At 42.1% G+C, this 72,089-nt stretch overlaps 3 protein-coding genes, 1 long non-coding RNA gene, 1 other non-coding gene and 1 pseudogene across 7 annotated transcripts; 1 reads left to right on the top strand and 5 right to left on the bottom strand.

The window, feature by feature from the left end:
- Nucleotides 1-774: 774 nt before the first annotated feature.
- On the bottom strand, nt 775-33,802 carry LOC121561231 (zinc finger protein 570). 3 transcript variants are annotated; one of them, XM_045214429.1, is made up of 6 exons: nt 33,642-33,802; nt 19,205-19,335; nt 8,687-8,875; nt 3,339-3,506; nt 2,401-2,512; nt 775-2,199 (listed from the first exon to the last, which is right to left on the bottom strand). In XM_045214429.1, exons 1-6 carry the CDS (start codon nt 33,649-33,651, stop codon nt 1,166-1,168), a joined length of 1,644 nt encoding a protein of 547 aa, XP_045070364.1. In that variant the 5' UTR covers nt 33,652-33,802; the 3' UTR covers nt 775-1,165. The 3 variants fall into 3 exon arrangements, with proteins under 3 accessions (XP_045070364.1, XP_041729772.2, XP_045070363.1); XM_041873838.2 differs by lacking the exon at nt 33,642-33,802 and adding an exon at nt 19,710-19,875 and having other exon boundaries at nt 3,339-3,503; XM_045214428.1 differs by lacking the exon at nt 33,642-33,802 and adding an exon at nt 19,710-19,875.
- On the bottom strand, nt 31,442-33,100 carry LOC123484278 (annotated as a pseudogene).
- Nucleotides 33,803-51,543: 17,741 nt separating the features above from the next.
- Nucleotides 51,544-51,617, top strand: trnac-aca. Its single transcript has one exon. It is a non-coding gene; the product is annotated as a tRNA-Cys (tRNA).
- Nucleotides 51,618-51,627: 10 nt separating this feature from the next.
- Nucleotides 51,628-52,233, bottom strand: LOC123484282 (zinc finger protein 775-like). Its single transcript, XM_045214437.1, has one exon. It carries the CDS (start codon nt 52,229-52,231, stop codon nt 51,866-51,868), a length of 366 nt encoding a protein of 121 aa, XP_045070372.1. The 5' UTR covers nt 52,232-52,233; the 3' UTR covers nt 51,628-51,865.
- An 11,634-nt stretch (nt 52,234-63,867) lies between these two features.
- On the bottom strand, nt 63,868-65,339 carry LOC121564990. Its single transcript, XR_006000306.2, has 2 exons — nt 65,298-65,339; nt 63,868-65,074 (listed from the first exon to the last, which is right to left on the bottom strand). It is a non-coding gene; the product is annotated as an uncharacterized LOC121564990 (long non-coding RNA).
- A 1,078-nt stretch (nt 65,340-66,417) lies between these two features.
- LOC123484281 (gastrula zinc finger protein xLCGF3.1-like) lies at nt 66,418-72,035 on the bottom strand. Its single transcript, XM_045214436.1, has 3 exons — nt 71,781-72,035; nt 71,232-71,401; nt 66,418-67,033 (listed from the first exon to the last, which is right to left on the bottom strand). The coding sequence occupies exons 1-3, from the start codon at nt 72,004-72,006 to the stop codon at nt 66,758-66,760; spliced, it is 672 nt and encodes a 223-aa protein (XP_045070371.1). The 5' UTR covers nt 72,007-72,035; the 3' UTR covers nt 66,418-66,757.
- Nucleotides 72,036-72,089: the final 54 nt, after the last annotated feature.

Below are 72,089 nucleotides of genomic sequence, written 5' to 3' on the forward strand. Positions count from 1 at the left end.
GACCACGAGAAAACTACTGCTCGCTATTGTGTAGTGATCTGTTGGCCTTTGAGAAGGCAGACGTTTCCATTTTTGTAAAAACAATCCCACCCATTACAAATCAAAATGTGATTGGTTGATTCCACTGTCACGCCAAAATGTTGTCCTAATACAGTTGAATGGCAGATGCCTTGTGTCTAGCCTCTGATGGCCTAGCCAATGGCTTACTTAGCTAGCTAGATTTATCTCCCCAGAGACCACCAAAGAAAAATCCTGATTTTGATATTTTTTTCCATTAAGTGTTAACCCTTTCCTTTTCAACAAAAATCTAATAGCTTAAATCAGAACATCATTGAAAAGAATGTAAATATAATTATTTTATAAATCCTTAGCCCTTCTCTGAAGGTGTAGAAGGCCCACGTAGTTTGGGTTAGTAATAATTTGTAGAGTGGCTCTATTTTCCCTCAGCATGCATTTTTTCACCATTCTGAATGTCTAAATAATCCATATGTTCTTCTGAAATAGGAACACAGAAATACTGGACATTTTGAACTCTTAAAATGGTGGCGATTTGACAAAATTACAATCATGGTCTTGAATTGGACTCAATTTTTCTGGTCTCGGTCTTGACTTTGTCTCAACCCCTTCCGGTCTTGGTCTTGACTCGGTCTCGCTTTAGTTTAGGTGGTCTCGAACACAACACTGATTCCTAGTCATGTGAAATCCATAGATTAGGGACTAATGAATGTATTTATATTAACTGATATTAACTATAACTCAGTAAAATCTTTGAAATAGTTTCATGTTGCGTTTATTTTTGTTCAGTGTAGAATAACCTTTCTGTAAATCTGGTACACTCGCTTTGATAAAATACATTTTTGAGTACTTTGGAAAAGGTTCAACATTACATTACACATCTTCACTACTTTATTTAATGTAAACATGAATTAAGGCACTATCATTTCCTTATTATAAAACACCAGTATCAATCTAAAGGGACAAAGTTTGTCACTCTTCATCAGGTGAAGCATTTTTAGACACCATCACACCAACCATCACCATATCATCTACTCTGCCTCATCATACTCATTCTTTCCTCAGTTCACCTCATCCAGTTCCCTACTACATCAAAAATCAACAGAATTAACTACAAACTAACTAGTACTACATTACATATCACTATACTCTATACATGAGCCATGTGCATTTTCTGCTGGTGTATCCTGAGAGCGCTCCTCTCTGAGAACCTCTTCCCGCAGTGCGTACAGGCGAACGGCTTCTCTCTCGTGTGGACCATCTGGTGCATCTTCAGATGGTGCTGGTGGGAGAACCTTTTCTCACACTGGTGGCAGCTGTAGGGTTTCTCCCCTGTGTGGACCCTCTGGTGCAGCTTCAGCTGATGCTGGTGGGAGAACCTCTTCTCACACTGGGGGCAGCTATAGGGTTTCTCCCCTGTGTGGACTCTCTGGTGCCTCTTCAGGTGGCCAGCCTGGGAAAAGCGCATGTGACACTGGCTACAGCCAAACGGTTTCTCCCCCGTGTGTATCCTCTGGTGGATCTCCACCTGTTTGGGGAAACTGAAGGCTTTCCCACAGAACGAACACGGGAAGCGCTTCTCTTTGCAACCGGATCTACTGATGGCGTTACTACTACTGTCATTTGTCAATGGCCTTGTGTAGCTATTTAGTGTTGAGGCACTGGCATTGTCTGAGGTCTGGTTTAACATTAGGAGAGTGTGAGGAGGATGAAGGCCAGGGAGTGTCTGTGTTGTCGCAGGGTCCATGTTCCAGTTGATAGATCCTATAGAAGGCAGGCTGAAGGCAGCACCTGTTAGGGTGTTAACCTGAGGCGCCATCAGTCTCTCTGAATCACAACTATAGGAGCAGGACGGAGCATCGCGAGCCAAGTCTGTTCTCTCCCTCCACATACGGACACCTCCCCGTCCCCGCAGACCAAATCTACACCTCGCCCTGGTCTCAGCCAGTCTGTTGCCATGGAGACTAAATTCAGTTGTTGTTTTGTGTTCGACTATCTGTTTCTGGTTCTGGTTAACAATGTTGTTCCCCAGCCCAGAGTTGAGGACGCTGTCCCATCCACTGACCTCGCCTCTGGTCCTGGCCTTCTCAGTGATGTTGTCCCCTGGGCCCTTGGCTGCACCTGTCTGGGTCTGGGAATCCAAGATGGCCACCCAGTCTCCTCTTTTAGCCTCCATCCAATCACCTGCAGGAAGAGGTTAGAAAATAGACTTTACAAACATGGAAGAGAACTCTATATATGGATTTTTTATTGTTGTCAATTATCAGGTCAAGTTCATACATTATAATGTGTGTTTTTATATGTAAACATAAGTTGTATTGATTTCATTTTTTTAATGAAGAAAGATAATAGCCAGGCGCATCACTATATGTATTCCTCCCTTACCTTGCTCCCCCATCTTTACTCCACTCAGCAGGTCAATGCTCTCTGGTCCGTCTTCTATTGTCTCCTCTTTGACCAGCAGCAGATCAGGCTTCCCATCCTCCATGTCTACTGACTGTAAGAGATACAGAGTGAGAGGATGTTGGATCAAGAAATCTGGGTAACACTTTACTTGACACCTAGCATCATAACCACAGCTGACATAACTTGTCATAACACTGTCATGACACATATACTTAGACCTCTTGTGACATATTGCATTATTTTATGGCTGGTTATGACACCTACATAAGTGTGTCAAAACCCACAACCTACCTAGAACATTTTCTGAAATTAACCATATTAAATTATTGTAATTGAACACACATTGATGTCAGACATGCACCTACCCCAATGCTCTGTTGCTGATGAATGCAAGAGCAGATTTCAGGAGCAGGACAAGACACCCTCTTTTTGACTAATGCCTGACATAAGGCCATGTATGTGATAGGCCTATCTGGCTTATATGATGGTCATAATGCTTCTTGACAGTGTCATAAAGTATATTTTCTTAGTCCAAGTAAAGTGACACAGTATGGTCATAATGCTTCATGAGTGTCAAATTGTATTTGCACCCTGTTATGGAGCATCTTCTGATTGGGCAATGAGGGATTGCTACGAGTACTATGCAAACATGTTAGTTGACTTGATTACTTGACACTCTTTAATGGTTTGATAATTTAAAGGCATGGTCCCACACTTAAAACAAAATTAATCAAGACCTGGGCCCAGATCCACAAAGAGTCTCAGAGTAGAAGTGCTGATCGACTTGTCTACATAGTCTTATTCATTATGATCTAAAAGGCAAAACTGATCCTAGATCAGCACTCCTACTCTGAGAGGCTTTGTGGATACGGACCCTGACCTAATACCATTCAGACAGTAGTTCACAGTGGGCTCACCTCAGTGAGACTGTGTGTGGTCCTGTGCTGCTCAGCTGGTTCCTCTGTGGGTTCAGGAGGAGGTGTAGTCTGGTTGTCCTCCATGACCATGGTCGCCTCAGGGTTCCCCAGACCCTCCTCACACCCCTCCTCCTTCACCAGCAGCACCTCTGGACCCTCCTCCTCCTCCTGGAATAGACAGGTGATACATATTACACAGACATACACTCCCTCAGGTACGTACACACAGATAATAAACACACTTTCAACATGGAGTGTTTACCCATCCCCACTATGTTTGAGTCCTTTACTGTAGTTACATAATTACTTCATTGTTGTTAAACCCATCATGGTGGACATAAATATGTTGTCAAGTCATCATCAGACAAACCTGACTAAACTATGTTGAGGTGTACAGTAGGTGTTTGTTAGTGTGTAGGTATATTTAGTAAGAGTATAATGGTTATAAAGCACTGTCAGGTGTATGCAGAATAGAGTGAGATCAGATGTGATGTAGACTAAAGAGAGTCAATGAAAGTCTTAGAATGAAAAGTCCCATTTTGTGTTTATTAAACATAAACAAGTTTTAAATACACCATATGAAAACCACACATACACATGTCTCAACTAAAAATCTGCATGAACTTGATAAACTACAACATTAAGAACACCTGCTCTTTCCATGACAGACTGACCAGGTGAATCCAGGTAAAAGTTATGATCCCTTATTGATGTCACTTGTTAAATCCACTTCAATCAGTGTAGATGAAGGGGAGGAGACAGGTTAAAAATCACGGATGAAGGAGAGGAGACAGGTTAAAGAAGGATTTTTAAGTCTTGAGAGTGTGCCATTCAGAGGGTGAATGAGCAAGACAAAAGATTTAAGTGCCTTTGAACGTGGTATGGTAGTAGGTGCCAGGTGCACCAGTTCATGTCAAGAACTGCAACGCTGCTGGGTTTTTCACGCTCAACAGTTTCCCGTGTGTATCATGGTCCACCACCCAAAGGACATCCAGCCAACTTGACACAACTGTGGGAAGCACATTGGAGTCAACATGGGCCAGCATCACTGTAGAATGCTTTCAACACCTTGTAGAGTCCATGCCCTGACGAATTGAGGCTTTTGAGGGCAAAAGAGGGGGGTGCAACTCAATATTAGGAAGGTGTTCTTAATGTTTGGTATACTCAGTGTAGATGCCTTATATATATCACACAATGGCTGGATGCAATATTCTACCCAGGAATATTCAACACTGAAATACAGTGGGGGAAAAAAGTATTTAGTCAGCCACCAATTGTGCAAGTTCTCCCACTTAAAAAGATGAGAGAGGCCTGTAATTTTCATCATAGGTACATGTCAACTATGACAGACAAAATGAGAATTTTTTTTCCAGAAAATCACATTGTAGGATTTGTAATGAATTTATTTGCAAATTATGGTGGAAAATAAGTATTTGGTCAATAACAAAAGTTTCTCAATACTTTGTTATATACCCTTTGTTGGCAATGACACAGGTCAAACGTTTTCTGTAAGTCTTCACAAGGTTTTCACACACTGTTGCTGGTATTTTGGCCCATTCTTCCATGCAGATCTCTAGAGCAGTGATGTTTTGGGGCTGTCGCTGGGAAACACGGACTTTCAACTCCCTCCAAAGATTTTCTATGGAGCTGAGATCTGGAGACTGGCTAGGCCACTCCAGGACCTTGAAATGCTTCTTACGAAGCCACTCCTTCGTTGCCCGGGCGGTGTGTTTGGGATCATTGTCATGCTGAAAGACCCAGCCACGTTTCATCTTCAATGCCCTTGCTGATGGAAGGAGGTTTTCACTCAAAATCTCACGATACATGGCCCCATTCATTCTTTCCTTTACACGGATCAGTCGTCCTGGTCCCTTTGCAGAAAAAACAGCCCCAAAGCATGATGTTTCCACCCCCATGCTTCACAGTAGGTATGGTGTTCTTTGGATGCAACTCAGCATTCTTTGTCCTCCAAACACGATGAGTTGAGTTTTTACCAAAAAGTTCTATTTTGGATTCATCTCACCATATGACATTCTCCCAATCCTCTTCTGGATCATCCAAATGCACTCTAGCAATCTTCAGACGGGCCTGGACATGTACTGGCTTAAGCAGGGGGACACGTCTGGCACTGCAGGATTTGAGTCCCTGGCGGCGTAGTGTGTTACTGATGGTAGGCTTTGTTACTTTGGTCCCAGCTCTCTGCAGGTCATTCACTAGGTCCCCCCGTGTGGTTCTGGGATTTTTGCTCACCGTTCTTGTGATCATTTTGACCCCACGGGGTGAGATCTTGCGTGGAGCCCCAGATCGAGGGAGATTATCAGTGGTCTTGTATGTCTTCCATTTCCTAATAATTGCTCCCACAGTTGATTTCTTTAAACCAAGCTGCTTACCTATTGCAGATTCAGTCTTCCTAGCCTGGTGCAGGTCTACAATTTTGTTTCTGGTGTCCTTTGACAGCTCTTTGGTCTTGGCCATAGTGGAGTTTGGAGTGTGACTGTTTGAGGTTGTGGACAGGTGTCTTTTATACTGATAACAAGTTCAAACAGGTGCCATTAATACAGGTGACGAGTGGAGGACAGAGGAACCTCTTAAAGAAGAAGTTACAGGTCTGTGAGAGCCAGAAATCTTGCTTGTTTGTAGGTGACCAAATACTTATTTTCCACCATAATTTGCAAATAAATTCATTAAAAATCCTACAATGTGATTTTCTGGATTTTTTTTCCTCAATTTGTCTGTCATAGTTGACGTGTACCTATGATGAAAATTACAGGCCTCTCTCATCTTTTTAAGTGGGAGAACATGCACAATTGGTGGCTGACTAAATACTTTTTTTCCCCACTGTACATCTATTCCAAATACATCTGTGGATCTTTTCTGTTGACAACAATTAAAATTCATCTTTGTCTTTAATGCAGGGTTTAAACTATCTACTTTCTATGTTATAGAGTGAAATAGCTCCTCTCGGAGAACCTCTTCCCGCAGTGTGTACAGGCGAACATCCTCTCTACTGTGGGGACCTTCTGGTGCATCTTCAGCTGGTGCAGATGGGAGAACCTCTTCTCACACTGGTGGCAGACGAACGATTTCTCGCCTGTGTGAACCCTCTGGTGCCTCTTCAGGTCACCAGCATGGGTGAAGCGCATATGACACTGGGTACAGCTGAAGGGTTCCACCCCTGTGTGGACCCTCTGGTGGATCTCCACTGTCTGGAGGCAGCTGAAGCTTTTGTTAGAGAACATGCAGAGGAACTGTTCCTCTTTACTATTGCCTGATGTGGCTCCCCCTCCCCGAGGCTGGGCTTTAGCTCTGTTGTTTGAGTTCAATGCCTGATCGGAAAGGGTGTTCCCATTTGAATCGGAAGGCCCCATCGAAATGGACACTGGGTCACAATTCCTGAGCGAGTGTAAGTGTGGGTCGTGACTTCTGGATTTGTCTCTACGCTTTCCCTGTAATCTAAGAAATCTCTTATCTTTATTTGTAATGCAAAATTATATTATTTTATAACATGCGCTTTCTCCCGCGTTGGATAGCGGTCGCTGTCCGCGGTTCTGAAACACATCAGTGCGCTGTTGAATTGGCTCCTTTTCCTAGACCATGTTGCTATGTGCATAATAGCAAAGTTAACCAGCATATCGGTGTTGAGAACAATGCGGCGGAGGCAGCAGCGGAGTTAGGAGACGAGAAAACAGCCCTTGACTTCATTGTCTAAGAAAAGTGAGGAGAGAGGAAACCAACTTAATTAAGTCTATAATCAATAGCCTAACTTTTAAATGTGCCTGGCTTTATAAATCATCCATATCTACAGAAATAAGACAGAACTTGCTTGTTTCCTGTTTGAGTGTTTGTTTAATAGCCTACTGATTCCGTGAGCACCAAGCCTCACGCAACAATTTCCCAAATGTGGCTGTTTTTAATCTTTGCTGTGCTGTAATAAAGGCTTTACACTTTGTTTTCGTTAGAACAGCCTCTCTGGTATCATTTATAATTTATTTAGTGTGTTTTACACTGTTCGTCTGAAAAATTAATAATAATAATAACCCTCTTTTTTTCTTGATCTCCTTGTTATTATTATAATGATGATCATAATAATAAGTAATGTCATTATCATTAGTAGGCTTAGTATAGCAGCCTTGTATAACCACCGTCAAGCTGTAGGCCTAAGAGCGCATCCTGTTTAGGCTTAATACTGTAACTTTCTTAGGCCTATATTTCAATACTTATATAGGCTACTGTATCAATCAATCATTTATTTGTTCATGTCATCACACTGCATTCATGATGTGAGATGCAATCAAGCATTTTAGCTTTAAAATAAAATACCAAAGCGACCTTTGAATAATTAGTGTAAACAATAAAAAGGCCTAAACCGTTCCATTTCGGAGATTGCATTCACGAATGCAACTGTTTTTAGTCTTTGCTGTAATAAAGGCTTATTTTATTTATTTATATATTACAACAGACTTTCTGGTAACCTTATCATCTATTTAGTGTTTACATTGTTACAAACGGTCAGAGAAATTATATTGTAATCTAACAGCACCTGTTTGGTACACATAGGCCTAATATCCACGCAGCGCTTACTCCATACCTTATTTTCTTGAGCTACAGTATTTTCCACAACTAGTCAAATGTATTCCACACATCTGACTTCCCCTTTACCTCCTGCGCAACCAGTAAACATTCCCCCATTTTGAGTTTGTCACGTCCTCTGCATCCATTTTGCTGTCACATGAGTTACGGCATTCAGAGTTTATAACCAATTTATTGATGTGATTATGATATGCTATAGGTCAGGCCATAATGGTCACGTGCATGTGATGCATACATGTGTCACGTAAAGACAGCAAGGGTTGAGGGAATACGGAATGTTTTTCCTAAACAAATTAGATTTTGGTAACAACTTTTCAGTCAGAAATGGCAGTAATTAGGCTATGTTGCAACTTCAGCAACACAGACAGCGCTATACACACTGATGTTCTGTGGTGGTCACTGCAGCAGGGAGGAGAGCGAGTACTAGTCGGGTACTAGTACACAGTCACTCGCTGTCTTTTTAAAAAACAAAGCGCAGCAAGTCTGAGCCAGGTGGCACAATCAAATCAATTGCGGTCGGACTCCCTCTAGTCATTTGTGTGTCTTAATTATTTCATCAAACAGTTCGCTTAAAGCATCAGACAAGCTCAGTGCATATATTTGATTTGATTAAAACACAATCGATTGGTCGAAAGAAAAGACAACTCTGTCGACCAAGATTTTATTTTAGTTGGTAAAAGCCCTAGTGTGTAAGAGCCTTTGTGTTACAGTTAAAGTCTCTGTGTCGGTCTCTGACTTGAGGACGGCGTTCCACTGACCTCAGTGATGCTTCGTCTGGTCCTGGGCTGGGGTGCGGCGGTGGATAGGTCCTCCGAGGCTAAAGGGAGTTCCACTCCAGCCGCTGCTCCAGTCTGGATGTCTCTGCTGTCTCGTGGGTCCTCTCCTTCAGTCCTCTCCTGCTTGACTAGAGACAATCCTCCAGGATCTGCAGCCTCTGCATCTTCAGACTGACACAAGAAGAAAGGAGGTTATTAACGGTTAGGGGAGTGAACATTTAAATGAAATTGGGATTGTTAACGTTTAGAAAAATCACAAAACTACCACTAACAGGTCCCGATCATCATAAAGGGAACCACTTAAATTATGGTGTAACGGAATTACGCTTTTACTTACAGATTTTTCACTTTAAAATGTATGCCAAACAAAAACCATTGATTTCAAAGTTTAACAAACCATACAACTATGCACAAGTACTACTTTGAATAATTTATACAGAACATTTCACAAAAACACATTTACCGGAAGAACTGTGCAAATGCAAAGTTTGGTTACAGAATCTCCCTCAGTTTTTTATGCGACCATGTTTTCCAAAAACTCTTAAATAACTGCTCTGAATTAAGTTTCAAAGAAGTCTGCAGAAATAATGGGGTGTTAGCTATGACATGACACCTTGAGTTTGAAGAAATGTATTTTGGTTATTGAACTACAGTAGGTGAAGTGGATTTACATCCATGAACAGAATAACATCATGGGTCCCTGATCTGTACTATACAGAAAGGCATTATGTATATGAATATCATTCTCTTCATAATGATGTATCCTGAATAGGTACCCTAAGAAATATGTAATATCTGTATATTGCATATTTGGGTTTTATTCTACACACTGGCTATTATTCTAATGAGCTCCGCCCCCAAACAAGACCACATTTGGTTGATCGGGACCAGACAAAATGTAAAACCATCATAGACATCTATGTTTCACAAGTTTGGACATCACAGTACAGCACAGAGTACAGTACAGTAGAGTACAGCATATGTGTTCAGTACAGTACATTATACTGTACTCTACTCTAGTGTGTTCTACTGTAGTTTTCCCGCTGCAGTCATTTAGCGGTGGCGCTGCTCCACGGCAAAACCATTGTTACCACGGCAAAACAAATCCGCCACATAAAACAATATTTATCCCGAGGCGCACTTTGAAGATGATAAAACAGTTCACATTTACTTTTCCTCTGCAAACTAAACGAGTAATGATGAGTAAAACCAGGAAACCCCCTACTAGAATAGTTGATCTATTTACTAGTTGGCTTGTTGTTGTGTGTACTATTCGAGATAAATATTCCTATTAAATAGGATTGGGCGATATTTGGGGAGACCTCTTCTACGATATGCTACTTCAAATATCCATATCGTTTTTATTTAAGATTTTAGTCACATTCTAGTCACATTCTCATTACAATCTTAGTATGGAGGAAAAATAAGGCTTAGTTAATTAAACTTGATATTCAACATATTAATACAGCCTAACTGATAAAACTACACAGTTTTGATTTGTCAAGTTCAAATAGATTACAGATTTGCAAATAATTATATATTGTCGTTCACTTCACGATATATCGTCAATGTCAAATATCACAATATTCAATTTAATCATATAATCGGCCCAACCACGCGCTCTGACAAGCAGTCAATGCACAACAATTCATAATGCAATCGCGAGGAAAACTGTTTTAATGGCCTTTCTTGAAAAGAGAAGGATCCCAGCTTTCCATTCCTACTTTATTTATTGCTCAACTCCTAAATAACGCGAACTGCACCATTTTAAACCCAGAGTTTTTAGCGGTGGCATGGTTAAGCACGTTACTGCTCCACAATTTGCAATGAGTCCATAGGGGAGAGTGGGGCTGAATGTAACCATGGTCAGTTGTAGGGTAACTTGGGGTACGAAACAGCCCTACCTCAAAATAATTTTTGTGGAGTTACTTAAATTGTGATGAGACATTATTTGTTGAGCAAGAGTAGTGGCAACCAGGGAAAGTGTTGGGGGAAGAAATGGTGACATGAAGTGGTTTATGTGAGAAGTACAGGCAATGGGGGTGATTACCCCGGGTGGCATTTTACCCCAAGTTACCCTAACAGGTAGGCCTACATTAGTGGTGGCACTGATTAGCTGTGATAAAGTGAACATCTGAGGCCGCACCCAACCCTAACCCGCAAATATAGAAAATGCGCTGTAGAGTTCACTTTTTTTATCTTGAACATTTATTGAACAATTATGTTTTTCTTCAACATTTAGGCTATTCATTTATTGAATATTTAGGCCTTTTGAACAGTATGTGATGATTAGCTCTCTCATCACATCGAACCACCGTTCTCCATTCCCCACGCACGTCAAGTAGCCTTATTTCTCTCAAATGTTGTGCACAAATGTGTTTACATCCCTGTTAGGGAGCATTTCTCCTTTGCCAAGATAATCCATCCACCTGACAGGTGTGGCATATCAAGAATCTCATTAAACAGCATGATCATTACACAGGTCCACCTTGTTCTGGGGAAAATAAAAAGGCCACTCTAAAATGTGCAGTTTTGTCACACAACACAATGCCACAGATGTCTCAAGTTTTGAGGGAGCGTGCAATTGGCATGCTGACTGCAGGAATGTCCACCAGATTGCCGGAGCAGTTGCCAGAGAATCAAATGCTAATTTCTCCACCATAAGCCACCTCCAATGTCGTTTTAGAGAATTTGGCAGTATGTCCAACCGGCGTCACAACCGCAGACCCCGTATAACCACACCAGCCCAGGACCTCCACATCCGGCTTCTTCACCTGCGGGATCGTCTGAGACCAGCCACCCAGACAGCTGATGGAACTGTGGGTTTGCACAACTCAAGAATTTCTGCACAAACTGCCAGAAACCGTCTCAGGTAAACTAACATGCGTGCTCGTCGTCCTCACCAGGGTTTTGACCTGACTGCAGTTCGGCGTCGTAACCGACTTCAGTGGGCAAATGCTCACTTCCGATGGTCACTGGCACGCTGGAGAAGTGTGCTCTTCACAGATTAATCCCGGTTTCAACTGTACTGGGCAGATGGCAGACAGTGTATGGCGTCGTGTGGGCAAACCGTTTGCTGATGTCAACATTGTGAACAGAGTGCCCCATGGTGGCAGTGGGATTATGTTATGGGCAGGCATAAGCTATGGACAATGAACACAATTGCATTTTATCAATGGCAATTTGAATACACAGAGATACCGTGACAAGCACCTGAGGCCCATTGTCGTGCCATTCTTCCGCCCTCATCACTTCATGTTTCAGCATGATAAGGCACAGCCCCATGTCGCATGGATCTGTACACAATTCCTGGAAGCTGAAAATGTCCCAGTTCTTCCATGCCCTGATACTCACCAGGCATGTTTGGGATGCTCTGGATCGACATGTACAACAGTGTGTTCCAGTTCCCGCCAATATCCAGCAACTAACTTCGCACAGCCATTGAAGAGGAGTGGGACAACATTCCACAGGTCACAATCAACAGTCTGATCGGCTCTATGCAAAGGAGATGTGTTGCGCTGCATGAGGCAAATGGTGGTAACACCAGATACTGACTCGTTTTATGATCCACGCCCCTGCCTTTTTTTGAAGGTATCTGTGACCAACAGATGCATATCTGTATATCATATGATGCAAAATGCATCATACGGAGATGATTTCTGTATTTTGAAAGTTACATATCTTGAAAACTTGAGTGCTGACAAGCAAAATATTTCGGGACTATGTCAACAATGGACGAATGAAACAAATACCAAAATATTGTTTTTTGGTGGAGTTTTCCTTTGAAGTCACCATTGGCCTCATGGTGAAATCCCTGAACGGTTTCCTTCCTCTCTGGCAACTGAGTTAGGAAGGACGCCTGTATCTTCGTAGTGACTGGTTGTATTGATACACCATCCAAAGTATAATTAATAACATGTTCAAAGGGATATTCAATGTCTGCTTTTTATTTTTTACCCATCTACCAATAGTTGGCCCTTCTTTGCGAGGCTTTGGAAAACCTCCCTGGTCTTTGTGTTTGAATCTGTGTTTTAAAATTCACTGCTCATTTGAGATGGAAGGGAGTTCCATGTGAGTTCCATGTGATCATGGCTCTATATACATATTTTTTTTTTGAGTGCAGTGAAATGCCTTTATTGCAAGCTCCAAACCCAACAACGCAGTAATCAACATCAATATAGCACAAAAAAGTATATAAAGGTAGAACAAAGACACACAAGAAATAAAAATAAGAAGAACAAAATAAAGTAAGAAGCTATATACAGGGTCAGTTCCAATTACATATTTCCAATGTGCAGGTATACTGGAGTGATAGAGGTAGATACTGTATGTATAGGGGTAAGGTGACTAGGCATCAGGATAAATGATAAACAGACTAGCAGCAGTGTAAATGAGGATTGTATGTGAGTGTGTGTGTTTGTAGAGTCAGAAAAAAATGTTTGTATGTTATGTGTGTATTGGAGTGTCAGTGTGCGTGAGTGTGTAAAGTCCAGTGAGTGTGCGTAGAGACTGTGCCAAAAATAAAATACAATGGTCAACTCAGATAGTCCATGTACCCATTGTGTTAGCTATTTAGCAGTCTTATGGCTTGGGGATAGAAGCTGTTCAGGAGCCTGTTGGTGTCAAGACTTGATGCACCGGTACCGCTTGCCGTGAGGAAGTATAGAAAACATTCTATGGGTGGTTGGAGTCTAACGATTTTCCGGGCCTTCCTTTCACACCACCTGGTATAGAGGTCCTGGATGGCAGGGAGCTCGGCCCCAGTGATGTACTGGGCTGTCTGCACTATGTGATCGAAGGTGGTGCTATTGCCATACCAGGTAGCGATGCAGCCAGTCAAGATGCTCTCAAAGGTGCAGCTGTATAATTTTTTGAGGATTTGTGGGCCCATACCAAACCTTTTCAACTTCCTGAAGGGAAGGAGGCGCTGTTGCGTCTTCTTCACAACTTTGCGCATGTGAGTGGACCATTTTAAGTCCTTAGTGATTTGGCACCGAGCAACTTGAAGCTCTTGACCCGCTCCACTGCAGCCCTGTCAATGTGGATTGTGGCAGGGCTGAAATGTAGTGGAAATGTTTTTTGGGGATTAAGTTCATTTTCATGGCAAAGAGGGACTTTGCAATTAATTGCAATTCATCTGATCACTCTTCATAACATTCTGGAGTATATGCAAATTGCCATCATAAAAACTGAGGCAGCAGACTTTGTGAAAATTAATATGTGTGTCATTCTCAAACTTTTTACCACAACTGAAGGGCAAAACGTGCTGCTCTGTCCTGGGCCAGCTGCAGCTTTTCTAGGTCCTTTTTTGCAGCACTTTACCATATCACTGGCAATACGGTCAAGATTAGATAAAACTAGAGCCTGCAGGACTTGTTTGGTCGACTGTTACGTAAAAAATGCTGAGCATTTCTTTATCACAGACAGACCTCTCCCCATCTTTACAACAATTGAATCAATATGCCTTGACTATGACAATTTACAGTCTAAGGCAGGGTAGCTCTCCAGGAACAGGGTTGGAGAGCCCTGGTCTAAGGTGACACCAAGAAGTTTAGTCTCCTCAACTTGCTCATCAGCCACATCATTGATTACCAGATTCAGCTGAGGTCTACACCTTAGGGAATTATTTGTACCAAATACAATGCTTTTAGTTTTACATATGTTTATTCCTAGCCACCTATTTCGAAACTGACTGCAACTCTTTGTTTAGGGTTGAGTGATTTCACTAGCTGTGGTTGCTGATGTATATAATGTTGAATCATCAGCGTACATAGACACACAGGCTTTGTTGAATGCTAGTGGAAGATCGATAGTCAAAATAGAGAACAGTAAAGGGCCAAGAGCGCTTGTTTCAGACTCTTATGTATAGCTATGCTGCTATCAGTTGGGCTACAGGTGATGAATGCTTATGGCTAATACCTAATAATACGGACCATGCATAGGCTATATGCATGGTCAAATATTAATAATTTTAACAATTATTTCTACAACTATGTTATTGGGCTCATTTCTGGAGGTGGAAATTATATTTTAGATGGTGTCAGCATAATTGGATTTTTCATTCATTTTGGAGTAGAATATCCTTTTAAAAAGACACCAGAACTGAACTTCTCAGTCCCGCTACATACAAATTCCCTGTCTCCTTTTCCTCCACTGCTACAAATGTTCCCAGAGAAAACACTGCTATACTGTACTGAATTCTACTCTACTGTACAGCACTCTAGTTTTCTTTACTGCTCTGTACTGTTCTCTACTGTAATGTACTGTGCTGTCCAAACTTGTGTTACATACAGTGGGGGAAAAAAGTATTTAGTCAGCCACCAATTGTGCAAGTTCTCCCACTTAAAAAGATGAGAGAGGCCTGTAATTTTCATCATAGGTACATGTCAACTATGACAGACAAAATGAGAAAACAAATTCCAGAAAATCACATTGTAGGATTTTTTATGAATTTATTTGCAAATTATGGTGGAAAATAAGTATTTGGTCAATAACAAAAGTTTCTCAATACTTTGTTATATACCCTTTGTTGGCAATGACACAGGTCAAACATTTTCTGTAAGTCTTCACAAGGTTTTCACACACTGTTGCTGGTATTTTGGCCCATTCTTCCATGCAGATCTCCTCTAGAGAAGTGACGTTTTGGGGCTGTCGCTGGGCAACACGGACTTTCAACTCCCTCCAAAGATTTTCTATGGGGTTGAGATCTGGAGACTGGCTAGGCCACTCCAGGACCTTGAAATGCTTCTTACGAAGGCACTCCTTCGTTGCCCGGGCGGTGTGTTTGGGATCATTGTCATACTGAAAGACCCAGCCACGTTTCATCTTCAATGCCCTTGCTGATGGAAGGAGGTTTTCACTCAAAATCTCACGATACATGGCCCCATTCATTCTTTCCTTTACACGGATCAGTCGTCCTGGTCCCTTTGCAGAAAAACAGCCCCAAAGCATGATGTTTCCACCCCCATGCTTCACAGTAGGTATGGTGTTCTTTGGATGCAACTCAGCATTCTTTGTCCTCCAAACACGACGAGTTGAGTTTTTACCAAAAAGTTATATTTTGGTTTCATCTGACCATATGACATTCTCCCAATCCTCTTCTGGATAATCAAAATGCACTCTAGCAAACTTCAGACGGGCCTGGACATGTACTGGCTTAAGCAGGGGGACACGTCTGGCACTGCAGGATTTGAGTCCCTGGCGGCGTAGTGTGTTACTGATGGTAGGCTTTGTTACTTTGGTCCCAGCTCTCTGCAGGTCATTCACTAGGTCCCCCCCGTGTGGTTCTGGGATTTTTGCTCACCTTTCTTGTGATCATTTTGACCCCACAGGGTGAGATCTTGCGTGGAGCCCCAGATCGAGGAGATTATCAGTGGTCTTGTATGTCTTCCATTTCCTAATAATTGCTCCCACAGTTGATTTCTTCAAACCAAGCTGCTTACCTATTGCAGATTCAGTCTTCCCAGCCTGGTGCAGGTCTACAATTTTGTTTCTGGTGTCCTTTGACAGCTCTTTGGTCTTGGCCATAGTGGAGTTTGGAGTGTGACTGTTTGAGGTTGTGGACAGGTGTCTTTTATACTGATAACAAGTTCAAACAGGTGCCATTAATACAGGTAACGAGTGGAGGACAGAGGAGCCTCTTAAAAAGAAGAAGTTACAGGTCTGTGAGAGCCAGAAATCTTGCTTGTTTGTAGGTGACCAAATACTTATTTTCCACCATAATTTGCAAATAAATTCATAAAGAATCCTACAATGTGATTTTCTGGATTTTTTTCTCTCAATTTGTCTGTCATAGTTGACGTGTACCTATGATGAACATTTCAGGCCTCTCATCTTTTTAAGTGGGAGAACTTGCACAATTGGTGGTTGACTAAATACTTTTTTTCCCCCACTGTAGCTGTCTATGATTGGTTCCAATTTGGTCCGGCCAAGACGGACTGGCCAAACTTTAACTACTTTTCAAGGTCCGTGGACGTCCGGTGTTGGTTTGTGCTCAGTTAGCGAGGATGCTTGTTACACTAAATGGAAAGAGGGTTGGTGGTAGGTGTCATGGAAGGTGTCAGTAAGAGCCGGGAGACAGTAACTGGAGAGAGGAGACAGAGTGGCAGAGCGAGAGAAAGAGGGAGCATGAGAGGGAGGGGTTGTCCAGAATGTTTTCACAGACGCTACAAGCTTGGCAAACCTGTATTTGGGGAGTTTCTCCCATTCTTCTCTGCAGATCCTCTCAAGCTCTGTCAGGTTGGATGGGGAGCGTCGCTGCACAGCTATTTTCAGGAACCTCCAGAGATGTTTGATCGCGTTCAAGTCTGTGCTCTGGCTGGGCCACTCAAGGACATTCAGAGACTTGTCCCGAAGCCACTCCTGCGTTGTCTTGGCTGTGTGCTTAGGGTCGCTGTCCTGTTGGAAGGTGAACCTTCGCCCCAGTCTGAGGTCCCGAGCGCTTTGGAGCAGGGTTTCATCAAGGATCTCTCTGTTATTTTCTCCTTTCATCTTTCCCTCGATCCTGACTAGTCTCCCAGTCCCTGCTGCTGAAAAACATCCCCACAGCATGATGCTGCCACCACCATGCTTCAACGTAGGGATGGTGCCAGGTTTCCTCCAGACGTGACACTTGGCATTCATTCCAAAGAGTTCAATCTTGGTTTCATCAGACCAGAGAATCTTGTTTCTCATGGTCTGAGAGTCCTTTAGGTGCCTTTTGGCAATCTCCAAGTGGGCTGTCATGTGCCTTTTATTGAGGAGTGGCTTCTGTCTGGCCACTCTACCATAAAGGCCTGATTGGTGGAGTACTGCAGAGATGGTTGTCTTTCTGGAAAGTGATCCTATCTCCACAGAGGAACTCTGGAGCTCTGTCAGAGTGACCATCGGGTTCTTGGTCACCTCCCTGACCAAGGCCCTTCTCCCCCGATTGCTCAGTTTGGCCGGGCTGCCAGCTCTAAGAAGAGTCTTGGTGGTTCCAGATTTCTTCCATCTAAGAATGATGGGGGCCACTGTGTTCTTGGGGACCATCAATGCTGCAGAAATGTTTTGGTACCCTTCCCCAGATCTGTGCCTTGACACAATCCTGTCTCTGAGCTTTATGGACAATTTCTTTCAACCTCATGGCTTGGTTTTTGCTCTGACATGCACTGTCAACTGCAGGACCTCATGTAGAAAGGTGTGTGCCTTTCCAAATCATGTCTAATCAATTAAATTTACCACAGGTGGACTCCAATCAAGTTGTAGAAACATCAAGGATGATCAATGGAAACAGGATGCACCTGAGCTCAATTTCGAGTCTCATAGCAAAGGGTCTGAATAATTATGCAAATAAGGTATTTCTGTTTGCAAACATTTCTAAACTGTTTTGCTTTGTCATTATGGGGTAGTGTGTAGCTTGAGGATTTAAAAAAATCCATTTTAGAATAAGGCTGTAACGTAACAATGTGGAAAAAGTAAAGTGGTCTGAATACTTTCTGAATGCACTGTATGCCTTAATTTCCATATGGAAATGTCCATATGCATCTTTCATATTATTTGCCACAGATTTGAAGCACTTCGCACATCGTCGTTAAGTTGAGAGTAAGACAGGGAAGCGACAGCAGCGAAGTCCTCTATGGCAATACTTTGAGAAGTTAAATGAGAAAGGGGTGAAATGCAAACTTTGTGGGATGGAATTGAGCTACGGTGGCAGTACAGGTGCAATGCTTAACCATCTGAAACGGAGGCACTGTGAGACCCAAATAGTTGCTGGCATTAGCGCAGGCCCCCAACAACAGCATTAGTCAGGCTCTTCACACGAAATTAGTGTGATAAGGGACGGAGTGAGATAATCACAGCGCTGATTACAGAAATTATTGCAGTTGATATGCAGCCATCGTCAATGGTAGAGGATGTCGGCTTCAATGCCCTGATGGCATATCTAGAAACAGACTACAAGATGCCATGACGAAACACTGTGACGACCCGGATGGAGAAATTGTACACTGATTGCTCTGCAAGTACAAAGCGCAAGCTCTGGAACACCCCCATACATGGTGTTAACAACAGATTGTTGGACGTCTATGAACACGCTCTCATACATCACCGCAACGAGCCATCACATTGATGAACAGTGGGACATGAAGTCCCATGGACTGACCACTGAGAACATGGAGGAGAGGCACACAGCAGAGAACCTAAAAATGGCATTAACTACTGTCGTTGCTGACTGGGGTGGGGGACAGCAGATTAGAGTAGATTGAACTGCAATGCCCCCTAGCGGTCATACGCAGGACCATATCTGCATTGACATTTTATGACTTTTTGTTTAAATGTTTTTTGTTTTACATTTGTCACATCCCTATCACCGGTACATGAGTTGAATTGGATAACAATGTCGTTGGGAAGTCTCACAAGCTCCCCTATGGCAGATCAATGAGGATGTACATACATTTATAAGCAAGTGAATAGCTGAGATAAACAGGCCACATTTGATTTACAAAGTAACTGTAATTTTTTATGCAACACTATTACACTAACCTCTATCATGATAACGTGCTGGATTGAGGTTCCACTCCCCTCATCAACAGTGATTGGTTGGTCATCTCTCCATGTATTGTGTCCCGCTGGCTTCACAAAGCTTCTGTAGCCTCCAGTGAGATGTCCTTCACCTGAGGGAGTGAATGGGGGGAAAGAGGTGGTTAGGTTAACTACTGTCAATGCTCAACGCTATATTGTACACTATTGACAGTCTAGAATTGGCCAGGGTTTTAAGGTAACACTTTTCATAACTTCTTGACATACTATTTATTGATTAATGTATTATGTTCCATGCATCACATTAATTTTCATTGAGTAAATAATAGGAAATAAAGTAAATAAATAATATGGTTAGAATATGATATTATGTGTTTGTGCAAGATAGTTTAGTAATCAGGGGAATTATTGTATACTATCCAAAAACTGACCAAGACCCAATTCTGGTTAACCATATCTGTGGTAAAAACATCTTAAGTCACACATGCGCAGAGGGGAACGGGCCTACCTCTTGCCATTCCTCTGTATCTGTCGAGGATCTTGACACTTCTGGGACGACTGACGAGGACGCGCTCCCGTGACACCTTCAGTTCCAGTTGCTGTAGTTTCCTCCGCAATGCCCTGTTTTCTTTCTGGCTTTGAGTTATTTCCAAACGGAACACTGCATAGTCGTCGTCTACGAGTTTACAGATGTCTTCCACGGCTGCATTCGCTAGCACCTCCATGATGGAGGCTATTTGAGTGTGAAAAACCATACATTTATCCATTGTTCGCTGGCTAACGTTAGCAGCTACCTAGCGTTACCTAGATAACATCTATCAACTAAGTCCTGTCTCCAACGTGAATTAAACACTACCTGGGGGTAAGTATATGATGTTGTGCAGTTAAATGAGTCATATTTTGTGTTGCAGGATGTCAATAAACGTCTAAATAACAACAAAAACGCTCATGTGGAAATTGTTCTTGGTCACTGTTCACTTCCGTTTACACTGAAGAGACAGGATCTTATTGGTTGGCATTATAGCTGAAAGGGTGTGGTTAAATAAAAAAGGTATGCGCTGTTCTTTGAATTACGGTACTGCGTTTTACAAATCAAATCCACTATGATCAGTATATTTCAAGTTCAGCGCAGACTTGTTTAGAAAGAACTGTGTTAGCAAGAATATAATGACTTTTCCATCTATATCACCTCAATCAGGTAAATATTCAACTCTCCTTGTTCTAGCCTAAGTTTACTGTCTCTCTAAAAACAGGTATTTACACAAGCCTGTTTCAAATAACAAGTTAATAAGGGGTGTGTGGTTAATTACCCTCTTACCCAAAGACACTTCACATGATAACTATAATATGTCAGCTAAAGAATGGTTCCCAGATATCCCCTGTGTACATCTCAAGCCACACTGCTACGATTTCTCCCCATTGTGGACACCTATGCCTGATAAGATTAAATCAGGAAGAAGGTCTTGTATCATAGTTTGCACTTGAAGGGCCTCTCCTTGGTGTGAACGGTCTGGTGCTCCTTCATATAGTTTGCCTTACCAAAGCGCTTCCCACACGTGTACGGCTTGTCAGCGTCCATCCAAATGCTTGGCCTCCCACGTTGTGACCCAATGACATCAGAGGAGGTAGAAGCAGGAGCCGCCACCCTCAGGTGGTTAGTCTTTGAGCTCCCTCCTTGACCTCTAGCCATTGTTTGGGTGTTGTTGGGATTGTGTGCTGTGTTATAGGCTATGCACCTCTTGTGGTGAACGCCATCCTGACCCGGTCTGTATTGGTGGGGTAACCATGAGGTAGCAGAGGAAGGCTAGACGAGATCATGAAGGGGAGGTTAGACTCCCACCAGGGGGCTCTCCCACCACTCTCTGTGAAGGCTGAAGCACAGGGTAACCTGCTCTGTTCATCATAGATACTGTGGTGTTTGTATCATAGGAACAGGAAGGTCTATCTCTATCAGCCCCAGGCTCTGCTTCATCCCTGCACTGAGACTGTGAAGAGAAGGGTCTGGGCTGCAGACTGGATCCCTGACTGGAGCCTATGTCTCTCTGATGACCACCAGGACTGAAGTTGTTCAGTCCACCTGTGCACTGTGTGTGTTCTCTGTGGTGGTGGAGTCTCTGTCCCTCGCGGTTCGGGCCTGGTTCCGACTCGAGAAGGAAGAGCGACGGCTCCTGATCCAGGGTCCTGATCCGGGGCCAGTGTTTCAGAGGTCCAGTCTCTCCCGCCATCAACACCGGATATCAGCAGGTCCTCATGGACTGCAGACTGTAAACACAAATTGAACAGAAAAGCATAAAGCTTTATATAAGAAACTCTTTGCTGTACACACAGAAACATGACATGATATTATAAAATATTAAACACAGTCAAGCCCATCTCTAACACTGTGATTCAAGTACCTAACATTATGGAGCCATTGGTGTTTATTATTTTAAAAAAGTGTCTGTGTTGATTCAATAATTAAGTATAATGTTTTGGTTCGACTGAGATGAGAAACTCAGTCCCTGCAATGATACAAAAATAACCAAGTCAATTTTGTATTTAATTACAACAAAATGGTCATACTCGCATAACGTTAAGTATAATACTTTTATTGCGCAAAACAATACTTTTATTTATTTATTTCACCTTTATTTAACCAGGTAGGCCAGTTGAGAACAGGTTCTCATTTACAACTGCGACCTGGCCAAGATAAAGCAAAGCAGTGCGATTAAAAACAACAACAACACAGAGTTACACATGGGATACACAAAACATACAGTCAATAACACAATAGAAAATCTATATACAGTGTGTGCAAATGTAGTAAGTTATGGAGGTAAGGCAATAAATAGGCCATAGTGCAAAATAATTACAATTTAGTATTAACACTGGAGTGATCGATGTGCAGAAGATGATGTGCAAATAGAGATACTGGGGTGCAAATGAGCAAAATAAAGAACAATATGGGAATGAGGTAGTTGGGTGGGCTAATTACAGATGGGCTGTGTACAGGTGCAGTGATCGGTAAGCTGCTCTGACAACTGATGCTTAAAGTTAGTGAGGGAGATGAGTCTCCAGCTTCAGAGATTTTTGCAGTTCGTTCCAGTCATTAGCAGCAGAGAACTAGAAGGAATGGCGGCCAAAGGAGGTGTTGGCTTTGGGGATGACCAGTGAGATATACCTGCTGGAACGCATACTACGGGTGGGTGTTGCTATGGTGACCAATGAGCTAAGTTAAGGCAGAGATTTATAGATGACCTGGAGCCAGTGGGTTTGGCGACGATTATGTAGTGAGGGCCAGCCAACGAGAGCGTACAGGTCACAATGGTGGGTAGTATATGGGGCTTTGGTGACAAAACGGATGGCACTGTGATAAACTACATCCAATTTGCTGAGTAGAGTGTTGGAGGCTATTTTGTAAATGACAGATGTCCTGGCCTCCACAATCCCCCGACCTCAACCCAACTGAGATAGTTTGGGATGAGTCGGACTGCAGAGTGAAGGAAAAGCAGCCAACAAGTGCTCAGCATATATGGGAACTTCTTCAAGACTGTTGGAAAAGCATTCCAGGTGAAGCTAGTTCAGAGAATGCCAAGAGTGTGCAAAGCTGTCATCAAGGCAAAGGGTGGCTATTTTAAGACTTGTTGTTACATGATTCCATATGTGTTATTTCATAGTTTTGATGTCTTCACTATTATTCTACAATGTAAAAAATTAAGAGAAACCCTTGAATGAGTAGATGTGTCCAAACTTTTGAATGGTACTGTATAGATATACTACATGACCAAAAGTATGTGGACACAAGTTCTTCCACACCGATCTCGATAAACCATTTCTGTATGGACCTCGCTTTGTGCACAGAGGCATTGTCATGCTGAAACAGGAAAGGGCCTTCCCAAACTGTCGCCACAAAGTTGGAAGCACAGAATCGTCTAGCTAATGCTGTAGTGTTAAGATTTCCCTTCACTGGAACTAAGGGGCCTAGCCCGAAACATGAAAAACAGCCCCAGACCATTATTCCTCCTCCACCAAACTTTACAGTTGGCACTATGTATTCGGGCAGGTAGCATTCTCCTGGCATCCGCCAAACCCAGATTCGTCCGTCGAACTACCAGATGGTGAAGCGTAATTCATCACTCCAGAGAATGCGTTTCCACTGCTCCAGAGTCCAATGGCGGCGAGCTTTACACCACTCCAGCCGACGCTTGGCATTGTGCATGGTGTTCTTAGGCTTGTGTGCAGCTGCTCGGCCATGGAAACCCATTTCATGACTCTCCAGACGAACAGTTCTTGTTCTGACGTTGCTTCCAGAGGCAGTTTGGAACTCGGTAGTGAGTGTGGCAACCGAAAAACATTAGTTTTTACGCGCTACCCGCTTCAGCACTCGGCGGTCCCGTTCTGTGAGCTTGTGTGGCCTACCACTTTGCGGCTGAGTCGTTGTTGCTCCTAGACATTTCCACTTCACAATAACAGCAATTACAGTTGACCGGGGCAGCTCTAGCAGGGCAGAAATTTGACGAACTGACTTGTTAGAAAGGTGGCATCCTATGATGGTGCTACGTTGAAAGTCACTGAGCTCTTCAGTAAGGCCATTCTACTGCCAATGTTTGTCTATGGAGATTGCATGGCGGTGTCCTCGATGTTAAACACCAGTCGGCAACGGGTGTGGCTGAAATAGCTGAATCCACTAATTTGAAGGGGTGTCCACATACTTTTGGTGAGAGATGTGTGTGTGTGTAAACAGTGGGGGAAAAAGTATTTAGTCAGCCACCAATTGTGCAAGTTCTCCCACTTAAAAAGATGAGAGGCCTGTAATTTTCATCATAGGTACACGTCAACTATGACAGACAAATTGAGGGGAAAAAATCCAGAAAATCACATTGTAGGATTTTTTAATTAATTAATTTGCAAATTATGGTGGAAAATAAGTATTTGGTCACCTACAAACAAGCAAGATTTCTGGCTCTCACAGACCTGTAACTTCTTCTTTAAGAGGCTCCTCTGTCCTCCACTCGTTACCTGTATTAATGGCACCTGTTTGAACTTGTTATCAGTATAAAAGACACCTGTCCACAACCTCAAACAGTCACACTCCAAACTCCACTATGGCCAAGACCAAAGAGCTGTCAAAGGACACCAGAAACAAAATTGTAGACCTGCACCAGGCTGGGAAGACTGAATTTGCAATAGGTAAGCAGCTTGGTTTGAAGAAATCAACTGTGGGAGCAATTATTAGGAAATGGAAGACATACAAGACCACTGATAATCTCCCTCGATCTGGGGCTCCACGCAAGATCTCACCCCGTGGGGTCAAAATTATCACAAGAACGGTGAGCAAAAATCCCAGAACCACACGGGTGGACCTAGTGAATGACCTGCAGAGAGCTGGGACCAAAGTAACAAAGCCTACCATCAGTAACACACTACGCCGCCAGGGACTCAAATCCTGCAGTGCCAGACGTGTCCCCCTGCTTAAGCCAGTACATGTCCAGGCCCGTCTGAAGTTTGCTAGAGTGCATTTGGATGATCCAGAAGAGGATTGGGAGAATGTCATATGGTCAGATGAAACCAAAATAGAACTTTTTGGTAAAAACTCAACTCGTCGTGTTTGGAGGACAAAGAATGCTGAGTTGCATCCAAAGAACACCATACCTACTATGAAGCATGGGGGTGGAAACATCATGCTTTGGGGCTGTTTTTCTGCAAAGGGACCAGGACGACTGATCCGTGTAAAGGAAAGAATGAATGGGGCCATGTATCGTGAGATTTTGAGTGAAAACCTCCTTCCATCAGCAAGGGCATTGAAGATGAAACGTGGCTGGGTCTTTCAGCATGACAATGATCCCAAACACACCGCCCGGGAAACGAAGGAGTGGCTTCGTAAGAAGCATTTCAAGGTCCTGGAGTGGCCTAGCCAGTCTCCAGATCTCAACCCCATAGAAAATCTTTGGAGGGAGTTGAAAGTCTGTGTTGCCCAGCGACAGCCCCAAAACATCACTGCTCTAGAGGAGATCTGCATGGAGGAATGGGCCAAAATACCAGCAACAGTGTGTGAAAACCTTGTGAAGACTTACAGAAAACGTTTGACCTGTGTCATTGCCAACAAAGGGTATATAACAAAGTATTGAGAAACTTTTGTTATTGACCAAATACTTATTTTCCACCATAATTTGCAAATAAATTCATTAAAAATCCTACAATGTGATTTTCTGGAATTTGTTTTCTCATTTTGTCTGTCATAGTTGACGTGTACCTATGATGAAAATTACAGGCCTCTCATCTTTTTTAAGTGGGAGAACTTGCACAATTGGTGGCTGACTAAATACTTTTTTCCCCCACTGTATGTATATGTTTTTTTTGCAGAAAAAACCCTGTCATCAGACAAACCCGACTAAACTATATTTGACGTGTACAGTAGGTGATTGTTAGTATGTGTAGGTATATTTAGTAAGGGTGTATGCAGAATAGGGTGAGATCAGGTGTGATGTATATTAAAGGGAGCCTCAATCAAAGTCTTAGGTCTTAAAATGAAAAGTCCCATTTTGTGTTTATTAAACATAAACAAGTTTAAATACACCATATGAAAAGCACACACGTCTCAACAAAAAATCTGCATAAACTTCAAACTGCATTTTCTCATTAAAAGTGTCTTGTGGTCCTCTGTAGCTCAGCTGGTAGAGCACGGTGCTTGTAACGCCAAGGTAGTGGGTTCGATCCCCGGGACCACCCATACATAAAAATGTATGCACACATGACTGTAAGTCGCTTTGGATAAAAGCATCTGCTAAATGGCATATTATTATTATTATTATTGTGGAAAAAATTAAGTAGTTGAATGGAAGTAATGAAATAGGCATTTTCTGAACATCATATACAGTGCCTTCAGAAAGTATTTTATACCCCTTGACTTATTCCACATTTTTTTGTTCTATAGCCTGTATTCAAAATGGATTAAATATATATTTTTTCGACACACAAAGGGTTAGAGAGGCTGGTTGGGATTTGGATGGTGTAGTGTGGGGAGGGAAGTAGTGTCTAGGGCTCACACTCCAGTACAGTAGGTGGCAGTGTATGCACCTTAAAAGTTGGACGTGATCCACCAACCCAATCTCAATGAAGAAGAAGTGTATGTCAGAGCATAAACTATAACATGAAGTCCAACGAACTGTCCGTAGAGCTCAGAGTTAGAACTGCGATGAGGCATATATCTGGGGAAGGGTATAAAACAATTTCTAGAGTGTTGAAAGTTTCCAAGAGCATAGTGGTCTCCATCATTGGGAAAATGAAAAAATATGGAACTACCCAGACTCTGCCTAGAGCTGGCTGTCCGACCAAACTGGCAAGAAGCACCTTGGTCAGGGAGGTGACCAAGAATCCAATGACCACTCTGACAGAACTACACTGCTCAAAAAAGAAAGGGAACACTTAAACAACACAATGTAACTCCAAGTCAATCACACTTCTGTGAAATCAAACTGTCCACTTAGGAAGCAACACTGATTGACAATACATTTCACATGCTGTTGTGCAAATAGAATAGACAACAGGTGGAAATTATAGGCAATTAGCAAGTCACCCCCAATAAAGGACTGGTTTTGCAGGTGGTGACCACAGACCACTTCTTAGTTCCTATGCTTCCTGGCTGATGTTTTGGTCACTTGAATGCTGGCGGTGCTTTCACTCTAGTGGTAGCATGAGACGGAGTCTACAACCCACACAAGTGGCTCAGGTAGTGCAGCTCATCCAGGATGGCACATCAATGCGAGTTGTGGCAAGAAGGTTTGCTGTGTCTGTCAGCGTAGTGTCCAGAGCATGGAGGCACTACCAGGAGACAGGCCAGTAGATCAGGAGACGTGGAGGAGGCCGTAGGAGGGCAACAACCCAGCAGCAGGACTGCTACCTCCGCCTTTGTGCAAGGAGGAGCAGGAGGAGCACTGCCAGAGCCCTGCAAAATGACCTCCAGCAGGCCACAAATGTGCATGTGTCTGCTGAAACGGTCAGAAACAGACTCCATGAGGGTGGTATGAGGGCCCGACATCCACAGGTGGGGGTTGTGCTTACAGCCCAACACCGTGCAGGACGTTTGGCATTTGCCAGAGAACACCAAGATTGGCAAATTCGCCACTGGCGCCCTGTGCTCTTCACAGATGAAAGCAGGTTCACACTGAGCACATGTGACAGACGTGACAGAGTCTGGAGACGCCGTGGAGAACGTTCTGCTGCCTGCAACATCCTCCAGCATGACCGGTTTGGCGGTGGGTCAGTCATGGTGTGGGGTGGCATTTCTTTGGGGGGCCGCATAGCCCTCCATGTGCTCGCCAGAGGTAGCCTGACTGCCATTAGGTACCGAGATGAGATCCTCAGACCCCTTGTGAGACCATATGCTGGTGCGGTTGGCCCTGGGTTCCTCCTAATGCAAGACAATGCTAGACCTCATGTGGCTGGAGTGTGTCAGCAGTTCCTGCAAGAGGAAGCCATTGATGCTATGGACTGGCCCGCCCGTTCCCCAGACCTGAATCCAATTAAGCACATCTGAGACATCATGTCTCGCTCCATCCACCAACACCACGTTGCACCACAGACTGTCCAGGAGTTGGTGGATGCTTTAGTCCAGGTCTGGGAGGAGATCCCTCAGGAGACCATCCGCCACCTCATCAGGAGCATGCCCAGGCGTTGTAGGGAGGTCATACAGGCACGTGGAGGCCACACACACTACGGAGCCTCATTTTGACTTGTTTTAAGGACATTACATCAAAGCTGGATCAGCCTGTAGTGTGGTTTTCCACTTTAATTTTGAGGGTGACTCCAAATCCAGACCTCCATGGGTTGATAAATTTGATTTCCATTGATAATTTTTGTGTGATTTTGTTGTCAGCACATTCAACTATGTAAAGAAAAAAGTATTTAATAAGATTATTTCATTCATTCAGATCTAGGATGTGTTATTTTAGTGTTCCCTTTAGTTTTTTGAGCAGTGTACATAGTTCCTTGGCTGAGATGGGAGAACCTGCCAGAAGGACAACAATCTCTACAGCACTTAACCAATATTGGCTTTATGGGAGAGTGGCCAGACGGAAGCCACTCCTGAGAACAAGGCACATGACAGACAGCAAGCCTGGAGTTTGCAAAAGGCACGTGAAAGACTCCGACCATAAGGAAAAAGATTCTGTGGTCTGATGAGACAAACATTTTACTATTTTGCCTGAATGCAAAGCGCTATGTCTGGAGAAAACCATACCTACTGTGAAGCATTGTGGTGGTAGCATCATGCTATGGGGATGCTTTTTAGTGGCAGGGACTGAGAGACAGGTAAGGACAGAGGCAACAATGAATGGAGCCAACAAAGGCTTCAGAGAGAAAACAACCTTAGACTGGGGCAAAGATGTATGTTCCAACAGGACAGTGACCCCAAGCATACAGCCAAACCAACTCTGGAATGGCTTCAGAACAAGAATGTGAAAGTTCTTGAGTGGCCCAGCCAAAGCCCAGACTTGAATCCCATTGAAAATCTGTGGAAAGACCAAGATTGCTGTTCACCGCCGCTTCCCATCTAACTTAACAGAGCGTGAGAAGGAAATGTGCAAAGCTGATAGACATACCCAAGACAACTCAAAGCTGTAATTGCCACCAAGGTTGCTTCTACAAAGTATTGACTCAGGGGTGTGAATACTTATGTAAATTCGATATTTCCGTATTTCATTTTCAATCAATTTGAAAAAATGTCAAAAAAATGTTTTCACTTTGTCATTATGGGGTATTGTGTGTAGGTGGGTGAGAAAAATATATGTTTAATCCATTTTGAATTCAGGCTGTAAACACAACAAAATGTGGAATAAATCAAGGGGTATGAATACTTTCTGAAGGCACTGTAGCCTACACAGTACAAACACACTATTTAAGACTTTTTAAGCTTCATATGCCTTATACACTGAGTATACAAAACATTAAGAACATCTGCTCTTTCCATGACAGACTGACCAGGTGAAAGCTAGGATCCCTTATAGATGTCACCTGTTAAATCCACTTCAATCAGTGTAGATGAAGGAGAGGAGACAGGTTAAATAAGTATTTTTAAGCCTTTAGACAATTGAGACATGGATTGTATATGTGTGCCATTCAGATGGTGAATGGGCAAAATATTCAAGTGTCGTGCCAGGCGCACCGGTTTGTGTCAAGAACTGCAAAGCTGCTGGGTTTTCCACGCTCAACAGTTTGCTGTGTATCAAGAGTGGTCCACCAACCAAAAGACGTCCAGCCAACTTGACACAACTGTGTGAAGCATTGGAGTCAACATGGGTCAGCATCCCTGTGGAATACTCAGTGTATATCACACAATGCCTGGATGCAATATTCTACCCAGGAATTATTCAACTCTGAAATCTGTTACTCTCGTTATTCCAAATGCATCTTTCGATCTTTTCTGCTCATAACAATGAAAATCAATATTTGTCTTTAATGCAGGGTTTGATCTAAATGTCAAACTATCGAGTGGAATGGTTACTTTCTTTAACCTTTTTCATGTGGAGTAACAATTTCCAATGTATCTTACCATTTCTACCGGTCTGCGTGCAAGTTATGATTTTCATATGCACATTTTCGTGGAACAGTTTAATTTCAAATATAATAACATCTTAAAATCATTGTCATGTGGTAATCTAAATTCTATCTAAATTGAAATTAAAATGATACAAATCTAAAAGTTAAAATGAATCTAATGCAAGAGCGCCTGCCTCTGGCAAATGGACACATTGTATGATACATGTGGGCCATTGACAGCTAAAGAACTTAGCGCGGAATGCAGAGATAGGCCTATATACACCAATGCAAGTAACTTCTAATGATAACTAGTTAAAAATAGCCTACATAAAGCCAACAAATAAAAACATTGCAGGTAGAATATATCCTGATAAAAATAAGTATCCTATAAATCACATTGGCTACGGATAGCAGTTTGTTCATGTTCTTTCAATCGCATTAATCTCTCTACTCCGCCTGTCTGCAATGATCTTGAAACATTGTATCAACTATCAACTGGGTCCGGCCCGATGCTCCAGCTTGCAAACTTGCAGCATTGTATCAACTATTCTGGGCCCTCAGAGTTTCTCGCGCCAGTGAGTTCCGGACAGAGCCAGCTGTATTTGCGAAAGGGATAAGAAGTAATCAGTTATTTGATGACATTGTCACTGGATCAGAGCATGACATTTTTCACTTTCACGCATATGCTCGGTGGTTATCGAAAGGGAGAGCGCTGGAAAGACTTTTCAAATACATTAGCTAGGTTTCCATCCAATTGGTGACAGATTTTCATTTGAATATTCTAAAATCTGCATAAAAACAATATGCAAATTTTTCCACCAGAGGGGAGTTACCAGTTTCCAGTTTTAATGTCACGTGCACAAGTACAGTTAAATGCCTCTTGTTGCAGATAAAAGGCTGTGTGTGATGAGGTAGTGCACATAAAAATAACTTTTGCGGTTAAATTCCCATGTGCCGATAAATTGGTTTCCATCGCATTTTCAACTCTACTAATTGTTTTGTCGTTAACAATGTTGCGTTATATAAGCGAATGTGCCCACTCTGGTCTTGGCACGTGCGCTCTAGCCAACAACTCGCAGATACAGTGCGGGTGTATAATCTACGTGATAAGATTATTATGGACAAAAGAGCAAGATTATTTGTATCTGTTAAACGGCAGCCAAGCATTGATCATTATGTCACCAGAATAAGACCCTCAATATTTATTGAAAAGGAGCTTCAAGCTCATCACCGTGAACTTTCACCACCCTGTGAAGTTCATCATAACTTATTTAATCTGTAGCCTAATAAACTGCATGCTTTCCCGAGTCGTAGTGGGAGGACCACACAACATATCATTGCGTGACTCCAAGTTTACTTCAATATGATGATTATTATATCAATAGTTGCGCATAAAAGCGTTTCCACTGCCATTTCTCTCATTATTAATTTTACTGACACAAAGATCCCACCTTGTTTAGCGTATTTGGTTTTGTCGACATTTGGAAAGTCTACCGACAAAATTGCTGTTTCCATCAGGCCTGTGGTGAAAATATTGATCCGTCATAATAATAATAATAATAATAATAATATGCCATTTAGCAGACGCTTTTATCCAAAGCGACTTAATCATGTGTGCATACATTTTTACGTATGGGTGGTCCCGGGGATCGAACACACTACCCTGGCGTTACAAGCGCCATGCTCTACCAATTGAGCTACAGAGGACCATGTACTTTACTCACATAAAAAGGTTGGATGGTTATTGAGGAACTACTGTCATTCTCAATGGATGTAAAAACAGACTTTGTTTAGGCTACTTGCTGTTTGATGTGAAACATTTTTTTTTGTTGAGAAGCTCCACAGCTCATTAGTGGTGGTGAGTTAAGACAATCAGAAATAGTATCAGACATCCCCAAATCGGCACATTTATACATTTTGCGCAGGCCAGGTAGCCTAGGCCTACTTCTACGTGTAATCAGGTGAGCGTCCTTACTCAACATTGACAGAAGCGCTCCAAACAAAACACAATTAATAAATAGCCATTAGTGGAAAACCAATGCAATTTCACTGATTTCCTCCATTTTATCAAATTGCTTGGCGTGCCTTACCTTGCCAATGCCTGGTCTATGTTATAGAGTGGAATGTTTTTTCTGCTGGTGTATCCTGAGGTAGCTCCTCTCTGAGAACCTCTTGCGTACAAACAAACTGCCTTTCTCCATTGTGGACCTTCAGATGCATCTTCAGCTGGTGCTGGTGGGAAAAGCTCTTCTCACACTGGGGGCAGCTGTAGGATTTCTCCCCTGTGTGGACCCTCTGGTGCCTCTTCCAGGCTGGATGAGTGGGAGAAGCGCATGTGACACTGGGTACAGCTGAAGGGTTTCACCCCTGTGTGGACCCTCTGGTGCCTCTTCAGGTTGCAAGCCTGGGCAAAGCGCATGTGACACTGGGTACAGCTATAGGGTTTCACCCCTGTGTGGACCCTCTGGTGGATCTCCACCTTCTGGGGGCAGCTGAAGCCTTTGTTACAGAACATACAGAGGAACCGTTTCTCTTTACTACTTCCTGATGTGGCTCCCCGTCCCTGAGCCTGGGCTCTAGCCCGGTCGTTTGAGTTCAATACTTGATTGAAAAGGATGCAGCCGTGTGAATCGGAAGGCCCCATCGACGTGGACACTGCGTCGCGATCCCTGAGTGTGTGTAAAGGGGAGTGGGTCGCGATATTTGGATTTGTCTCTAAGCTTTCCCTGTAATCTAAGAAATCTCTGCCTTGTGAGTGTCCTTCTCCTAAGTGAGTCTCGTCTACATTCCATGTCTGAGGAGCATCGCCCTCCACTTTCACAGTCACCTCATCTACGACTATAACCTCCCCTTTCTTAGCTAGGTAACCTTCAGAGTATACACTACTACTGTACCGGTTCCAGTCCCCTCTAGATAGATCAGTCTGTGTCTCTAAACCCAAAGGCATGTTGCCAGGGTCCTTCTCTGTAGTGTAAGAACAAGACGGATCATTGCCAGTTTCTAACGCATCACCTGAGTCCCGATTGGAATGAACCGTCCTCGGGCTTAGGTTACCGTAAAGTAAATACTCTGATCCGGGAGCAGGACAGCCCAGTGGCCCCAGCTCCAGTCTCTCTGGGTCTGGCCTGTGGTCAGATCCTGTGTGTAAGAGCCTTTGTGTTTCTGTGACTGTCTCTGACTTGAGGACGGCATCCGGCTTTCCACTGACCTCCGTGATGCTACATCGGGTCCTGGACTGGAGCGTGGCACCAGTGGCGAGGTCTTCCATGGATACAGGGGGCACCACTCCAGCCGCTGCTCCAGTCTGGATGTCTGTGCTGTGTCGTGGGTCCTCTACTTCAGTCTTCTCCTGCTTGACTCCAGGACCTGCAGCCTCTGCATCTGCAGACTGACACAAGAAGAGGGGACATTACCGGAACATGAGTTGAATTGGATAACAATGTTGTAGGGAAGTCTCACAATCTCCCCTATGGCAGATAATGTAAGCAAATAAATAGGTGAGAGAGTCTTTCTGAAATAAACAGGCCACATTTCACGTAGTTTTGATGTAATACTATTACACTTGCCTCTATCACGATAACATGCTGGGTTGAGGTTCCACTCCCCTCATCAACAGTGATTGGTTGGTCATCTCTCCATGTATTGTGTCCCGCTAGCTTCACAAGGCTCAAGTGGCCTCCAGTGAGATGTCCTTCACCTGAGAGAGTGATTGGGGGAAAAGAGGTGGTTAGGTTTGGTACTGTCAATGCTCAACGGTATATTGTACACTATTTACAGTATAGGAAATGCAGTAAATCAAGAAATTGGTTAGAATATAATGCGTCTTAGTAATCAGGTGAATTATTGCATACTATAGAAAAACTGATTGAGACCGAATTCTGGGTAACACATCTGAACACATGTGCAGAGGGGAACGGAAATGTACCTCTTGCCATTCCTCTGTATCGGTCGAGGATCTTGACACTACTGGGCCGACTGGCGAGGACGCGCTCCCGTGCCACCTTCAGTTCCAGTAGCTGTAGTTTCCTCCGCAATGCCCTGTTTTCTTTCTGGCTTTGAGTTATTTCCAAACGAAACACTGCATAGTCGTCGTCTACGAGTTTACAGATCTCTGCCACGGCCGCATTCGCTAGCACCTCCATGATGGAGGCTATTTGAGTGTGAAAAACCATACAGTTAGCCATTGTTAGCTTTACCTAAATAACATCTATCAACAAAGTCCTGTCTCCAACGCGAATTAAAGTCTACATGGGGTAAGTAAGTGATGCTGTGCAGTTAAATTAGTCATATTTTGAGTTCCATGGTGTTAATGAATGTCTAAATAAAAAGGCTAACGTGAAAATTGTTCTTCTTGGTCATTGTTTACTTCCGTTTACACTGAAGAGAAAGGATGTTATTGGTAGGCGTCATTGTTGGGTGTGGCTAAATGAAACGTTATGCGCGCTGCGCGCTGTTCTTTGAAGTACGGTACTGCTTTTACGTTACACATCAAACCTATTCATGATCAGTATCTTGAAGTGGTCGTCACTAACTCCCACAGTCATAATTATGGCAAAATCCCGCCTATTTAAATAATAAAAAAATTTAAAAAATGTATCTTCTTAACCCTCCGTTGTCCTAGGGTCAAAAGACCGCCATGGTTGAACCAACTTTATTTAAGGAAAGGTTCACCCATTTCGAATGTTATATTGTTTTTGTGCATCTCTGAGTGATGTTCTAGCGATTCGCTGGGCCATTTCATGTTTTCGTGTGCATCTGAGTTATTGGCGTTCAAGCAGGCAGAAATCCGGACGGTATGAAGTAGCACCGTGTTAAAATCTCTCTCAATACACTGGAAGTTAATATGAATACGACTTTTAGATCTCGAAAACGTCTATCATATATGTCAGATTTCAATACTGGGAGGATGTTTTCCCTCGAATGAGCAATTGATCATATTTTTGCGATATTCCTACCTCGAGAAATTTGTAATTTAATGGAGGGTCTATCACATGTTTCCTATTTGTCTGCCTCTGTAGTCCAGGGTGCATTGCATGGTGCAGTTGCCAGATACATTATAGAAAGGAGATCGGAATCCAATGAATGAATGAAGGAACGTATAACGCCCCACCCAGCAGACAGAATGCACCGCATGGCCCATTGACATAGCATAGGGAACGTTTCCCATCTCCTCATTAGTATGTCTGCTATTGCGAATGTTAGACTCTGTGAGGCACATCGATCTGCAGGTTGAACATGGTGAGATTGTAGACTCGTAAATTGATAGTGCAATTTGTTTAGGCGATTTTACAGCTATCTAGCTACTTTACATATTGATATTGTCTTCGGTATTATTGTGTGTAGCCCTATATTTTCTAGCTAGCTAGCCAGCCCATATAAAGAGCGTTGCATTGTGGATTTTGTAGTCGATTTGAGCTGCAACAGATTTCCACAACGACTTTCCATGTTGCTACCAACCTTATTATAAAGCCAAAATGAAACATTTGTTCACAAAAAATATTGTTCTCACATACTAGTGTTATTTAACACTGTAAATTGAAGGAATGAGTGGTTTTGGGTGGATCTTTCCTTTAACATTTGATTTTAAACCTAACTTTAACCACATGCCTATCCTAACCTTAAATTAAGACCAAAAAGCAACTTTTTACGATATAGCCAATTTTGACTTTGTGGCTGTGGAATCTAGTGGAAACCCTTTTCAAGCTCAGAGCAGATTTGTTTAGAAAGATTACCGTAAATTACCTAAAATATTCCATTGGTGGCATGGACAGAAACATATTAGGTGGTGGGCCGAAGCCGAAAAACCTGAAGTTGATCGATCCCCGTATATGACAGTAAAACATTCTTATAATGACGATAACATTTGTTGGTACTTTCAATTCTTGCACATTTTCTCATAAAAGTATATTTCAACACTGTCTGCTCACACAAATTTGTCGAACTGCAAAACTTGGAACCAGTCAGAACTCCCATATATACCCCTCGTGATGAAGGTAGCCAATTGCCGGCTTCTATCTAAGATGTAAACAGCCTCCCGTGAAAACTCGAGCTGCTCCCAGTCTCCCAAAAACTGAAATATAAATATCTGTTTTTGAGTGCACTTGAAATATGCAGCATGCAATACGAATTGCCTTGATTGTATTAAACGGTAACTCAGTTGACGATTTAGCCAATTAATTGAAAGCTAACCAATGTTACAGTTTGACTAGCCTAGCCAGCTACTGTTTACATTTTAACATTTTAGTAGACGTTGCAAACGCCATGCTCTACCAACTGTAATTTCTTTGTAAAAAAATGTAATTAAAAAATGTTTTGGGATGATTATGTCTCATTTCAAGTAACTAGCTGCAGGCTTAAAGAAACATTCAATCATATAGAATGGAGGTTTAAAAACTACAGCTGCATATGCATATTAGCCAACACAGCATATCCTACACATACTGTATAGCATACCTTGCAATACAATCTTCTCAAAAAACAGCTGGGCAAAATGTATACAATGTGCTCTAGAATAAGATGACCAGAGATTGATTTCTAAACCAGATGAGTCCTCAAATGTCAGCAGCTGCCCAATGCCATGGTGGGCATGCATAATGTTGGATGCATTGGAATATACCGTATGGAGAATGATAGTCTGCAGGGTTATAGAAAAAGCAGTTGGGAAATTAATGTTTGAGTTTTCTACTAAATGTTCAGTTAATGTGAATATATTTAGGTGGTTTAAATGATTAGCCTAACTTTCCTACTAACCTTTTTAAAAGTTGACGGTGCCAAATTCTTGCCAATCCATATTCTACTACTAACTATGATTGAGTGTGAGGAATGTTTTCCATAATGTACATTTCATGCATATACATTCAAATAAAGAACACTATCACATTTACTGTTTCACCATTTATTAAGTACGAAGACAAATAGCAAAAGGTGTCTCAGGCAGTATTTGAAGTATCTAAATATAGTGTAACCTACCAATCAATGTATATATAGAGAGAAGTGCCATAGGAGGCACGATCTTACAATGTTGCAGACCAGAAATGAGAGCTTCACCATCTGTCAAAATCCTGAGCTTCTGATGGAGACTGTAGAACTGTAATCAATGCATGCTTCAGTATTCCCCCCCTCTCTCTAGGAGCATTTGTGTACCCAGGCCCCATAGGTGTATCAAAAGGATCCCAACCTAGTCACTAATGTAGCCAACCGATGTAGAGCGAGTGAAGTGCCTTAGCGGAATACAATCTTAAGATCGCGTTGTCCAGCAACGAGAACTCTACCATCTACGGCAAAAGCCTGGGCTCCTGACGGGGACAATATAATTCTTATCACTGCATGTTACAATAGTAAAACATAATCTGTCACCACGTCAAACTGATTCTATATTGAATTTAGTCTTTGAGATGCTCTAACAAGCAGTGTATCTGTAATTGGTGCTCTTCAACTCTAAAATGCACAACAGGCAAATGCATATGTGGTCTCAATGTCTAATAGTGATGGCAGGGCTAGTGCAAACTGCAGTAGGATGGTTCTCCTCACAGGTGAGTGAATCAGCTGAGCCCACGCTTGGTGAATAGCACTTGGTTTATTTCTGGGAGCAGGACACATGGGAGGAGAGCTGAATAGATCATGAGAGACAACTGAGATAAGAATGAATCAAATAAATCATCACAGCAAAGGATTGTAGTTTATGAGCTAGAAATGAACATCCTGACAGTCAAAAAAATTACAACTAGGATAAGGACAGAGGCAGGGTACTCTGCATCCTACTCCAACTTAGCTACAGATTGTACACCAGATAATGTGATATAACCAAAGATTTTTTGGTATCCATTACTGGATGTTACAGGTTTGCCTATACAAAACACAGCCATAGATTCTTCAACTAACCTGGTGTTGGCGATACTCTCTTTGTTTTCGATTCTGGAAAACGGTTATCTTATAAATGTCAGTGTCCAGTTGCAGGTGGTTCTACAAACACCAGAGAAAACTCAAAGATGGTAAATCCATGTTTTGTACCACGCGAGGAGGTTCCTCGCCATCATAGCTGCCGCACATCTAGAATTTCCCAGCATCTTTGCTGGAACTAGTCGTTTCTATGCGACGCAGCCGCGGCCACTTTCAGAAGTAGATGACAGCGCGTCACAGTGCTACCAAAATAAAGATCTACACACACATGCAAGAGGCATCTCACTCTATATATTTTTTAAAATATAAGATAACTTTTCCAGAATCAAGAACAAAGAGAGTATCGCCAATACCAGGTTAGTTGAATAATCTATGGCGGTGTTTTTTAATATAGTATAGTGATAATTTTCCACATCAGTTGACAAAACGGTTTATCACTCTGTCATACAGGCTAGGCTACTTGGCTAAAATGCTTGCTCGCTAGCCTAACTTCCATTCATGGGCAACGTTAGCTAGTTAACACTAGCCTTCTACATTTAGCTACATATTGAACTTCCATCTTCTCAGGCCAGGGGCACAACAATGTATGAATTAATGGTTGGATCAGAATCGCCGTTATAATCATTGGCCAGTATGGAGAATTAAGTAAAACAAGAAGTCCAAATCTCTATTTCCATCCATGGCTAATTTAGGAAAGTGACAACAACACAACGAGATGCAACAATTCAAGTTTTTCTGTCAAGGACATATGCTCTCAATGGGATTTGATAGGAGGGGACGCCTAAATCCAAGCTGGCTTCACTTGACACTTTTATTTGGAGCACCAGGACCATTCACAGTTGAGCTCGGCCAGTTTAGCACCAAGGCTGATTGGCAAATGTTATACTTTTTTTTTTTATCAAGGGAGGCCAAGTGCACGCTGGCTTCCCTTGCCTTCAATGCTACCGGTGGCAACAATGTCATAATCGTTTAGACCAGACAGCATCAGACAGATGACCTACACGTAGAGAGACAGAGGGGTGCTGTTTCGCTTTGCTCGGCTGCTTTCTCCTGTAGAGATACATTCAGCGTCTTGCGAGTTGAAGGACATTTTTGAAACAGAGAGACATACATTTATTGAAAAAAAAAAGTAAAGTATTGGTAAAAAAATTTTGGAAGCCTGGCTTCCCTTGGCATCCATTAATACACACCACTGTTTGTTAGTATGAATGAAATTAGTGAGTCCTGCCTTGATGACTATTAGCTTCACAATACTTGTCCTATAGATTTTTGTAGTATTAAACTATTACTTGAATAATGATAGCTAAAGCTCCATGTCCCAGAATGACATGCTAGTGATAAAGCTATCTGCTCAGGTCTACTTGTTGGAGCTAGCTAGCTTCATTTCTAAGGTTGCTGTGCTCTAAGTAAAGTTGGTAGTTATTTTACAGCTTGCATTGATGGTATCATGTTTCTATAACTAGCAAGCTAAATATACGTAATATTTTTACCCCAGGACACTTCACATGATAACTATAATATTTCAGCTAAAGAATGGTTCCCAGATATCCCGGTGTACATCTCAAGCCACACTGCTATGATTTCTCCCCATTGTGGACATTCTTAGGTCTCATGAGGTTACTCAGGAAGGAGAAGCTCTTGTAACATAAGCCACGTTTTATACCTGGTTCTAACTTGCGTCCTTTGTCCTGATCTTGTCCACATTCTGATTGTGTCCACATTTTTAGATAGGTGTAGCCATAAAACCATGCGTTCATATAATCATACTGGAGACATCAGATGATACAGGGTCCCATTAAGCGAAATAGGCAGGTACTAAAGTAAACAATCCCCAGAAGTCCTTTCACTTGTAATCTTATGGTCTGGACCTGTTGCATTGACATATGGCTTGCTTTTGTACTTTCTGTCCCTGGGACATCAACTAGTCAAAATATGAAACCTGTTGTTTAACAAATCTGCTAGGGCCTGCAAAAATAGGTGCCGGTTTATCAGCACTTTTTTTCCCCACAACCCTTGTACTAAAAACATTTATTTGAATCTATTTACTTCAATTTTGGACAGTTCCATGGACTGGAAACAGATTACTTTTATAGGAAATTACCTTTTTACTTAAATCACTGATGTTATTCAAACTATCGAATTGAGAAATAATAATTGGAAATCGTCATGTCAGATTGACAAAAACTTATCCTATTCAATTATTTAAAACAGAACATTTTCACATATCAACATGGCTGCTTTCCCATCTTGTTTTCCCTACCCCAAAACTCCAACCATTCGCCTGGCTGGCCGTTCATGTCCCCACCACTCTTTCTACATTTTAGCAGCGTGTTTAAGAATGTTTAATTTAACCTTGCGTAATACCCTAGATGCAGTAGCACCCCTAAAAACAAAAAACATTTGTCACAAGAAACTAGCTCCTTGGCATACAGAAAATACCAGAGCCCTGAAGCAAGCTTCCAGAAAACTGGAATGGCAATGGCGCTCCACCAAACTGGAAGTCTTCCTACTAGCTTGAAAGAAAGTACAGTGCAATATCGAAGAGCCCTCACTGCTGCTCGATAGTCCTATTTTTCCAACCTAATTGAAGAGAATAAGAACAATCCAAAATGTATATTTGATACTGCCGCAAAGATAACTAAAAAGCAGCATTCCCCAAGAGAGGATGCATTTCACTTCAGCAGTGATCAATTCATTAACCTCTTCGAACGAAAAGATCATGATCATTAGAAAGCAAATGATGGACTCCTCTCCAAAGCTCAGCTGTCCTGAGTCTGCACAAAACTGCCAGGACCTAGGATCAATGAGACACTCAAGTTTTTTAATCCTATATCTCTTGACACATTCATGAAAATTGTCATGGCCTCTAAACCTTCAAGCTGCATACTGGACCCTATTCCAACTAAACTACTGAAAGAGCTACTTCCTGTGCTTGGCCCCTCCTATGTTGAACATAATACATGGCTCCCTATACACTGGATGTGTACCAAACTCACTAAAAAGTGGCAGTAATAAAGCCTCTCTTCAAAAAGCCATACTTTGACCCAGAAAATGTAAACTATCGGCCTATATCGAATCTCCCATTCCTCTCAAAATGTTTAGAAAAAGCTGTTTGCAGCAACTCACTGCCTTCCTGACAACAAAAAAATTATACGAAACGCTTCAGTCTGGTTTTAGACCCCATCATAGCACTGAGACTGCACTCGTGAAGGTGGTAAATGACCTTTTAATGGCTTCAGACCAAGGCTCTGCATCTGTCCTCGTGCTCCCTAGACCTTAGTGCTGCTTTTGACACCACCGATCATCACATTATTTTAGAGAGATTGGAAACCTTAATTGGTCTACACGGACAAGTTCTTGCCTGGTTTAGATCTTATCTGTCGGAAAGATATCAGTTAATCTCTGTGGATGGTTTGTCCTCTGACAAATCAATTGTGAGTTTCGGGGTTCCTCAAGGTTCCATTTTAGGACCACTATTGTTTTCACTATATATTTGACCTCTTGGTGATGTCATTTGGAAACACAATGTTAACTTTCATTGCTATGCAGACGACACACAGCTGTACATTTCGATGAAACATGGTGAAGCCCCAAAATTGCCTACCCTGGAAGCCTGTGTTTCAGACATAAGGAAGTGGATGGCGGCAAATGTTTTACTTTTTAAACTCGGACAAAACAGAGATGCTAGTTCTAGATCCCAAGAAACAAAGAGATCTTCTGTTGGATCTGACAATTATAATAATATAATAATATGCCATTTAGCAGACACTTTTATCCAAAGCGACTTACAGTCATGCGTGCATACATTTTTATGTATGGGTGGTCCCCGAGGATCGAAGCCACTACCTTGGCGTTACAAGCGCCGTGCTCTACCAGCTGAGCTACAGAGAACCACAATTAATCTTGATGGTTGTACAGTCGTCCCAAAAAAATAACAGTGAAGGACCTCGGCGTTACTCTGGACCCTGATCTCTCTTTTGACGAACATATCAATAATATTTGAAGGACATCATTCGTAACATTGCAAAAATCAGAAACTTTTTGTCCAAAAATGATGCAGAAACGCTAATCCATGCTTTTGTCACTTCTAGATTAGACTACTGCAATGCTCTACTCTCCGGCTACCCGGATAAAGCACTAAATAAACTTCAGTTAGTGCTAAACACGGCTGCTAGAATCTTGACTAGAACCAAAAAATGTGATCATATTACTCCAGTGCTAGCCTCTGGCTTCCTGTTAAGGCTAGGGCTGATTTCAAGGTTTTACTGCTAACCTACAAAGCATTACATTTACATTTACATTTTAGTCATTTAGCAGACGCTCTTATCCAGAAGCGACTTACAGTTAGTGAATACATATATATTAATTTTTTATACTGGCCCCCCGTGGGAATCGAACCCACAACCCTGGCGTTGCAAACGCCATGCTCGATCAACTGAGCTACATCCCTGCCCGGCCATTCCCTCCCCTACCCTGGACGACGCTGGGCCAATTGTGCGCCGCCCATGAGTCTCCCGGTCGCGGCCGGCTGCGACAGAGCCTGGATTCGAACCAGGATCTCTAGTGGCAGAGTTAGCACTGCGATGCAGTGCCTTAGACCACTGCGCCACTCAGGAGTACATTTCTCCCTCTCCTTCTCACACACCCACACTAACCCACCCTTCCACCACACACTATATCCCTCTCTTTTCAAAACGTCAACCTCTTGTCAATTCAGTTAACCAAAACCTAAAAAAAAAAAAAAAAAAGCAAATGATGATTACATGGGCTTGCTCCTACCTCTCTCCGATTTGGTCCTGCCGTACATACCTATGCATACGCTATGGTCACAATACACAGGCCTCCTTATTGTCCCTAGAATTTCTAAGCGAACAGCTGGAGGCAGGGCTTTCTCCTATAGAGCTCCATTTTTTATGGAATGGTCTGCCTATCCATGTGAGAGACGCAGACTCGGTCTCGACCTTTAAGTCTTTACTGAAGACTCATCTCATCTGTGAATGTCATGGATACATTAGAACTAGTAGATATATGGAGGCTTAAATATACTGATCTAGTGAGATATACATGGCGGAGACTGAATCAAGCTAGTCGTCTTGACTTCTTTCTTATCTCATTCTCGTTGGCACCAAAAGTGAAAAAAAGTGTTGATAGGGGACAGAATGCGGTCGGACCATCATATAATAGGCATATACATTACTCTTACTGAATTTCCACGTGGGCGAGGATACTGGAAATTTAATCAAAGCCTATTGGATGATAATTTATTTATAATTAGAACAAAGGAATTTATAACTGACTTTTTCCAACATAACATAGGTACAGCGAATCCCCTTATTGTATGGGACACCTTTAAATGTGCCTTTAGAGGCCATGCAATTCAGTACTCATCTCGAAAACAAAAGCAATTTAGGTCAAAAGAGTTTATACTAAGAAAGGAAATAGAAAGTCTAACAGAACAGATAGATGGCAATAAAAACTGTAACATAGAGGCTCAGAATAAATTAGAGGAAAAACTAAAAGAAATGGAGAAACTTATTCAAAAAAGATCAAGTGTAATATATTATAAAAATAAAGCAAACTGGATGGAATATGGGGAAAAATGCACAAAATTCTTTTTTAATCTTCAACATAGGAATGCTACCAAAAAGAACTTAATGAAACTGGTTACAATTGACGGAGTCACCCATAATTCACCAAATGATATTTTGAAGGAAGAAACAAAGTACTTTAAGCATATGTTTTCTTTTCAGTCGCCTCCATCTCCTCTAACTGAAGCTAATTGTAGAGATGTTTTTTCTATTGATAATGTCAAATTAACAGCCACACAGAAAGACTCATATGAAGGTGAAATTACAGAGGAGGAACTTCTGGATGCAATTAAAGACTTTAAGTCTGGGAAAACTCCAGGGTTGGATGGCATACCAGTCGAGGTATACCAAACCTTTTTTGATATACTAAGAGGACCGTTATTAGCATGTTTTAACCACTCCTATGTAAATGGTAGATTATCTGACACTCAAGAAGAAGGTCTGATCTCATTATTACTGAAACAGGATACAAGTGGAAAATATAAAAGATCCAGTCCATTTACAAAATTGGAGGCCCCTTACACTTCAGTGTTGTGATGCAAAAATCCTAGCAAAATGTATAGCGCATAGAATTAAAAAGGTATTGTCGGATATTATTCATTCTAATCAGACAGGTTTTTTACATGGAAGATACATTGGAGATAATATAAGGCAAGTATTGGAAACAATAGAACACTATGGAAAATATGGGAAACCAGGCCTGCTATTCATAGCAGACTTCGAAAAAGGCATTTGATAAAGTTCGACTGGGGTTTATATATAAATGCCTGGAGCATTTCAATTTTGGAGAATCTCTTATAAAATGGGTCAAAATCATGTATAGTAACCCTAGGTGTAAAATAGTAAATAATGGCTATTTCTCAGAAAGTTTTAAACTGTCAAGAGGAGTGAAACAAGGTTGTCCACTATCGGCATATCTATTTATTGTGGCCATCGAGATGTTAGCTATTAAAATCAGATCCAATAATAATATCAGAGGATTAGAAATACAGGGCTTAAAAACAAAGGTGTCATTGTACGCTGATGATTCATGTTTTCTTTTAAATCCACAACTAGAATCCCTCCACAGCCTCAGAGGATCTAGATACATTTTCTAACCTCTCTGGATTACAACCAAATTATGACAAATGTACTATATTACGTATTGGATCACTAAAAAATACAATTTTTACATTACCATGTAGTTTACCAATAAAATGGTCTGATGGTGATGTGGATATACTCGAATACATATCCCAAAGGAAATAAATGATCTCACTTCAATAAATTTTTAATAGAAAGTTAGCAAAAATAGATAAGATCTTACTACCATGGAAAGGAAAATACCTGTCAATTTGTGGAAAAATCACCCTGATTAACTCTTTAGTATTATCCCAGTTTACCTATTTGCTTATGGTCTTGCCTACGCCTAGCTGAACAGTTTTTTAAATGATATGAGAAAAAAATATTCAATTTTATTTGGAACGGCAAGCCAGACAAAATTAAAAGAGCATATTTATGTAATGAATATGAATTCGGAGGGCAGAAATTATTAAATATTAAAGCATTAGACCTATCACTAAAAGTTTCAGTCATACAAATACTTAAATCCGAACTGGTTCTCAAGCAAATTAGTAAGATTGTCTCACCCAATGTTCAAGAAAGGCCTTTTTCCCTTTATTCAGATTACAACCTCTCACTTTCAGTTATATGAAAAGGAAATAATCTCCCAAATGTCACTATTTCTAAAACAAGCCATAGAAAGTTGGTTGCAATTTCAATTTAATCCTCCAGAAACGACAGAACAAATAATGCAACAAATATTGTGGTTAAATTCAAATATACTAATTGACAAAAAAACTAAATTTTTTGACAGAATGTTTAAAAAAGGTATAATCTTCGTAAATGATATCATCGGTAGGACTGGTGGAGTTATGTCGCACATGCAGCTAACAAAAACATATGGAAATGTCTGCTCTACCCAAAATTACAACCAAATAATTGCAGCCTTACCGCAAAAGTGGAAGAGGAAAGTGGAAGGGGGAGAAAGTAAGGAACTTGTCTGTCGGCCTTGCATTAAAGAACATAATTGGTTAAGGAAAACTGTGATAAATAAAAAAGTATATCAGTTTCACTTAAGGACCAAAGGATTGACAGCCGTCCCATATAGATTGCAAAATAGTTGGGAAGAGATAATAATATAATAATAATATGCCATTTAGCAGACGCTTTTATCCAAAGCGACTTACAGTCATGCGTGCATACATTTTTGTGTATGGGTCTTTGACGTACCGATCCCATGGCATAGTGTTTATGAACTGACACGCAAAACGACACCGGATTCAAAAATTAGAATCTTTCAATTTAAATTATTATATAAAATTCTTGCTACCAATAGAATGTTATTTATATGGGGGATACAATCTTCCCATCTCTGCAGATTTTGCTGTGAAGAGACAGAATCATTAGATCATTTGTTTTGGTTCTGTCCATTTGTAGCTTGTTTTTGGACACAGGTCCAGGAATGGCTAAAGGATTGCAATATTTACCTGGAACTAACCTTGCAGATAGCATTACTGGGTGATCTGAAAAGTCATAGTCAATCAATCAATAATATAATAATACTTTTAGCAAAAATGTTTTTTAAATTCACAATCTGTAGAAGCAATGAGAATAGAAAGGTTCAGAACTTTTGTAAAACATCACAGTACGGTTGAAATATATATGGCAAATAGAAATCCTATATGGATGGTGTTAAGAGATAGATGGGAGGTATTGAATAGAGTTGAAGGATGGGACTAATAACAAATAACAACAAATAATAACAAAGATAGCTAATAATGTAAGCATACTGTGTCCATAATAAGTATATAGGTTGTATGTTGGGAGCTTCTGGGAAAGAGCACAGTTAGAAAGATATGGCATATAGAAGCAAACCGGATGGACATCATGAAAATGATCGGAGAGGTTGAGAGTAGAAGAAGTTCAGGAGCAAAAAAAAATATATATATATATATATATATAATATAATTATTGTAAAATTAACTCTGTCCATAAGGTGTAGATAGTAAGTATAGACCGGAAGTAGAGGCCTGGGCATTGTTGTTCACTAATTTACTCCAAGTAGGGAAAGGATGGTGGGGTTGAAAAGTAATAAAGGGGAGTATATATATATAAAAATATTTTTAAAAAAACATGGGGGGACTGGAAGTGATGCAGACAATTACATTGATAGAAGATACAATCTATCTGCAATATTAAGCTGATCCATTCCCCCCCAAAAAAATTAAAATAAAAGAAACAAAAAAAAATGTAAAAAAGATTACAAAAAGATTAAAAAATAAAAAAATAAAAAATAAAGACTCATCTCTTCAGTAGGTCCTATGATTGAGTGTAGTCTGGCCCAGGGGTGCGAAGGTGAACGGAACCACCCTTACTGTCTGTGCCTGGCCGGTTCCCGTCTCTCCATTGGGATTCTCTGCCTCTGACCCAATTACGGTGCTTTCCATGCCTTCCCTAGGAGGGGTACGTCACTTGAGTGGGTTGAGTCACTGACGTGATCTTCCTGTCCGGTTTGTCGCCCCCTCGGGCTCGTGCAATTGAGGAGATCTTCATTTACATTTACAACCACTTTTTTATGTGCCGGGGGGGCTAGGGTCAGTCTGTTATATCTGGTGTTATTCTCCTGTCTTATCCGGTGTCCTGTGTGAATTTAAGTATGCTCCCTCTAATTCTCTCTTTCTCCATCTCAGTCCACCTGGTCGTGCTGCTGCTCCAGTTTCAACTCTTCTGCCTGCGGCTATGGAACCCTGACCTGTTCACCGGACGTGCTACCTTGTCCCAGACCTGCTGTTTTCAACTCTCTCTCTCTACCGCACCTGCTATTTCAACCTCTAAATGCCCGGCTATGAAAAGCCAAGTGACATTTACTCCTGATGTACTGACCTGTTGCAACCTCTACAACCACTGTGATTTTTATTTGACCCTGCTGGTCATCTATGAACATTTGAACATCTTGGAGAATAATCTGGCCTTAATGGCCATGTACTGTTATAATCTCCCCCCGGCACAGCCAGAAGGGGCCACCCCTCAGAGCCTGGTTCCTCTCTAGGTTTCTTCCTAGGTTTCTGCCTTTCTAGGGAGTTTTTCCTAGCCACCGCGCTTCTACATCTACATTGCTTGCTGTTTGGGGTTTTAGGCTGGGTTTCTGTATAGCACTTTGTGACATCTGCTGATGTAAAAAGGGCTTTATAAATACATTTGATTGATTGATTGATTGTCTCGAGAATCGATCCAAATACAACAATACATTACCAAAGAGCCCTTGCCCTTATCCTAAAGCGCTTTGCTTATTTGAAAATAACTAAGTAACTGATTACTTCAGTTGAAAAACGAAGGCGTTAAGTTACTCTTTACGACAAAAAAGTAATTTGAGTACTCTACACCGAACACTGCTGAGGAATCACTTCAACATTAGGCTACTGTCTTCACTATAAACTGCAGCACCCAGCTGTCGCAACATGCACTGTTGCCTTCACCATAAATCATATGCACATAGTCAATCACACATTGCCAGCACATGCTTACCCATTTTTATCCTGCTTATATGAAATAATCAGGACAGTGCATCATCATATGGAGTTTCACCAAAAGGTCCTTCCCTCCTGCTCAGTTCATAAAAATGAAAAGTGCCATATCTGTCATTTGGAGTTTCATCTTGCTGAGACTTCAATTTAATCCTTCACTTTAGCTACCGTGATTGTATTGCAATACACTACACCCCAAAAGGTGCCAAAAGAGCTCTCGTGACATAAACATACAGAGAACAGACAGTCATGCAGCGTGCACAACCCAGAAATGTATGAAGGAGACACACTTATCAATGCTTTTCACATTTACACACCAAACAGTTATCAGATTCACTTCAGTTCTTTGCAATTTGTTGGGGTCACACACAGAGACAAACGTGGTCAGTACTTTTACTTTTAACATTAACTTTACAGGTGAGGTGGTGCGACTATATCAAATTCATATAATTCTAAATTAATATGAAAGAGCACTCACCTCTTTTGTCACGTGGCCTCCGGTGATGAGAAGCCCACCCTGCTTGCAGCGCCATTGTTAGGAATTGAAAACTGGTCAAAGTTTGGAGGAATGCTAGATGTAAAATAACTTCTATATTTTAAAGGTCTAATAGACAAAGACAGACATATGGGAAGACAGACACGTTCCTCTAAAAGGTTAGCAGAAAATCTTCTCCCCCTCCAGTGGGGAGGGCTGACCTAAATACTCTTGCCTTATCCGTTCGCTGTTTTACCCTTCTATGCCCGGTGCCAAAGCATTAAATCAAGGTGGAGATCTTGGGGTTGAATAGAATATACATTTGAAACATCTTAATCGCTTAAGGACACCCATGAACGATTTTATGGCTCAGGGGCCCAGATACCAGGTACTGAGACCTGCTTTACGGTGACCTCTGGCCTTACAGAGGGTAACTAGAGGCCAAATTCCCGTGTAGCTCAGTTGGTAGAGTAAGGCGCTTGCAATGCCAGGGTTGTGGGTTCGATTCCCACGGGGGACCAGTATGAAAATGTATGCACTCCCTAACTGTAAGTCGCTCTTTAACTGTAAGTCGCTCTGGATAAGAGCGTCTGCTAAATGACTAAAATGTCAATTCCAATAGGGAATATAATATTATATTATAAAATGTTAACCACAGTCAAGCCCATCTCTAACACTGTGAGTTTTTCCTAGCCACCGTGCTTCTAAAGTTGAAGTCGGAAGTTTACATACACCTTAGCCAAATACATTTAAACTCAGTTTTTCACAATTCGTGACATTTAATCCTAGTAAAAATTCCCTGTCTTTGGTCAGTTAGGATCACCACTTTATTTTAAGAATGTGAAATGTCAGAATAATAGTAGAGAGTGATTTATTTAAGCTTTTATTTCTTTCATCACATTCCCAATGGGTCAGAAGTTTACATACACTCAATTAGTATTTGGTAGCATTGCCTATAAATTGTTTAACTTGGGTCAAACGTTTCGGGTAGCCTTCCACAATAAGTTGGGTGAATTTTGGCCCATTCCTCCTGACAGAGCTGGTGTAACTGAGTCAGGTTTGTAGGCCTCCTTGCTCGCACTCGCTTTTTCAGTTCTGCCCACACATTTTCTATAGGATGGTGTTCTTCGGCTTGCAAGCCAACCCCTTTTTCCTCCAAACATAACGATGGTTATTATGGCCAAACAGTTCTATTTTTGTTTCATCAGACCAGAGGACATTTCTCCAAAAAGTACGATCTTTGTCCCCATGTGCAGTTGGAAACCGTAGTCTGCTTTTTTATGGCGGTTTTGGAGCAGTGGCTTCTTCCTTGCTGAGTGGCCTTTCAGGTTATGACGATATAGGACTTGTTTTACTGTGGATATAGATACTTTTGTACCTGTTTCCTCCAGCATCTTCACAAGGTCCTTTGCTGTTGTTCTGGGATTGATTTGCACTTTTCGCACCAAAGTATGTTCATCTCTAGGAGACAGAACGCGTCTCCTTCCTGAGCGGTATGACGGCTACGTGGTCCCATGGTGTTTATACTTGCGTACTATTGTTTGTACAGATGAACGTGGTACCTTCAGGCATTTGGAAATTTCTCCCAAAGCTGGACCAGACTTGTGGAGGTCTACAATTTTTTTTCTGAGGTCTTTCTTTTGATTTTCCCATGATGTCAAGCAAAGAGGCACTGAGTTTGAAGATAGGCCTTGAAATACATCCACAGGTACACATCCAATTGACTCAAATGGTGTAAATTAGCCTATCAGAAGCTTCTAAAGCCATCACATAATTTTCTGGAATTTTCCAAGCTGTTTAAAGGCACAGTCAATTTAGTGTATGTTAATAATAATAATAAATAATATGCCATTTAGCAGACGCTTTTATCCAAAGCGACTTAGTCATGTGTGCATAAATTTTTACGTATGGGTGGTCCCGGGGACCCACTGGAATTGTGATACAGTGAATTATAAGTGAAATAATATGTCTGTAAACAATTGTTGGAAAAATTACTTGTCATGTGTAGTATCTAAACAGTTTATGACTTTGCTGACGTTTGCAAATGGTGTGTTAGAGGAAGTTGACTCAGCTTGCGGAAGCATCTGGAAAGCATTACTATAGGGGCCCCCCTAAAACAGAGGAAGTCTGTTATGTGGAGGCCAGGGATTGGTTTATGGGAAAAACCACCCATATCATGTTACATATTATAAATACCATGGTTGGAACAAAGGACGGGGAGGATATAACATATTAGAGATTAGGTCAGTTGTTCTCCAGATGTCTGCAGGAGTCTGTAAATTGACGCTGAAATCTTTGATGTAATAAACCATTATAATCAAGGACAGTGTCAGCGGATTTCTTGTCATCACAGCATAATTAGCATCGTTATTTCGATACCACAGAATGGCGACGAGGAACTTTGGGACGTGTTGCGTCTCTCCAGCGTTCCATTCATGAGCTACGAAGTGACTCCCGCTCAAGACGCCGGCACATAAGGTGAGATTTCTCACAATTTGGGGCGCTGGTCGGTTCGTTTGCTTATGTGGGTGTGTGCGCTGAGGAGATGTACCGTTTAAAGACTTATGTGTGCACTTTGCTGTGGGATAAGAATCCGTTCTAAATTTCTAAATTTGTTTGCGTTGAAAACAACGCAAACAGGGGGGAGTGTCTATAGGAATTGATAACACTGGGCACAGGGATATTTGGCTTGAATAAAATTGAAAAATAATAGAATGAAGGAATAAGGCCAGGAACTAAGGAAAAATGTATACTAATTAGGACGTCGTTGATCTACGGAAGCCCTCAAACGAGGCGATCATTAGGATGGGCCGAAAATCCTGAAAACTCACTAGGTTGATTTTAAGGTCAGTTCTGACAAAATAACCTAGTCAGTCAGCACAGAGTCAATTTTGTATTTAATTTCAACAAAATGGTCATACACTCACATAACATGAAGTACAATAACTTTTCTCAATATGGTAACACTTGAACTTTTCTGTAAATTTGGTACCCTTGCTTTGATCAAATTAATTTTAGAATACTTTGGAAAGTTTACATTACACACATCTTCACTACTTTATGTCAAGTAAACATGAATTAAGGCACTATAATTTCCTCATTATAAAACACCAGCATCAAAGAACAGGACAAGGTTGTCACTTTTCATCAGTGAAGCATTTTGACAGACACCATCACACCAACCATCACCATATCATCTACTCATTCTTTCCTCAGTTCACCTCATCCAGTTCCCTACTACATCCAAAACCAACATATTTATCTACAAACAAACTAACTAGTACTACATTACATGATGTAGTCCCGTGTAGCTCAGTTGGTAGAGCATGGCGTTACAAATGCCAGGGTTGTGGGTTCGATTCCCACGGGGGGCCAGTATGATAATGTATGCACTCACTAACTGTAAGTCGCTCTGGATAAGAGCGTCTGCTAAATGACTAAAATGTAAAATGTAAATTACGTCACCATACTCTATACATGGGCGGTGTGCATTTTCTGCTGGTGTATCCTGAAGTAGCTCCTCTCTGAGAACCTCTTCCCGCAGTGCGTACAGGTGAACGGCTTCTCTCCAGTGTGGATCTTCATGTGCCTCTTCAGATGGGGCTGGTGGGAGAACCTCTTCTCACACTGGGGGGCAGCTGTAGGGTTTCTCCCCTGTGTGGACTCTCTGGTGCCTCTTCAGGTTGGACGAGTCAGAGAAACTGGCCAGGCACAGGTGGCAGCCGAACGGTTTCTCCCCCGTGTGCATCCTCTGGTGGATCGCCACCTGTTTGCGGAAACTGAAGACTTTCCCACAGAACGAACACGGGAAGTGCTTCTCTTTGGCGCTGCCAGCTTTACTGATTCCATCTCTACTACTGTCATTTGTCAATGGACTTGTGTAGCCACTCAGTGTTGAGGCACTGGCATTGTCTGAGGTCTGGTTTAACATTAGGAGATTGTGAGGAGGATGAAGACCAGGGAGTGTCTGTGTTGTCGCAGGGTCCATGTTCCAGCTGATAGATCCTATAGAAGGCAGGCTGAAGGCAGCACCTGTTAGGGGTTAACCTGAGGCGCCATCAGCCTGTCTGAATCACAACTATAGGAGCAGGGACGGAGCATCGCTAGCCGAGTCTGTATCTGTTCTCTCCAGCTGCATATGGACACCTCCCCGTCCCCCCGGACCAAATCTATGTCTCGTCCTGGTCTCAGCCAGTCTGTTGTCATGGAGACTAAATTTGGTTGTTGTTTTGTGTTCAACTGTCTGTTTTTGGTTGTGGTTAACAGTGTTGTTCCCCAGCCCAGAGTTGAGGACGCTGTCCCATCCACTGACCTCCACTATGTCGCCTCTGTTCCTGGCCTGCTCGGTGATGTCATCCCCCGGGCCCTTGGCTTCACCGGTCTGGGAATCCAAGATGGCCGCCCAGTCTCCTCTGTCATCCTCCAGCCAACCACCTGCAGGAAGAGGTTACAAAATAGACTTTACAAACATGGCAGAGAAAACTCTACATATGGAGTTTTTTCTCTCTCAATTATCTGGTCAAGTTCATACATGATGTGTTTCTGTATGTAAACATAAGTTGTATTGATTTAATTTTATGAATGAAGAAAATATAATAGCCAGGCGCATCACTATTCCCATTGATAATCTATTACTGTATGTAGGCTATATGTATTTCTTCCTTACCTTGCTCCCCCATCTTTAGTCCACTCAGCAGATCAATGCTCTCTGGTCCGTCTTCTATTGTCTCCTCTTTGACTAGCAGCAGATCAGGCTTCCCATCCTCCATGTCTACTGACTGTAAGAGATACAGAGCAGGGTTTCTGTTAGGAAAGTGTGGCGCCGGACATTTGACCGGCAACATTTTAATTTAGCAGACATTTGAGAAATATACCGGACCAATATGCATTGGGTGCGTAACCTGAATAGGGCGTCCACCCACAACAGGAGGCTACTGAGGGGAGAACGGCTCATAATAATGGCCGGAATGGAGCAAATGGAATGGCATCAAATGGAAACCATGTGTTTGATGTATTTTATAACATTCCACCTATTCCGCTCCAGCCATCACCACGAGCCCGTTCTCCCCAATTAAGGAGCCACCAACCACGGTGCTCAGAATGAAATAAATCACATTTAGAATATGGTAGTTCATATTAACAGAACATGCAAGTCGAGGATGCAACGATGCAACGATCTGCGGTCCTTCTTACTGAATTCTGATGTGCACTTTGAACATATTAGAATAACTGTCCATATTTACTTTTCCTCAGCCAACAAGACGAGTAACAAACAGCAAAATCGCTAGCCTATGTCAATCTACTGAAGTAGAAAAGTTTAGGTTACCTATTCTATTGGTCAGCTTGTCGAGAAAGAAGTAGCCTATTCCAAACAGACCCTGGGACAGTTGTGGGACGATAGATCCCAAATTCATCCAACCAGTAGAACTAGGCTACATCAAAAAAACGTTAAAAAGCAACGAGGCTGATGCAACAGATTAGAACGTTTAGCTTAAAATGTTCATAAACTATTATATCTTCATATTATAAGCGCAGCAAGGCAGTAGTCTACCCACGAATGTTCGTTCCATAATGCAATTAGCGGGAAAACACTGTGCTCAAAAGGGCACTTCACAAGCGAGCAGTTTCAGGTGACAGAGATGAAAATATCCGTTAGAAATGTAGAAAGAGAGGAGATCTAATATGCTACTTTCAAGCAATGTAAGCTATGCCTCATAATATGTATTAAAACGTTCAGGTTCCAAACAATTAAGTGTATGTTTTCAAAATGCATACTATTCTATTCTATTCTTCTATACTGCCTCCAGCTCATTGCAAAGTGGTGTGTGACGCAGGAAAATAATTTGCTCCAACTGGGAAAATCCGTTTTGAACAGTCACCCAACTCGGAATTCCAACTCGGTCCTCTTTCTACATTTACATTTACGTCATTTAGCAGACGCTCTTATCCAGAGCGACTTACAAATTGGTGCATTCACCTTGGCTCCGACCTGAAGTTCCCAGTTGTCAGTTGTCTTGAAAGCACCACAAGATGCTGCCGCAGCAGCTCTTGCACTGTCTAATAGATTTTCCACTCAAAGACTCTGTATCTGAGCACCCTGCTATGGAGCATCTTCTGATTGGGCAATTAGTTGATTTGACACTATGCAAACGTGTTAGTACATTTGATTACTAGACACTCTTTAATGGTTTGATAATGCAAAGGCATGGTCCTACACTTTAATCACGACCTGGGCCATATCCACAAAGCATCTCAGAGTAGAAGTGCTGATTGAGGATCAGGTAACCACCTGTCTACCTACTGTAGTCTTATTCATTATGACCTTAAAGGCTAAACTGATCCTAGATCAGCACTCCTACTCTGAGAGGCTTTGTGGATACGGGCCCTGACCTAATACCATTCAGACAGTAGTGCACAGTGGGCTCACCTCAGTGAGCCTGTGTGTGGTCCTGTGCTGCTCAGCTGGTTCCTCTGTGGGTTCAGGAGGAGGTGTAGTCTGGTTGTCCTCCATGACCATGGTCCTCTCAGGGTTCCCCAGACCCTCTTTACAACCCTCCTCCTTCACCAGCAGCACCTCTGGACCCTCCTCCTCCTGGAAGAGACAGGTGATACAGATTACACAGACATACACTCCCTCAGGTACATTACACACAGATAATAAACACACTTTAAACATTGCGGGGCCATACTTGCAAACATAAACAACTATTTACATTTAAATAGTTTCTCAGGCTCAAAATGCGTATCAGCCAATTAAAAAAGTTGATTTATTTGCACATGACAGAACGCTAAATTGTAGCACACGTCTGACAAATCCATAAGGCTCTTCTGTTTTTTTTTCTTACGATAAACGTACATATTGTAAGGACCTCATTAAAAAAAATTCCAAGCACATGGATGTGTGGTAAAGAGAAACAAAAACGTGGGATGTTGTCTAACAGTAGTAGCTAGTAGCCTTGTCAAGGACGCATCAATATAATATTGGCACACAACATTTTGCTACAGACCGTCGGAAGAAAAGCAAACCTTGAATTTGACCTATTTTAAGAAATGCCATTGGTTGGGGCAGAGGCATCATGCCCATAGAGCCCCATTGTGGAGGTGTCATAATACCCAGAAAACCTAGCGGTCAAACTGCGAAATTGTTCCAATCGTTTTTCCACCATTCATTTTTCCCATAGGGGATTTTAGAAACACTTAAAATAAGGGCTGTATTTCGTGTAGGCTTACCCGGCGTGACGTTTTTATAACCATGTAAATCTCTCTCGGACAAGGTGACTTTTATCAATATATTTTGCACTATTTACTCTCAGATTCGAAAATGCTAATTAGCATCAAAGTAGACATCATGCAAGACCTCAAATCCCTGCAACTCCTGCACGCCATCTCTAGTTGACACCTTTGCTATCAGGTATTGTGTCAATTTACTTGCACGAGACAGTTCACAATTGTCCATTTAAAGAAATGTAGCCAATTTAATCATTACTAAAAGTAGCTAACATTAGATAGTTAATCCAGAGAATCTTACATTTGCCTCGACTTGGTAGTCTTGTCCAGATCATCATGGCATTTGTAGTTCTTTATGATAGCCACATTTGCAGCTAATTAGCATTTTATTTTTTGGGGGGGTAAATACAGCACAATATAATTGACAAAAGTCACCTTGTCCTAGAGTGATTTACATGGTTATCAAAGAGTCACGCCAGGTAAGCCTACACGAAATACAGCCCTTATTTTTAAGTGTTTCTAAAATCCCCTTTGGGAAAAATGAATGGTGGAAAAACGATTGGAACCATTTCCTTTAAAGGACTCTTTGGTCCTTTAAAAACCTGCTGTATATTGTGTGTTATGGAAAATAAATAAATGTGACTCTGGATGAAAACACAATTATGTTTGTTTTCAACATTAGGGCTGTTTTCCTAAAAAATATAAATCCGCTTCGTGTTTTGTTTCCTTGTCACGACACTAAAGAATATCGCGAAACTGGTATCGTTCCGGCCCTATTAGATATACAGAAAAATAGACATACTGTTGTTAAACCCATCATGTGGATAAAAAAAAAAGTCAGCAATGATAAGTCAAAAGTCAGACTAAACTATTTTGGCGTGTACAGTAGGTGTTTGTTAGTGTGTAGGTATATTTAGTAAGTGTATAATGGTTATAAAGCACTGTTGGGTGTATGCAGAATAGGGTGAGATCAGAAGTGATGTATATTAAAGAGAGTCTCAATGAAAGTCTTGGAATGAAAAGTCCCATTTTGTGTTTATTAACCATAAACAAGTTTTAAATACACCATATGCAAACCAGACAAACACGTCTTAACAAAATATCTGCATGAACTTGATGAACTGCATTCATTTTCTCATTAAAAGTGTAATGGGAAAACAATTAACTAGTTGAATGGAAGTAATGAAACAGGCATTTGTGAACATCATATAGCCTACACAGTACAAACACAATATGTAGGCCTAAGATACTTTTTAAGCTTATACTGTACACTGAGTATACAAACATTGATATGACGTGTTTTTTTATACAGGATTTGTTAATGTCTTTGATATTGTGCTGCATAGGATTTTGAGGATGAGGACATTCCATGTATTTATATCTGTCACTGGTGGGTGCCAGAAGGTATGCGTGCCAAGGAAGACTGGGGGGCCACTGGTGCTAATCTTAGAAGAAGTATGTGATGGAATTTCATGACTAGGGTGCAAGATGATACCATATAGGGTGATACTATTGTAGTTGGGAGTGTATTCTAATAATGGTTGGCAACTGTTGGGTGGAATTAGCTTGCCAAGCAGTACATAAACTGAGAGATTTTGTATGCCTATCATTCGAATAGTGAGATGAAACCCACGTGTATCTTGCTACGTTGAATCCGGTGGGGAGTTCAGATGACAAAGGGCAACGCACGTGCCGTTTGTTATACGAACCCGGTGCCGTACATTAAATACATGTATCAACTCTCCATCTAAGTGTTAAATATATTATTGTATCCTTCATTCCTTGATACCAGAGAAACTCATAACAAACATTAAGAATACCTGCTCTTTCTATGACATAGCTTTCACCTGATCAGTCTATGATCACTTGATGAATCCACTTAAAATCAGTGTAGATGATGGGGAGGAGACATGTTAAAGAAGGATTTGTAAGTCTTGAGACATGGATTGTGTATGTGTGCCATTCAGAGGGTGAATGGGCAAGATAAAATATTTAAGTGCCTTTGAACGGGGTAGTAGGTGCCAGTCGCATTGGTTTGTGTCAAGAACTGCAATGCTGCTTGGTTTTTCACGCTCAACAGTTTCCTGTGTGTATCAAGAATGGTCCACTATCCAAAAGGACATCCAGCCAATTTGACACAACTGTGGAAGCATTGAGTCAACATGGCCCAGCATCCCTGTGGAACACTTTCAACGCCTTGTAGAGTCCATCAACCAACGAATTGAGGCTGTTCTGAGGGCAAAGGGGGGACACACGCAATATTAAGAAGGTGTTTCTAATGTTTGGTATACTCATGCCTTATACAGTGCTTTCAGAAAGTATTCATAGCCCTTGACTTATTCCACGTCGATGACAAGCATACCCATAACATGATGCAGCCACCACCATGCTTGAAAAAAATTTGAAGAGTGGTACTCCGTGATGTTGTGTTGGATTTGCCCCAAACATAACGCTTTGTATTCAGGACATTGTATTTGCCACTTTCTTTGCAGTTTTACTTTAGTGCCTTATTGCAAACAGGATGCATGTTTTGGAATATTTTTATTCTGTACAGGCTTCCTTCTTTTCACTCTGTCATTTAGGTTAGTATTGTGGAGTAACTACAATTGTGCTGATCCATCCTCAGTTTTCTCCCATCACAGCCATTAAACTCTGTGACTGTTTTAAAGTCCCCATTGGACTCATGGTGAAATCCCTGAGCGGTTTCCTTCCTCTCCGGCAACGGAGTTAGGAAGGACACAGTGACTGGGTGTATTGATACACCATCCAAAGTGTAATTAATAACGTCACCATGCTCAAAGAGATATTCAATGCCTGCTTCTTTTTTTTTTACCCATCTACCAATAGGTGCCCTTCTTTGTGAGGTATTGGAAAAACCTCCTGGTCTTAAAAATATATATATATATATATATATATATATATATATATATACACTACCAGTCAAAAGTTTGGACACACCTACTCATTCAAGGGTTTTTCTTTATTTTTACTATTTTTGACATTGTAGAATAATAGTGAAGACATCAAAACTATGAAATAACACATATGGAATCATATAGCAACCAAAAAAGTATTAAACAAATCAAAATATATTTTATTTTTGAGATTCTTCAAATAGCCACCCTTTGCCTTGATGACAGCTTTGCACACTTTATGGTAGAGTGACCAGACGGAAGCCACTCCTCAGTAAAAGGCACATGACAGCCCTCTTAGAGTTTGCCAAAAGGCACCTAAAGGACTCTCAGACCATGAGAAACAAGATTCTCTGGTCTGATGAAACCAAGATTGAACTCTTTGGAATGAATTATTTCTAAAAACCAGTTTTCGCTTTGCCATTAAGGGGTATTGTTGTGTAGATGGATTAAATATTTATTTTTCTCATCAATTTTTGAATAAGGCTGTAACGTAACAAAATGTGGAAAAAGTCAAGGGGTCTGAATACTTTCCGAATGCACTGTGGGTGTATGCATATATATATATATATATATATATATATATATATATATATATATATATATATATATATTATCTATTCTTTAAAACAATACAGACAACACAAAATGGCCGCTCCGAGAGGGTGCGCTTGCCCCCACCTGCCCGAGATGCCGGAACGCAAAACATACAATAATCCCATCCCCATCCCCACCCCTGATTGGAGGACCTCAAACATTTACACTGTACATTTGTGTATATATTTATTCCAACACTCATCAATTCCTTCAGACAGCCTCCTGGTCTTTGTGGTTGAATCTGTTCTTAAAATTCACTGCTCGACTGAGGGACCTTACAGATAATTGTATGTGTGGGGTACAGAGATGAGGTAGTCATTCAAAATCATGTTAAACACTATTATTGCACACAGAGTGACTCCATGCAACTTATTACATGATTTGTTAAGCAGATTTAATTTAGTCATTATGGTGTATTGTGTGTAGGCCGGTGACACAAAATCTCAATTTAATCCATTTTAAATTCAGGCTGTAACACAACAAAATGTGGAAAAAGTAAAAGGGTGTGAATACTTTGTGAAGGCACTGTATATCCCACAATGTCTTGGCCTTGCACTACACCGCTCTTAGTTGTTGTAGAAATTGACCTACTCCTGAGGTTTACTTTGTGCATCTATGTCATCTCGCTGAGTCTACCTTTCATGCAGGGTTTGATCTAAATGTCAGAAGCTATCAAGTGGAATGGTTACTTTATGTTATAGAGTGGAATGTTTTTTCTGCTGGTGTATCCTGAGGTATCTCCTCTCTGAGAACCTCTTCCCGCAGAGCACACAGGCAAACGGCCTCTCCCCTGTGTGGACCCTCTGATGCCTCTTCAGGTCACCAGCCTGAGCGCTGTGCCTCTTCGCAGCCTGGTGAAGCGCATGTTACACTGGGTACAGCTGAAGGGTTTCACTCCTGTGTGGACCCTCTGGTGGATCTCCACCTTCTGGAGGCAGCTGAAGCCTTTGTTACAGAACATGCAGAGGAACCGTTTCTCTTTATTGTTGCCAGATGTGTCTCCCCCTCTCTGTGCCTGGGCTCTAGCCCTGTCGTTTTGGGTCCAATACCTGATCGAAAAGGACGCGGCCGTGTGAATCGGAAGGCCCCATCGATGTGGACACTGGGTCGCGATCCTTGAACGTGTGTAAAGGTGAGTGGGTCGGGACATTTAGATTTGTCTCTAAGCTTTCCCTGTAGTCTAAGAAGTCATTGGAGTTGCCCTGCGAGTGTCCTTCTCCTAAGTGAGTCTCGTCCGCATTCCATGTCAGAGGAGAGTCACCCTCCACTTTCACAGTCACTTCATCTACGACTATAACCGCCCCTTTCTTATCTAGGCACCCTTCAGAGTATACACTGCTACTGTACTGGTTCCAGTCCCCTCTAGACAGATCACTCTGTGTCTCTAAACCCAAGGGCATGTTGCCAGGGTCCATCTCTGTAGCGTAAGAACAAGACGGATCATCACTGCCAGAGTGTAACGCGTCACCATCACCATGGGAATGAACCGTCCTCTGGCTCTGGTGAAATACGGGTAAATACTCTGAGCCAGGAGCAGGAGGACAGCCCAGTGGCCCCTGCCCCAGTCCCTCTGGGTCTGATCTGTGGTCAGATCCTGTGTGTAAGAGGCTGTGTGTTACAGTTAAAGTCTCAGTGTCTGTCTCTGACTTGAGGACGGAGTTCGCCGTTCCACTGACCTCCGTGATGCTGCGTCGGGTCCTGGGCACGGCGGCAGCGGTGTTGAGGTCCTCCGTGGCTTCAGGGGGCGCTCCAGCCGCTCCAGTCTGGATGTCTCTGCTGTGCCGTGGGTCCTCCTCTCCTTCAGTCCTCTCCTGCTTGACCCCAGGACCTGCAGCCTCTGCATCCTGACACAAGAAGAGAGGAGGTTGTTACTGGTATTGAGTTGAATTAGATAACAATGTCATAGGGAAGTCTCACAAGCTCCCCTATGGCAGATAAATAAGGATGTACATGTAAGCAAGTGAATAGCTGAGGGGAGTCTTAATGAAATAAACTGATCACATTTGATGTACTGTAATTTTAATGTAACACTATTACACTAACCTCTATCACAATAACGTGCTGGGTTGTGGTTCCACTCCCCTCATCAACAGTGATTGGTTGGTCATCTCTCCATGTAGTGTGTCCCGCTGGCTTCACAAAACTCCTGTGGCCTCCAGTGTGATGTCCTTCACCTGAGAGAGTGATTGGGGGAAAAGAGGTGGTTAGGTTCGGTACTGTCAATGCTCAACGCTATATTGTACACTATTGACACTGCCTAGCATTGGCAAGAATGTAAGGTAACACAAGCTATTTATTGATCAATACATTATGTTCCATGTATCACATTGTTTTCATTGAGTAAATAATAGGAAATGCAGTAAATCAAGAATTTGGTTAAGTTATATTGTGGCTTTGCGCAAGATAGCTAGCTAAGTAATCAGATGAATTATTGCATACCACCTATCCAAAAACTGACCAAGACCCAATTCTGGTTAAACATATATGTGGTTAACGCATCTAACATGACACATGCGCAGAGAAGAACCGGCGACAGGCCCGGCATTTTTGGCCTTCTTCAAAATGTAGTTACCTCTTGCCATTCCTCTGTATCGGTCGGAGATCTTGACACTTCTTGGACGACTGGCAAGGACGCGCTCTCGCATTGTCCTTTCTGCGCGCTCCCGTGACAATTTCAGTTCAAGTAGCTGTAGATTCCTCCGCAATGCACTGTTTTCTTTCTGGCTTTGAGTTATTTCTAAACGAAACACTGCATAGTCGTCGTCTACGAGTTTACAGACCTCTGCCACGGCGGCATTCGCTAACACCTCCATTATGGAGGCTATTTGAGTGTGAAAAACCATACAGTTAGCAGCCATAACCAATTTAGCAGCTAGGTAGCGTTACCTAGATAGCTAACATATATTAACCAAGTCCTGTCTCCAACGCGGATTAAAGACTACATGGGGTAAGTATGTGATGCTGTGCAGTTAAATGAGTCATACTTTGAATTCCAGGGTGTTAATAAACGTCTAAATAACAACAAAAACGCTAACGTAGAAATTATTCTTAGTTACTGTTTACTTCCGTTTATACGGAAGAGAAAGGATGTTGTAGCTCAAAGGGTGTGGCTAAATGAAAAGCGTATGCGCGCTGTTCTTTAAAATACGGTACTGCTGATCTCCTATTCATGATCAGTCTTTCATCTCCTATTCATGATCAGTCTTTCAAGCTTAGATCACTTGTTTAAAGAACAGTGTGTTAGCAGCAATAGAGTAGAATAAAATACATTACAATAGAATGACTTTATTCCATCTACATCACCTCAGTACGGTAAATATTAAACTGTCCTTTTATCTAGCCTATGTTTACTGTGTCTAAATACAGGAATTTACAAGTCTGTTTCAAATGACAAGTTAATGAGGGGTATGTGTTTAATTAGCCTCCTATAAAACCCTTTTTGATTTGAATGAAACTTTCCATACATATCTGCTCATGGTGGAAGTGGTCAGAAAGTGACTTTTTGGAACTTAATGCCAAAACAGGCGCTCAAGGTTGAACCATTTTGCATACCCCACCATGCCATGAGACATCCATGTCTTCATCACTGGAAAAGATAAACGGTTGTGTTTGATGTAATTTAAAAAACGTACAAACAGTATTGTCAAACTGTTTGATAATGTCTTAAAAAATTTTTTTACATTTAACCTTCAACTTCAATTATTTAAAACCTCGTAAACTCTTTTTTTGCATATGTTGTATCTTAGACCCAGTTTAACATAATCTGAGTTGTTTGTGTTGTGCCTGCCATCGGTTGGGACACAGCATGCTCTTGAATACAGGGTGGCTGATAAGGTACTAAAATGGGAATAACATAGAAATTTCAACTTTCAAAACGTACAACAAAGATGGTTGGAGGTCCACACATCAGAGAATGTTGAATGGGAATGGGTCATCTCAAGCCACACTGCTACGATTTCTCCCTATTGTGGACACTCCTATGTCTGATAAGGATACTCAGGAAAAAGAAGCCCTCCTTAGTCATTGAGCTTCCTCCTGGACCTCTAGCCATTGTTTGGGTGTTGTTGGGATTGTGTGCTGTGTTATAGGCTAGGTGCCTCTCGTGGTGAACACCCATCCTGACCCTGTCTGTATTGGTGGGGTAACCCTGAGGTAGCTGAGGAAGGCTAGACCCAGGCCCAGGTATTCTATGAATCCAGTCACCAGGCATTAAACGTGACGCTGAAGGAGAAGACAGACTTCCTGATAAACTACCATCAGGGGGGTCTCCCACCACTCTCTGAAGTCCAAGGTGACCTCTGTTCATCATGGATACTGTGGTGTTTGTATCATAGGAACAGGAGGGTCTATCGCTATCAGCACCAGGCCCTGCTTCATCCCTGCACTGAGACTGTGAAGAGAAGGGTCTGGGCTGCAGACTGGATCCCTGACTGGAGCCTCGGTCTCTCTGATGACCACCAGGAGAGATTGTTCACTCCACCTGTCGTGTTCTATGTTGTGGTGAAGTCTCGGTCCTTCGCGGTTGGGTCCTGGTCCCGACTCAGGAAGGAAGAGCGATGGCTCCTGATCCAGGATCAGGGTTTGTGACTAGCCACCTCAGAGGTCCACTCTCTCCCACCAGTAACACTGGATATCTACAGGTCTTCATGGACTGCAAACAAAGATTGTACAGAAAAGCATAAAGGTTAATAAGAAACTCTTTGCTGTACACACAGAAACATGACATGATGTAAAAAAAAATGCTAACCACAGTCAAGCCTATTATGGAGCCATTATTTATTTTTAAATCCATATGTGTTGATTCAAGAATTAAGTAGAATGTTTTGGTTAGACTGAGATAAGGGAAACTCAGTCCCTGCAACAATAAAAACATATCCAAGCCAGTCAGCACAGTCAATTTTGTATTTTATTTCAACAAAATGGTCATACACTAACATCATTTGAAGTACAGTACTTTTATTGCACAAAACGATACATGTCAAGTAGAATAACTTCTCACTATGTTAACACTTAACATTTTCTGTAAATCTGATACCCTCGCTTTGATCAAATACATTTTTGAATTGTTTGGAAAAGGTTAAACATTACATTACACACCTTCATTTCAAGTAAACATGAATTAAGGCACAATCCTTCTCACTATAAAACACCAGTATCTAAATTTCTTAAGTTCACCTCATCCAGTTCCCTATACATCAAAAACCAACCGAATGAACTACAAACTAACTAGTACTACATTACAATACTCTATACATGGACCGTGTGCATTTTCTGCTGGTGTATCCTGAGGAAGCTCCTCTCTGAGAACCTCTTCCCGCAGTGCGTACAGACGAACAGCCTTTCTCCCGTGTGGACCTTCAGGTGCATTTCAGCTGGTTCTGGTGGGAGAATATCTTCTCACACAAGGGGCAGCCAAACTGTTTATCCCCCGTGTGCATCCTCTAGTGGATCTCCATCTGTTTGCAGAAACTGAAGACTTTCCCACAGAACGAACATGGGAAGCACTTCTCTTTACCACCGGATCTGCTGATAGCATCACTACCACTGTCATTTGTCAATGGGCTTGTGTAGCCATTTAGTGTTGAGGCACTGGCATTGTCTGAGGTCTGGTTTAACATTAGGAGATTGTGAGGAGCATGAAGGCCAGGGAGTGTCTGTTGTCGCAGGGTCCATGTTCCAGTTGATAGATCCTATAGAAGGCAGGCTGAAGGCAGCACCTGTTAGGGGGTTAACCTGAGGCACCATCAGTCTCTCTGAATCACAACTATAGGAGCAGGACGGAGCATCACTAGCAGAGTCTGTGTCTGTTCTGTCGAGCCGCGTACAGACACCTCCCCGTCCTTGCAGACCAAATCTACGCCTCGCCCTGGTCTCAACCAGACTGTTATCATGGAGACTGTTTGGTTGTTGTTTTGTGTTCGACTCTCTGTTTCCCAGCACAGAGTTGAGGACCCTGTCCCATCCATTGACCTCCACTATGTCGCCTCTGGTCCTGGCCTGCTCAATGATGTCCCCTGGGCCCTTGGCTGCACCACTCTGGGTCTGGGAATCCAATATGGCTGCTCAGTCTCCTCTGTTAGCTTCCAGCCAACCACCTGCAGGAAGAGGTTACAAAATAAACTTTACAAACATGCCAGAGAACTCTACATGTGGAGTTTTAAAAACTTTGTCAATTACAAGTTCATACATTGTGTTTTTTGTATTTAAACAAGTTGTATTGATTTCATTTTATGAATTAAGAAAAAAACAATAGCCAGGTGCATCACTATTCCCATTGAAGTATATCTATTATGTTCTGTATATGTATGTCTCCCTTACCTTGCTCCCCCATCTTTAGTCCACTCAGCAGGTCAATGCTCTCTGGTCCGTCTTCTATTGTCTCCTCTTTGACTAGCAGCAGATCAGGCTTCCCATCCTCCATGTCTACTGGCTGTAAGAGATACAGAGTGAGAGGATATTGGATCAAGAAATCTGATATGAGCACCCTGCTATGGAGCATCTTCTGATTGGGCAATTAGGGATGGCTATGAGTACTATGAAAATAATGTGTAATTTGATTAGTTGACATTCTTTTAATGGTTTGATAATTCAAAGGTATGGCCCCACACGTAAGACAAAATGAATCAAGACCTGGGCCCGTATTCACAAAGAGTCTCAGAGTAGGAGTGCTGATCTAGGATCTTTCCATATCATCTTATTCATTATGATCTAAAAGGCAAAACTGATCCTAGTTCAGCACTCCTACTCTGAGAGGCTTTGTGGATACGGGCCCTGACCTAATACCATTCAGACAGTAGTTCACAGTGGGCTCACCTCAGTGAGACTGTGTGTGGTCCTGTGCTGCTCAGCTGGTTCCTCTGTGGGTTCAGGAGGAGGTGTAGTCTGGTTGTCCTCCATGACCATGGTCCCCTCAGGGTTCCCAGACCCTCCTCACACCCTCCTCCTTCACCAGCAGCACCTCTGGACCCTCCTCCTCCTGGAAGAGACAGGTGATACATATTACACAGACATACACTCCCTCAGGTACGTACACACACACAGATAATAAACACACTTTCAACATGGAGTGTTTACCCATCCCCACTACGTTTGAGTCCTATACTGTAGTTACAGAATGACTTCATTGTTGTTAAACCCATCATGGTGGACATAAATATGATGTGGGTAAAAATAAGTCCGCTATGATAAGTCAAAAGTTATCAGACAAACCTGACTAAACTATTTTGACATGAACAGTAGGTGTTTGTTAGTGTGGGTGTGTAGGTATATTTAGAAAGTCTATATTGGTTATAAAGCGCTGCTGGGTATATGCAGAATAGGGTGAGATCAGATGTATACTAAAGAGTCAATGAAAGTCTTAGAATGAAAAGTCCCATTTTGTGTTCATGAAACAAACAAGTGTTAAATACACCATATGAAAACCACACATACACGTCTCAGCTAAAAATCAGCATGAACTGCATTTATTATCTCATTAAAAGTGTCATGGGAAAAAATAAAATAGTTGAATGGAAGTAATGAAATAGGCATTTGTGAACATCATATAGCCTACACAGTACAAACACAATATGTAACAGACTTTTTAGGCTTATATATCACACAATGTCTGGATGCAATATTCTACCCAGGAATATTCAACACTGAAATCTGTTACTCTCGTTATTCCAAATGCATCTGTGGATATTTTCTGCTGACAACAATGAAAATGTATCTTTGTCTTTAATGCAGGGTTTGATCTAAACTTCAGAAGCTATAGAGTGGAATGGTTCCTTTATATGTTATAGAGTGGAATGGTTTTTCTGCTGGTGTATCTTGAGGTAGCTCCTCTCTGAGAATCTCTTCCCGCAGTACGTACAGGCAAACGGCCTTTCTCCTGTGTGGACCTTGAGGTGTGTCTTCAGATGGTGCTGGTGGGAGAACTTCTTCTCACACTGGGGGCAGCTGTAGGGTTTCTCACCTGTGTGGACCCTCTGGTGCCTCTTCAGGCTGCCAGACTGGGCGAAGCGCATGTGACACTGGGTACAGCTGTAGGGTTTCTCCCCTGTGTGGATCCTCTGGTGGACCTCCACTGTCTGGGGGCAGCTGAAGCCTTTGTTACAGAACATGCAGTGGAACCGTTTCTCTTTACTATTGCCTGATGTTGCTCCCCCTCCCTGAGCCTGGGCTCTAGCCCTGTCATTTGAGTTCAATCCCTGATCGAAAAGGATGTGGCCGTATGAATCGGAAGGCCCCATCGACATGGACACTGGGTCGCGATCCCTGAATGTGTGTAAAAGGGAGTGGGTGGCGACATTTTGATTTGTCTCTAAGCTTTCCCTGTAATCTAAGAAATCTCTTCCCTGTGAGTGTCCGTCTCCTAGGTGACTATCGGCATTCCATGTGGGAGGAACGTCGCCCTCCACTTTCACAGTCACTTCCTCTACGACCAGACCCTCCCCTTTCTTATCTAGGCACCCTTCAGAGTATACACTACTACTGTACTGGTTCCAGTCCCCTCTAGACAGATCAGTCTGTAAACCCAAGGATATATTGCCAGGGTCCATCTCTGTAGCGTAAGAACAAGACGGATCATCACCGCCAGTGTCTAACGCATCACCATCCCCACAGGAATTATCCATCCTCTGGCTCTGGTGAAATACCGGTAAATACTCTGACCCGGGAGAAGGAGGACAGCCCATTGGTCCCACCACCAGTCTCTTTGGGTCCGATAGTGGTCAGATCCTGTTTGTAAGTGCCTGTGGGTTACAGTTAAAGTCTTGGTGTCGGTCTCTGACTTGAGGACGGCGTTTGGCGTTCCACTGACCTCCGTGATGCTGCATTGGGTCCTGGGCTGCGCTGAGGCGGTGGTGGGATCCTCCCGTGGCTACAGGGGGCGCTCCAGATGCTCCAGTGTGGATGTCTCTGCTGTGCCGTGGGTCCTCCTCTACTTCAGTCCTTTCGTGCTTGACCCTAGGACCTCCAGCCTGACACAAGAAGAGAGGAGGTTAGGGGCTGTGGCGGTCATTACAGTTTGTCAGCCTGTGATTGTCCAGCAAATAACTGCCGGTCTCACGGTCATTGACTGTTAATCAACAAACGCATTAAGCATCTCCTGGCTTCCACGCATAGCCACTGATGCAGACTTAATATAGCCTACACCACAATAAATCCATAATTTATTTTAGACAGGTCTACAGAAACATGATATGAAGAAAATGTAGTCTATTTCAGAAGAACAGAATAGCACATTCTGAGTTGTCCATATGTTAGGTCCTGATCTGGCTATGCCATATGGCTGTGGGCCACACTAGTTCATTTAGCAGACAAGATTTGCTTAGAATTCTTGGCATTATTTAATATTATTTTATAGTATGAATAATACAATTGAACATAGCTGAATAAAATACAAAGGATATTTTCACTAAATAATTTCAGAGGGAGTGCGCACATGCGGCTATTCTGTGTTGAGCGGTTAAGACAGAAACTGGTCCTCCTATATGCTTAATTTTAGAGTTATGTATGCAACTTTAGTTGTGATACAAATGTTGGGCTATATGTTTTGATTTTTAAAAAACATTCTAAGGCTGCATGAACAGAGCAAAGTACAGAGAGATCCTTGATGAAAACCTGCTCCAGAGAGCTTAGGACCTTGGGGAGGCCAACGGACAACGATGCCAAAAGATCTCTGAATCCAGCCAGAGCCGGACTTGAACCCGATCAAACATCTCTGGAGAGACCTGAAAATAGCTGTGCAGCAACGCTCTACATCCAACCTGACAGAGCTTGAGAGCATCTGCAGAGAAGAATGGGAGAAACTCCCCAAATACAGGTGTGCCAAGCTTGTAGCGTCATACCCAAGGCGACTCGATGCTGTAATCACTTCCAAAGGTGCTTCAACAAAGTCCTGAGTAAAGTGTCTGAATACTTATGTAAATGTGATATTTCCGGGGTTTTTAAAAATATATAAATTAGCCCCAAAAAATTACAACCTGTTTTTGCTTGGCATTATGGGGTATTGTGTGTAGATTGATGAGAAAAATAATTTTATCAATTTTAGAATAAGGCTGTAACGTAACAAAATATGGAAAAAGTCAAGGGGTCTGAATACTTGCCGAAGGCACTGTACATGTAAGCAAGTGGATAGCTGAGGGGAGCCTTTCTGAAATGAACGGGCCACATTTGATTTACAAAGTACAGTGCCTTGCAAAAGTATATAGTTATGTACGCTCAAGTTCAGTTTTATTGTCTTATTTCTTGTTTGTTTCACAATAAATATTGATACAAACCCCCCAAAAATCAATTTTAATTCCAGGTTGTAAGGCAACAAAATAGGAAAAATGCCAAGGGGGGTGAATACTTTCGCAAGCCACTGTAACTGTACATTTTTATGTAACACTATTACACTAACCTCTATCATGATAACGTGCTGGGTTGAGGTTCCACTTCCCTCATCAACAGTGATTGGTTGGTCATCTCTCCATGTATTGTGTCCCGCTGGCTTCACAAAGCTCCTGTTGCCTCCAGTGAGATGTCCTTCACCTGAGAGAGTGATTGGGGAAAAAGAGGTGGTTAGGTTAGCCCTCCTGTAGCTCAGTTGGTAGAGCATGGTGCTTGCAACGCCAGGGTTGTGGGTTCGATTCCCACGGGGGGTCAGTATGAAAAATGTATGCACTCACTAACTGTAAGTCGCTCTGGATAAGAGCGTCTGCTAAATGACTAAAATGTAAAAAGTTAGCTACTGTCATGTCAAGGATGTAAGGTAACACTTCACATAACCTCTTGAACTACTATTCAGATAGATTTGATTATTATAATAATTATGTTCCATGCATCACATGGTTTTCAATGAGTAAATAATAGGAAAAGCAGTAAATAAAGAATCTGGTGAGAATATGATAGCACAAAGACACTAAGTAATCAGGGGTATTATGCATACTATCAAAAACGGACCTAGACCCAATACTGGTTAACCGTATATGTGGTTGACACATCAAAAGTCACACATGAGAAGGGAACGGGGCGCAGCCTCGGCCTTTTGCTAAATGTACTCTTGCCATTCCTCTGTGTCGATCGAGGATCTTGACACTACTGGGACGACTGGCGAGGACGCGCTCTCGCGTTGTCCTCTCTGCGCGCTCCCGTGCCATCTTCAGTTCCAGTAGCTGTAGTTTCCTCCGCAATCCCCTGTTTTCTTTCTGGCTTTGAGTTATTTCCAAACGAAACACTGCATAGTCGTCGTCTACGAGTTTACAGATGTCTGCCACGGCTGCATTTGCTAGCACCTCCATGATGGACGCTATTTGAGTGTGAAAAACCATACCGTTAGCCATTGTTAGCAGCTAGCTAGCGTTACCTAGATAACATCTATCAACCAAGTATTGTCTTCAACGCGAATTAAACGCTGCCTGGCGTAAGTATATGATGTAGTGCAGTTAAACGAGTAATATTTTGAGTTCCATCGTGTTAATAAACGTCTAAATTTCAACAATAAAAACGCAAACGTGGAAATTGTTCTTGGTCTCAGTTCACTTCCGTTTACACTGAAGAGAAAGGATCTTACTGGTTTGCATCGTAGCTCAAAGGGTGTGCCTAAATGAATAGTGTATGCGCGCTGTTTTTTCAATCACGGTACTGCTTATTACATTATGCATCAAATCTCATGACTTGTTTTAGACTTGTTCAGAATGAACAGTGTGTTAGCAAGAATAGAGTAGAAAATAATATAATTTATTGCATCTACATAACTTTTCTCACTATGGTACCACTTTACCATTTCTGTAAATCTGGTACCCCGCTTTGATCAAATGAATTTTAGAATATTTTAGAAAAGGTTAAACATTACATTGCACACATCTTCACTACTTTATGTCAAGTAAACATGAATTAAGGATTTTTTTTACTGATGATAAAATACCAGCATCTGATCACTTTTCATCAGTGAAGTATTTTTAGACACCATCACAACAACCATCACCATATCATCTACTCTGCCTCATCATACTCATTCTTTCCTCAGTTCACCTCATCCAGTTCCCTATACATCCAAAACCAACATAATTCATTACTAACTAAAACTACATTACATGTCATTATACATGGGCCGTGTGTATTTTCTGAGGTAGCTGCCCTCTGAGAACCTCTTCCCGCAGTTCGTACAGGCAAACGGCCTCTGTCCCGTGTGAACCGTGAACCTTCAGGTGCCTCTTTAGCTGATGCTGTTGGGAGAACCTCTTCTCACACTGGGGGCAGCTGTAGGATTTCTCCCGTGTGGACCCTCTGGTGCCTCTTCAGGTTGGATGGGTGGGAGAAACTGGCCCAGCAGAGTTGGCAGCCAAACGGTTTTACCCCAGTGTGCATCCTCTGGTGGATCTCCAACTGTTTGGGGAAACTGAAGGCTTTCCCACAGAACAAACACGGGAAGCGCTTCTCTTTGGCGCTGCCACCTAGGCTTGGGCGATTTACTGTTTATACCGTATACCGGGGTATTTCAAAATAGACAGTATTATTTTCATTACTCTTTTTTATGGGGGGGGCTGTAGGGGTGCGTGTATAACTATAAGACATCCATCAAATAAATGATATCCAGCTCAGGGCTCCAGCTATGCATTTGGTTTGCTAACATGCTAGCTAAGTGACTAGAAGTCAAGATCAAGCTTCTTGGTTACAGCAGACATTCAATCCTCTCCTGGATCCCTGTTGCCTAAATTGTTTTGTGCGTCAAAAGAATTGTGCCCCCTTGTGTGTACTTCCTGTAATACCGTATACCCCGGTATGGTACAGAAACGGTTTGAAAATCTGGATACCGCCCAACCCTACTGCCACCTTTACTGATTCCGTCTCTACTACTGTCATTTGTCAATGGGCTTGCGTAGCCATTTAGTGTTGAGGTACTTGCATTTACTGAGGTCTGGTTTAACATAAGGAGAGTGTGAGGAGGACGAAGGCCAGGTAGTGTCTGTGTTGTCGCAGGGTCCATGTTCCAGTTGATAGATCCTATAGAAGGCAGGCTGAAGGCAGCACCTGTTAGGAGGTTAACCTGAGGCGCCATCAGTCTCTCTGAATCAGAACTATAGGAGCAGGATGGAGCATCACTAGCCGAGTCTGTGTCTGTTCTCATACCGACACCTCCCC

The sequence above is a fragment of the Coregonus clupeaformis genome, unplaced genomic scaffold (genome assembly GCF_020615455.1).
Source record: "Coregonus clupeaformis isolate EN_2021a unplaced genomic scaffold, ASM2061545v1 scaf0257, whole genome shotgun sequence".
NCBI classification, from domain to species: domain Eukaryota; kingdom Metazoa; phylum Chordata; class Actinopteri; order Salmoniformes; family Salmonidae; genus Coregonus; species Coregonus clupeaformis.

Bases quoted from the DNA above. Each gene is read 5' to 3' on its own strand.
- LOC123484282 (XM_045214437.1), bottom strand. From the start codon at position 52,231: ATGGACCCTGCGACAACACAGACACTCCCTGGTCTTCATCCTCCTCAC.
- LOC121561231 (XM_045214429.1), bottom strand. The intron at 8,876-19,204 runs GTTAGTGTAATA...TTCTTGTGTCAG, and splicing joins AGCACGTTATCATGATAGAG to TCTGAAGATGCAGAGGCTGC. The intron at 2,200-2,400 runs GTAAGGGAGGAA...CTCTTCCTGCAG, and splicing joins AGTAAAGATGGGGGAGCAAG to GTGATTGGATGGAGGCTAAA.
- LOC123484281 (XM_045214436.1), bottom strand. From the start codon at position 72,006: ATGGCGCCTCAGGTTAACCTCCTAACAGGTGCTGCCTTCAGCCTGCCT. The intron at 71,402-71,780 runs GTGGCAGTAGGG...GCCCAAGCCTAG, and splicing joins TAGAGACGGAATCAGTAAAG to GTGGCAGCGCCAAAGAGAAG. The intron at 67,034-71,231 runs GTCCACACGGGA...GAGGTCCACCAG, and splicing joins ACCTGAAGAGGCACCAGAGG to AGGATCCACACAGGGGAGAA.